The sequence below is a fragment of the Lactuca virosa genome, chromosome 1, assembly GCF_052849685.1.
Source record: "Lactuca virosa cultivar CGN04683 chromosome 1, Lactuca_virosa_CGN04683_v6, whole genome shotgun sequence".
Classification (NCBI taxonomy): domain Eukaryota; kingdom Viridiplantae; phylum Streptophyta; class Magnoliopsida; order Asterales; family Asteraceae; genus Lactuca; species Lactuca virosa.
In genome coordinates, this window is record NC_136426.1 from 236230873 (window position 1) to 236302961 (window position 72089).

The 72089-nt window shown below is 37.8% G+C and overlaps 3 protein-coding genes across 4 annotated transcripts; 2 read left to right on the forward strand and 1 right to left on the reverse strand.

Moving 5' to 3' along the window:
• The first annotated feature begins 7594 nt into the window (after positions 1–7594).
• Positions 7595–8647, forward strand: LOC145128317 (uncharacterized). The gene has a single exon (XM_079063126.1). It carries the CDS (start codon positions 7595–7597, stop codon positions 8645–8647), a length of 1053 nt encoding a protein of 350 aa, XP_078919252.1.
• Positions 8648–8668: 21 nt separating this feature from the next.
• On the forward strand, positions 8669–15141 carry LOC145128326 (uncharacterized). Its single transcript, XM_079063135.1, has 6 exons — positions 8669–8942; positions 9025–10112; positions 10192–10806; positions 14251–14308; positions 14390–14634; positions 15109–15141. The coding sequence occupies exons 1-6, from the start codon at positions 8669–8671 to the stop codon at positions 15139–15141; spliced, it is 2313 nt and encodes a 770-aa protein (XP_078919261.1).
• A 2764-nt stretch (positions 15142–17905) lies between these two features.
• Positions 17906–22847, reverse strand: LOC145165374 (protein EMSY-LIKE 3-like). 2 transcript variants are annotated; one of them, XR_013740040.1, is made up of 10 exons: positions 22662–22846; positions 21508–21698; positions 21301–21410; positions 21061–21214; positions 20405–20620; positions 20254–20322; positions 19598–19822; positions 19428–19496; positions 19182–19322; positions 17906–18239 (listed from the first exon to the last, which is right to left on the reverse strand). XR_013740040.1 is itself a non-coding variant. In XM_079084107.1 (10 exons), exons 1-10 carry the CDS (start codon positions 22687–22689, stop codon positions 18193–18195), a joined length of 1164 nt encoding a protein of 387 aa, XP_078940233.1. In that variant the 5' UTR covers positions 22690–22847; the 3' UTR covers positions 17906–18192. The 2 variants fall into 2 exon arrangements, 1 of the variants encoding a protein (XP_078940233.1); XM_079084107.1 differs by having other exon boundaries at positions 19268–19322; positions 22662–22847.
• Between the last annotated feature and the right edge of the window lie 49242 nt (positions 22848–72089).

Below are 72089 nucleotides of genomic sequence, written 5' to 3' on the forward strand. Positions count from 1 at the left end.
TAAATCGGTGTTTGATTTGAAAATTGATTTGAAAATCGGCTGATTGAATGAACTTGATTAAATTAGGGTTGATTTAAGATTTCTTATCAACAACTTCAACCAGCAGAAGGTTTTTTTCCCATCGATAGGTATCAATCCTCAACCCCAACCTTCTCCTCTTTTTCCACCACTTTCTTATATGTTTTTGTTTCAGGTTCGGTGATCCAAAGGCATATGTAAGTCAGAACCACTTAAGATATTCACAATAATGTTTTGAGTTATTTCAATCAAAAGATTAAAATATGATTTTGAGGTTCCAATTCTCTCCCTCTTCCATACTTCAAACTGTTATCTTCTATATTTTGGTCTTCCATTCAATGTCTAAGCAAATTTAAATACAAAATATTGGTAAACATTATATATAAAAGAATATTTGGATAATCAGTGTCGTACCAGGTCATTCCAAGGTCTTCAGGAGGAGACCGTAAATTAGACCTCTACAAGTTAATTAGTATTGTAATTCAGGAAATGTTATTTGTGTTAGATATTTTTAGCTCCAAATGAAATCCCTATTACGCCCTTATTACAAGTGAGGGATCGAATGTCAGATCTTAGTATCAACATTCTTCATTCTTATAGGAAATTTTGTGCAATTGTTTCATCATTTTGACAACTTATTCTTCCTGAGGCTCTCAAGTTGTTTCCTTTATACACTCTTGGTATGTTTACAACATTATACTCTAAAGGATTCTTAGTGTTGGTTTTGATATTTAATTTCATTTTGCAGCTTAAGTGGTGCACCTCGTGGTGCAGACCAGATGATCCAAACCAGCATATTGATGTGGAAGATATATTTGATGAATATGGTGGATGACTTATGCTTGTTGACATGGCTAGATCAAAAAATATATAACAAGTTGGTCAAACTGGATTCAAAGCCAAAATGCAGATAATTTTCAAGTTGACTAAAACTTTTCATTCCTTTAAAAAGAAGTATAAAAAGTTAAAAAAAATTGTTCCTTCTAATTGAATAATTATTTTTCTTGAATCACATGTAATTCCTCTATAGTAGTAACCTAGAGGGTTAGTGACATTAAAATGTCTAAATGATAAAAATAACATGTAATTCACATATAAATCAAATGTAATTCACATATGAATTACATGTAATTCACATATGAATAACATGATATATCCATGTGAATATTAAATAATATATTTACAACATAACAACTTTTGAACATTTAAATTAAATGTGATTCACATGTAAATCACAAAATCACATATGAATTACATGTGATTCACATGTAAATCACTAGTAAATCACATATGAATTACATGTGATTCACATGTAATTTGCATATGAATCACATGTAATTCACATGTAAATCACAAAATCACATATGAATTACATGTGATTCACTTGTAAATCACTAGTAAATCACATATTAATTACATGTGATTCACATGTAAATCACATGTAATTTACATATGAATCACATGTAAATCACTAGTAACTCACATATGAATTACATGTGATTCACATGTAATTTGCATATGAATCACATGTAAATCACAAAATCACATATGTATTACATGTGATTCACAAATCACTAGTAAATCATATATGAATTACATGTGATTCACATGTAAATCACATGTAATTTGCATATGAATCACATGTAAATCACATATGAATTACATGTGATTCATATGTAAATAACTAGTAAATCACATATAAATTACTTGTTATTCACATGTAAATCACATGTAATTTGCATTTGAATTACATATAATTCATAAGTGAATCACATATGAATTATGTGTAATTCACATGTAAATCACAAGTGAATCACACGTTAATTGCATGTGATTCACATGTAAATTACAAGTAAATCACACATGAATTGCATGTGATTGAAATGTAAATCACAAATGAATTACATATGAATTACGTCTATATGCATACATGTATTTAGTGAAAGTGTTTTTTGTTAATTATTTTTTAAAATTTTCGTGCGAATTTCACATTTGAATCTTAAAAGATACAGTTACATGTGAATCTTACTTGATATATACATATGCATTTTTGTAAGTTTTCTTGCATTAATCAAATTTTTTTTTTAATTTTCTTGTAGATTTGGAAGAATTTGTGGAAAATATTGAAGAGGTGAAAAGTAATAAATTGAAGAAAAATATGGAAATCTTGACACGAAGACATGAAAATGCTTTGAAATTTTGTAGCATTTTTTGTTTTTTATATTTTATTTTGTATCGAATAAAATATTTTTACTTTTGTGTTTATGGATTAGTAAATAAGAATGAATTTTTTATGATTTACTTACGAATATTATAGTATAAGAAATATGTATATATGCACTTGAAAAAAATATGCATATAATGCATCTCAATCGTTGATTTTTTTTTATATGAAAATTACAGCTTTTTTTAAATATTATAGTTTTTTTTTAAATTACTGATTTTTACAAATTACTGTTTATAAAAAAATTGCAGCTTTTTTTTAAATATTTTTCTTTAGTTTTTTTTTAAATACATGTTTTCTAAAAAAAATTAAAAAATCTGCATTTTTAAAAAATCAAAAAGTATTATTTTTATAAAAAAAATCCAAAATTTTGATTTATTATGTTAATTTTTAGACATTTTTATTAGGATTTCCAATAACATAAAAAATTAAACATTAAATGAGAGTGGTAAGATAACGATCATGCCCTTAATGAGTTAATTATAATCTAACGCTCCACCTTTACTTATCGGAAAACTATGAGTTCTCAATGGATCTCACCTCTATATATATATATATATATATATATATATATATATATATATATATATACCTTAAAAAACATTTACCAGATTTTGCTGAATTTTAAGAGGTACAAGACCTTATGCAGTATTTACAATGAATTTAAGCATGCAGAAAATATAGAACTTATCTGGTCAACTGTTTAAAAAGTCAATATCTATTATCCTTTGAATGATTCAAGCTGGCCTATTCAAATAACCTATTTTATAGGAAACATGAAAACAAACCCATTCAAATAATAAATCTAATTTATAGGACACATGACAATAAATTTGTTCTCTAACTACTTATTTATATCTCTGATCTAAAACCCTATTTTATCAAATCTCTTGCTCGGTTTCTGCAGAAAAAAATACAAAATTATTGGTGTGTCTTTGTGTGTTTTTTGCATACATAAAACCTAACATGTATGTAGGTTGTGAATGCCATTAATTGTGTGTTTGTGTGTGTTGGGTGTGTTTACTACATACATAAACTCGATCTCTATCTTCCTTTTTAATACAATAGAAAAAAAACTACAAACATACACAAACTCACTTTACACAAATTTACATTCTTAATTGTGTATGTGTGTTTACATTCGTAGTTTCTTGGGTCTCGCGGGGTATTACCGGAGATTTATTAAAGACTTTTCTCGTATAGTCGTACCTCTCACGAGTCTTACACAAAAGGAAGTGAAGTTCGAATGGAGTGAAGCCTAAGAAAAAGGTTTCTCAACTCTGAAAGATCTTTTGACTCATGCTCCAATCTTATCACTTCCAGAAGGTGATGATGATTTCTCCGTATATAGCGATGCTTCAAGATTGGGACTCGGTTGTGTCTTGATGCAACGTGGTAAAGTGATAGCCTATGCTTCGAGACAACTAAAAGATTATGAGAAGAATTATCCCACCCATGATCTCGAACTCGCTGCGGTGGTATTCGCCCTAAAACTATGGAGACATTATCTTTTTGGTACGAAATGCCAATTGTTTACCGACCACAAAAGTCTCAAGTATATATTCAGTCAGCAAACTCTGAATATGAGACAAGAACGAGCCATGGAGCTGATCAAAGACTATGACTGTGAAATCCTGTATCATCCTGGAAAGGCTAATGTAGTTGCCGATGCACTTAGCAGAAAGGTTTATCGTAATAGTATGTGTTATGCTATTACCCACATTACAGTAAAGTTCATTATTCTAGATGAACTAGAGAAATGGCAAGTAGAGGCCCTAAAGCCAGAAAATGTGAAGAAAGAATGGATGGTACATTATACCGATGTTTTACTTGATGATCCACGAGGATTGAAGGTGTTCAAGAATCGGCTATGGATTCCAAAGATTGGTGGATTAAGAAAGAAGATTTTAGATGAAGCCCATAAGTCTAAACTGTCAATACATCCTGGTACAAGTAAAATATACTATGATGTAAGAGCTGATTATTGGTGGCCTGGATTAAAGAGAGACATTGGAAGATATGTACAGGAATTCTTAGTATGCTTACAAGTCAAAACAGAGCACCAAAAGCCTTACAGAACTCTAGAAAGTCTTAGTGTTCCCGTATGGAAATGGGAAGAACTTTCCATGGATTTTATTACCAAACTGCCAAAGACTGCTAGACAGCATGATAGCATTTGGGTAATCGTCGACTGCCTGACTAAAAGCGCTCATTTTCTTGCCATGCGTGAAACGGCTCCAATGGAGAAATACGCACAAGTATACTTGGATGAAATTGTTGCAAGACATGGTGTGCCACTAAAGATCATTTCTAATCATGATACTCGCTTCACATCTCACTTTTGGGCGAGTATGCAACGTGAATTGGGATCTCGAGTTGCTCTCAGCACAGCTTATCATCCCCAGACAGATGGTCAGACGGAGAGAACAATCCAAACAGTAGAAGATATGCTTTGTGCATGTGTCTTGGAGTTCGGTGGTAACTGGGATAAATACTTACCTCTTGTCGAATTCTCGTATAATAACAGTTACCACGCTTCAATCAAAATGCCACCATATGAAGCATTATATGGTCGCAAATGTCGTACGCCATTATGTTGGCGTGATGTAGGACAGAAAATCCTTGGAGGCCCTGAAATGATTCAAGACACCACCGACAAGATTCAAATTGTACGAGAAAGAATGAAAGCCGCCCAGGATCGACAAAAGTCCTATACGGAAAAGAGGAGGCGACCAATAGAATTCCAGGTGGGTGATTTCGTAATGTTGAAGGTATCCCCATGGAAAGGTCTTATGCGATTTGGAAAGAAAGGAAAACTAAGTCCTAGATTTGTTGGTCCTTTCAAAATCCTCCAGAGGATTGGTAAACAAGCATACCGCTTGGAATTGCCTGAAGATTTGGCAGGTATTCATGATGTCTTTCATGTGAGTTATCTGCGCAAATGCTTAAGCATGTATGATGAAGCAGTTCCGTTATCCGAAGTGAAACTGGATAATCAGTTAACTTATGTAGAAGAGTCTTAAGAGATCGCAAACGAAAGAACGACTAAGCTACGTAATAAAGAAGTAGAGTTGGTGCTTGTCAAGTGGAAACACCATAGAGGCCCGAACTATACTTGGGAGAATAAGAATGAGATAAGAGCAAAATATCCCCATTTATTTTAATCGATGTAATTTCGGGGACGAAATCCTCAAAAGGAGGAGGTATTTGTAACATACACGTTTTGAAATCGTGTTTTAAGTAAATAATATTATGAAATATTATGTGATATTGAGTATTGAGTTCTAACAGATAGTTTTTACTAGAAATGAAGTAAAACTATGTTTAGAATCACTCGGAAAATATTGGAAGTCTTATGAGATTCCAATTAAAAGTTAAAATATCGAAATTTAACAAAAATATAAAATTTGAAATAAGTAAAATTTTATTATTGAAAGTCGTAGATAATCTCGTTAGAAACATTTAGGCGAAAACCTCATCGAAATCCGAGTTATAACGAAGAAGTTATGACCAATCGAAGATCCGCGACAAAACCGGCAAGACGCCGAATGATGTAAAAAGTGAGTTTTTGATAAACTACTTGTTAGCCTTAGTGATCTAAATGAAAGTCGTAGTATTCGTTAAATCGAGAATTTTGATAAAAAGAACGCCAAAATCTGACTTCGTATGAGGAAGTTATGATTTTTCTAAGTTTCGGCTTAGCAGTTGACAGCTAAAAACTCGAATTTTAGATCGAGTGATTTTAGCCGAAACAACCTAAACGAGAATCGAAGGTTTCGTCAATAGCAGTACAACGGTAAAAAGTCTGACGAAAACGGACGTCGGATGAAGAAGTTATGAATTTTTAACGGATTTACCAGTCCCGGTCTGTTAAAAATAATAATATTAAAATAAAGTCAAAATTATCCGACGAAGTCTAAACAAAAGTTGTAGAGCATAATTTTCCCTACGCGTGCACATAAAAGAACGTCAAAAACGGAGCTCGTATGCGAAATTTATGGATTTTAGAAGTTCGGGGCTCAAAAATCGAGAAATCCTTGAAAACCGAGAAGAATCGCAGGGCTCAGCTTCGGCCACGTCGCCCTTCTCGCATGCAGACGCGTGTCCGAGCCGGAGAACCAAGCGATGCGAGGTCCAATGGCCTTCCGACGCGTGCCACCTCCGTGTCAAGTCCGAAACGCGCCTGCTGTTCCGACCCTCGCATCCGAGCCTCGCCCTTCTGCCGAGTATACCAAGCCTCGCAGCCACCTGCCCTCTTCCTCTCGCTTCGGATCCGAACCTGGGCCATATATAAGGGGTGCGAGACCTCCCGGGTAAATGTTAGAAAATGTGTCTTTTTCACCCCTAAACTTATATTTCTTCTACTTCCACTTCCCCCGAAGCCCCGGGATTATTTCCAACGCCCGAAACACGCCCCAAAGTTGCCGAGAAGCCCGAAAAATTTATATTTTCGGTTTTGAAGCCCTACCCTCGCAGGGCCCGGTTTTCAACGAAGAAAGCTAATTATAGTAACGAAGTGCTACCCAAATTACTATTTTAACTCCCGGTTATTTCACGGTGAGTTCAATATATAGGAACAATTGTATGTTATGTGTTATATGTGCTATGTGCTTTTCCCGTGTTATTTTTTTTTTCCTGCTATTTATGATAGCAAAGCTATACCTTTGACCATGTGATCAGTGAAAGGACTTAGATTCACGGTGGTACTGGTACGTAGCCTCTGGCCATGTAGAGCATGTCTCCGTAAGAGAATGACTTTTATTCTATGGCATTGGCAGATGGTTAGACAGGGCTATAAGCCTGAAATCTACCGAAATGTTAAATTAGAAAGTGTATGTCTTCCGTGCCATTTGGGCTGAAGCTTTATTGATCGTATATCTTCGTATCAAATCATTGATTGATATGGAAAGTTTGTCAGATGATTCACATATGCCTTTGTTGTTCCTTGTTCCTCCTTGCTTCTACCATATTGAAGTATATATGGCATAACGTTATATTGTATCTATTTTTGAACTCACTAAGCGTCACTGCTTACCCCTCTCAATGTTTAACAATTGCAGGCAATAAGCAACCAGTATAGTTATATACTGATAGAAGATTTTGAATAGTTGAAACTATTGTATATAGTAATCATGTATGTATAACTTATAGTATCCTGGGAAGTTATGTAACATATAAAAATTTGTAGTAGTCAGTTTGTATCCAGTCTTATGTAAACAAGTTATCAATGTAAAATATTGTTTTTATGAATATGCAAGTAGCATGTTTTTGGAGTAACAATTGTCAAGTATGAAAGTTTGGGTCTTTCAGAAATATGATAGTTTAGAAAGGGGTTCTTTCAATATTGTATCTATGCGAGAGTACTACTGCTATAAGTTTCAAAACCGGTCAAATTATAATGTAATTTTGATGGGAGGGAGATTACTACAGCAGTTTGTAGTGGATATCTACATCAAGCTTGAGACTGCACGTTTGGATTTTTGTAGAAAAAACCAGTACAGAATAAGAGCGGATTTATACCAAGGTGTTGTGGACTGTGTTAATGCCGGTGAGGTTCGATCAAATATGATAGGGCAGCGTGTTGTGTTGCCTGCAAGTTTCATCGGAGGCCCCCGTGACATGCGGCGAAGATTTCTTGACGCCATGACTTTAGTTCAAGATGACGGGAAGCCTGACATCTTCCTTACAATGACATGCAATCCAAACTGGCCGGAAATAAAAAATGAGCTACTCCATTGGCAGACGTCTCAAGATCGACCGGACCTTGTGTCAAGAGTTTTTCGTGCTAAGTTAGAGGATCTTAAGAAACAACTCTTTACAAATCACGTCCTCGGCGTGGTGGGTTCATACGTTTATGTCATTGAGTATCAAAAACGTGGTTTGCCGCATGCACATTTCCTCCTGATAATGAAACCTCCATACAAGCTTACTAATGCTAACCATTACGACAAAATAGTATGTGCTGAAATTCCAGACCCAAAAAGGTATCCTGAAATGCACGAATTAGTCGTCTCACACATGATCCATGGTCCTTGCGGTGGCTTAAACTCTGACTGTCCTTGTATGAATAATGAGCAAAAGAAATGCCGTTTTAGATACCCTCGGCAATTCAATGAAACCACGTTACAAGGAAAGGACTCATATCTTGTTTACCGAAGGAGAGATAATGGTATAGAGGTGGACGTATGTGGCAATAAGATGGATAACAGATGGGTTGTCCCATATAACCCAAAGTTGTTAATGATGTTTAATTGTCATTTGAATGTTGAGGTCTGCTCGAGTATAACCTCTGTGAAATATGTGTTTAAGTATATTTACAAGGGTCATGACAAACAAGTTATCAATATTGATCCGGATGGACAACCTATCGCTATTAATGAGATAAAACGGTTTCAGGATGCATGATATGTCTCACCTCCAGAGGCCATGTGGAGGATTTTTAGCTTCCCTCTTTCTCAGATCCACCCTTTTGTGATGGATTTGCAGGTGCATCTCCCAAATCAGCAGATGGTTAGGTTCAGTGAGGATGATACACTGACTAGCGTTGTTGAGAAGGAGAAAGATAGGAGAAAAATGTTGACTGCTTTTTTTCTAAAAAATAAAGAAGATAACAGTGAGAGAGAGTATAAATATAGAGATTTTCCAAAAGAGCTCACGTCGTTGGCATCATCGAAAACAAGGATTAATGCGGGGTCGTATGGTTTCTGCCAACCCCGCTGAAGGGGAGTGATACTACCTTCGTCTACTTTTATTGCATATTAGTGGGCCTACGTGTTTTGAAGATCTCTACACAGTCAACAATGTACAACACCCAACATTTCGGAAAGCAGCTCTTGAAAGAGGGTTAATAGAGTCTGATGATGGTTTATCACAATGTCTTGCAGAGGCATCTTTATTTCAAGCTCCTATTGCTCTTAGAAGGATGTTTGCAACGATATTGACTTTTTGTGAGCCAGGAGATGTTCGTAAGTTATGGGATGACCACTACAATGCTCTTTCAGAAGATTATAGGCGACAATATGGAAGTGTTGAGAGAGTCCAAAATATGGTCCTCACCGACATCAAGGTATTCCTACCATCTATGAGTGACAACATTGATGGTTTTGATCTTCTAAAGATAAATGAAAATGTCAATTTAGAATCTGGAGTTTTTCATGAGGTACAAGAGGAATGCTCTATTGTTTTAGAATCGGAACATTTACAAGGCCGAGATTTTCTCAATCCTGAACAAAAATTTGCGTATGATGAGATAATGCGGCATGTACATGGTAATATTCCAAGAGTTTTCTTCATAGATGGTCGCGGAGGAACAGGAAAAACATTTTTGTACAAAGCTTTACTTGCTAATATTCGTTCGTGTGGTCATATTGCACTGGCGACCGCTTCATCGAGTGTTGCGGCTAATAACATGCCTGGGGAGAGAACAGCTCACTCTCGCTTTAAACTTCCTATTAATCTTGAAAATAATTCGGTCTGCAAGATTTCAAGACAAAGTGGTACTGCTAAACTGCTTCGGACTGCAAAAGTAATCATATGGGATGAAGCGTCGATGGCTAAAAGACATGCGTTGGAGGCGTTGGACCGAACAATGAAAGATATCACTGGGGTGATGCTGTCATTTGGTGGAAAGATAATGGTTTTGGGAGGTGATTTCAGACACGTTTTGTCTGTCGTTAGACGTGGAACACGAGCACAGACTGTGGATTCTAGCATACGAATGTCGCCTCTTTGGTCTTCGATTATCAAGTTGCGGTTAACTATAAATATGAGAGCACTAACCGATCCATGGTTCTCAGACTTTCTATTACATGTTGGTGATGGAGTTGAAGAAACAGTGCAGGGAAACTTTATTCGCATCCCTGATGATATGGTAATTCCCTTCACTGAAAAAAAGAAAAGTCATTGAATGCTTTGATTGATGCAATCTTTCCATCCTTGGAAATTAATAGATCTCAAACCGATTATATTATTTCGCGTGCAATATTATCCACAAGAATGATAGTGTCGATGAGATTAATGATTTATTGATCGGCCGATTCCATGGAGAAGAGAAATTTTACTACAGTTTTGATGAAGCTGAAGACGATATAAATAACTTATATCCTGTGGAATTCTTGAACACACTCAGTGTTAGCGGTTTACCCCCTCATTACCTACGACTGAAAGTTGGATGTCCGATAATACTGTTACGGAATCACGACCCATCAAATGGATTGTGTAACGGCACCCGATTGATATGTAAAGGTTTTCAACACAATTTAATAGATGCTGAAATAACTGTCGGTCAACATGCTGGAAAGAGAGTTTTTTTGCCAAGGATTCCTCTATCTCCGTCTGAAGATGACATGTTCCTGTTCAAGCTAAAGAGAAAACAGTTTCCAATCCAATTATGTTTCGCAATGACAATCAATAAGGCCCAGGGACAAACAATTCCAAATGTAGAAATTTATCTTCCAGAATCGGTTTTCTCGCACAGACAGCTTTATGTGGCATTATCCAGAGGGGTATCACGTGGGAAAACAAAAGTATTAGTCATCCCTGATGAACAATTCAACGGTAGTGGAGTATGTACTGTAAATGTGGTGTATAAAGAAGTGTTGCATGATCAATAATGCACAATCAATCATGTTTTCATTTGCATTTGTAAAGAATCCAAACTTTTCATTTTTAATTTTTATTGATTTTGTATTAGTTAGCATATCTCTTAATAACGTTATTTCAATTGGTTATTTTATGTTATTTTTACCGTGTTGTGTCATGTTTGTCTTATTTTAATTGGTTCGTTTCGTGTCAATGTAAAAAAACAAGTTATCGTGTGATGCCGTGTCATACTAAAACACGGCATGACACCCCAATTTGATAGCACTAATTGAGGAAAACGATTCTCATAAAGAAAACAATTTACCCAATAAGACAATCAACTTTACCTTTTTAATCAGGAAAAGTAGTTTTAACCCAAAATAGCAACATACATATAACTTTAAATCAAAACAAAAACATACTTATATTTGAAGTCCAAGAAACAAATCGCCTCTAGAAACTAATTTCCGTAAAAACTATTCACACCCGTCGTTTGGCGCGGGTAAACGGCTAGTATATATATATATATATATATATATATATATATATATATATATATATATATATATATATATATATATATATATATAGGATTAGGTTCTATGGAAAATGAATATTTAGGGCATCAAGTTAGGAGCCAATATTTAAATGACACTTGTCTTATTGTAGAAGTTATTGAAATTACAAAACTCGTTTTTATGATTGGGTTAAATTTACCAATTTAGTTCCATGTAGTTTTCTTAAAATTATATGTTTAGTCCAACTGTATTTGTTTAGATCCCGCAACCAACCCCTCATCTTCCCTCCAGTTTCATTTTCCCTTTCTAGTTCATCATCCTCGCCCATGAAGAAGAAACCTAAAAAAAATCTATACGTTTAACAAAATTGATAAAATCAAAATATACTGAGGGAAAAGGTTGGGTACCACCACTATCTTTTACCAGATACAACATCCAAATGAAAAGCTAAAAACTATTTCATCTTCACTGTGAATCTCCATATCGAAATTCAAATTCAAATCACATATCTCAAATCTAAGTCCCACCCATTACACTGACTTCGCTATACATATCTATTTTCATCTTTCATCTTCATTTTTATCAATGATTTCTGAAAGAACACACATACACACTAGATTTTCAAAAATTGATCCTAAGTTTCAATTTTGAACATCACCAACATCAAATGCATCAAATTGATAAAGGATAAGAAGAAAAAGTTCATAACATAAAGTGTGGAAACAGTTAAGGAGGAGCATAAATCAGAAATCAAAATATGTATAGAAAGGATAAAAAATCACAGTCGCCGGAGCAAATCTGACAACAATGTTGTCGCTGCCACCATTGTCTCTCTCTTACTCTCAATTCTCTACTTCCCCATTGTTGTATCTCCCATTATCCAGACTTTCAATAAATGGTACCATCAGAAAACTTTTCTAGGTTTTCTTTTGAAAAGTATTTAACAATCGGTAACAAAAATCTCACCGATAAACCATTTTTTGTGCGGCTTTAGGACAGGGAGGGCGGCGCCGGCAGAAATCTGCATAGTTTCTTCTTCAAAGGCATAGTCGATCCCTGGTGGAGGTTACAAGGAAGCGGCTTTCGCAAGTTTGATGAAGACGCATAGATTTGTTGGAGACGAGCGACGAGGCATCGCAGAGATGAGAGGAGAAGTGTGGTTGTCTACACAAATTGATTATGGTTAGAATTTGTGGTCAGAATGATAGGCGGCTAGGGTTTATCATCGTTGGATCAGGTTGCTCTCGATCCCTGGTTTTGGTGTTTAGATTTCCTGATTAATTTGATTATATTTGTTTTGGTTCTGAGAGATTTTGGTTCTCGAGAATGAAATAGACGAAGGTTTTCATAGGAAGAGGAAATCATTTTCTCGGGGAAACATAAAAGAAGGAGAGTATTAAACCTAAAATATAACCAAAGATACAAATTACCTCAAATTATTTTTACCGTGTTGTGTCATGTTTGTCTTATTTTAATTGGTTCGTTTCGTGTCAATGTAAAAAAACAACTTATCGTGTGATGTCGTGTCGGACTAAAACACGACATGACACCCCAATTTGATAGCACTAATTGAGGAAAACGATTCTCATAAAGAAAACAATTTACCCAATAAGACAATCAACTTTACCTTTTTAATCAGGAAAAGTAGTTTTAACCCAAAATAGCAACATACATATAACTTTAAATCAAAACAAAAACATACTTATATTTGAAGTCCAAGAAACAAATCGTTTCTAGAAACTAATTTCCGTAAAAACTATTCACACCCGTCGCTTGGCGCGGGTAAACGGCTAGTATCTATATATATATATATATATATATATATATATATATATATATATATATATATATATATATATATATATATATATATATATATATATATATATATATATATATATAAGCACAAGAGTTTAAGAAACAGTAGACTTTATGTTGTTCTGATTTTCGCCACAGAGCTTTCAAAAAATTACAGTTTTCGTACCTTACTTCTTGCTTTCTGTCAATTTCATCCTACTTTAATTTTTTACTTTTCGTCCTTGCATTCTTTTTTTAACACTTTTCTGGTCCTTCTCTTTGAAGTCGATCACATCTGATCATCCACCGTCATTCATGCCCAATGAAATCAAGCGGTCCAGGATGAAGTCATCGGCTATATCTGTCTTGCAACCTCAAAGCCTTTACTTCACCTCTATCTCTATGTTGTTTACTATCGGCTTCTATCATCACCACTACAGAAAACTCAACACCTCCTCCAGTCATCGCATTCCCCCTCCCCCTCCTAAAGCAACTACCATCCTCTCACTCGAAAATGATCCGGGCTCGATTTCTCCAGCACCATCGCAACCGAAGACTGGAAAAGGACTCAAGCCACCAACTAAACCATCGATGCTCCATCGGACCACCAGTTGCAATTGATTCCGAGCTTGCGAACAATTTCTGCAACTGTTAGTAATACCGATTTTTTTAGCTCCCATATGATCAATTTCCAAGCATATGATTTCTGATTTTGCATACTTATTTATGTGATTGATTGTTGAATCCAATTTTAAAGCTAATTTTGCATATTGATTGGTAATGATTTATGATTTTGAGGAGATTCCCTCTAAATTCATACGGATGCAAAAGAAATAAAAATACCATCTTACCCTTGCCCCTTTTATCTTCAGCAAATTAGGTTTGGGACCTCAATCATCTCAACAATTGCCTTCTTCTATGTCATCTTCTCATTTTCTTAACAAAAACGTCTTTTTTTTCAAATTGTTGCTACGATTTCGTTTATTTTTTGGATGGATTCTTTTTGAGTTTTGACATCAGCGAATTGTGGATGTTAAAAACTAGACTTTGTAAGGTTGCGTTTAGTTATGGAAAAACAGTTTTCATTTTCCGTTTTTTGTTTTCTCATTTCAGTTTTCGTTTTCCGTTTTCAGTTTTCATTGGAAAATTTTAAAAACACGTTTAGTTAAAAGTTATTCGTTTTTCATTTTCAGTTTTAGAAAATTAGAAAACGTGTTTAGATGTGTATTTTTCTATCGGTTTTCATTTTTAGAAAACGGTAGCGGTGGTAGGGTGGGCATGGGGACGGTGGCGGTGACGGTGGTGGGGGCAGCGGCGGGGGGCAGTGGTGGTGTCGATGATGGCGACGGTGGTGGTGGTGGTGGCAGTGGCGGTGGCAGCGGGGTGGCGGTGGTGGTGGTGATGACAGACGGTGGTGGTGGCGGCGACAATTGTGGCAGTGGTGATGATGGCGGCGATGGTGTTGGTGATAGGATAGTGGTGGTGGTGATGGTGATGGTAGGTCGGTGATTGTGGTAGTGGTGTTGGGTGGGTGTATGTGTGTGTGTGTGTGTGTGTTTGTGTTTGTGGGGGTGGAGTGGGTGTGGGTGTGGGTGTGAGTTTGTGGGTGTGGGTGTGGGTGTGTGTGTGTTTGTGGGGGTGTGGGTGGGGTGGGTGTGTGTTTGTGGGTGTGTGTTTGTGGTGGTGTGGGTGGGGGTGTGTGTGTGTTTGTGGGGGTGTGTGTGTGTGTGTTTGTGGGTGTAGGGGTTGGTGTGTGTGTGTTTGTAGGGGTGTGGGTGTGTGTGTTGTGGGTGTGTGTGTTTGTGGGTGTGTGTGTGTGTGTGTGTGTGTGTGTGTGTGTTTGTGTTTGTAGGGGTGTGGGTGTGTGTGTTGTGGGTGTGTGTGTTTGTGGGTGTGTGTGTGTGTGTTTGTGTGTGTGTGTGTGTGTGTTTGTGGGGGTGGGGGTGGGGGTGAGCTTGGGAGTGAGTGTAGGTAGGTAAGGGTGTGGTGGGTTGGAGGTGTTAAGGTGAGGGTAGGTAGAGGTGGATGGGGTGGAAGTTGGTGTTTATATTTTAGAAAAATTTTGGAATTAGAAAAATATGGAAAACAATGATTATTGGTTTTCCAAAAATTTCCAACTTCTTTGTAATTTTAGAAAACGGAAAATTTTCATGAAAAATTTAGAAAAACAGACGAACTAAACGCGTTTTCAAAATTCTCATTTTTCTTGGAGAATTTTTCTGGAAAACGGCCCATTTTTCCGGAAAAATTTTCCAAGAAAAATGAGAATTTTGAAAACGCGTTTAGTTCGCATATTTTTCTAAATTTTTCACGGAAATGAAATTTTCCGTTTTCTAAAATTACAAAGAAGTTGGAAATTTTTGGAAAACCGATAATCATTGTTTTCCACATTTTTCTAATTCCAAATTTTTTCTAAAATATAAACACCCACTCCCACCCCATCCACCACTACTTATCATCACCTTAACACCCCCAACCCACCACACCCCTACCTACCTACACTCACTCCCACCCCATCCACCACTACCTATCATCACCTTAACACCCCCAACCCACCACACCCCTACCTACCTACACTCACTCCCAAGCCCACCCCCACAAACACACACACACATACACCCACAAACACACCAACCCCCACAAACACACACACACCCACAAACTCACACCCACACCCACCCCACTCACACCAACACACACACACATACACACACACACACACACACCTACCCAACACCACTACCACAATCACCGACCTACCATCACCATCACCATCACCACCACCGCCGCCATCACCACCACTGCCATAATTGCCGCCACCCCGCTGCCACCACCACCACCACCGTCGCCATCATCGACACCGCCACCGCCATCCGCCGCTGCCCCCACCACCACCACCGCCACCGTCCCCATGCCCTCCCTACCACCGCTACCGTTTTCTAAAAATGAAAAACCGATAGAAAAATACACATTTAAACACGTTTTCTAATTTTCTAAAACTGAAAATGAATAATGAATAAGTTTTAACTAAAGCGTTCTCTAAATTTTCCAATGAAAACCGGAAACGGAAAACGAAAACTGAAAAGGAAAAACAAAAAACAGAAAATGAAAAATGTTTGTCCGTAACTAAACGCAACCTTAGGGTGCGTTTAGTTGCGGAAAAATGAGCCGTTTTCCAAAAAAAAAAACTTTAAGAAAAACGAGAATTTTGAAAACGTGTTTAGTTCGTCTATTTTTCTAAATTTTTCACGGAAAATGAAAATTTTTCGTTTTCTAAAATTACAAAGAAGTTGGAAACTTTTGGAAAACTGATAATCATTGTTTTCCATATTTTTCTAATTCCAAAATTTTTCTAAAATATAAACATACACCCACTTCCACCCCATCCACCTCTACCTACCCCCACCTTAACACCCCCAACCTACCATACCCCTACCCCCTCCCCCCCCCCCCCCCACATACACCCATCCCCATCCCCACCCCCACAAACACACATAAACCCACACCTACCCCACCCCCACAAACACACACACACACACACAGGCCCACTCCCACCCTCACATACACACACAGTGTACCCACCCACACACACCCACCCCCACAAACACACACATCCACAAACACACACAGACACACCCATCTACCCAACACCACTACCACAATCACCGACCTACCATCACCATCACCACCACCACCTCTACCTACCCCCACCTTAACACCCCCAACCTACCATACCCCTACCCCCTCCCCCCCCCCCCCCCCCCCACATACACCCATCCCCATCCCCACCCCCACAAACACACATAAACCCACACCTACCCCACCCCCACAAACACACACACACACACAGAGGCCCACTCCCACCCTCACATACACACACAGTGTACCCACCCACACACACCCACCCCCACAAACACACACATCCACAAACACACACAGACACACCCATCTACCCAACACCACTACCACAATCACCGACCTACCATCACCATCACCACCACCACCGCCGCCATCACCACTACTGACACAATTGACGCCACCACCACCGCCTGTCATCACCACCACCATCGCCGACCCGCTACAACCGCCACCCCCACCCCCATCCTATCACCGCTACCGTTTGCTAAAAATGAAAATCGATAGAAAAATATACATCTAAACACATTTTCTAATTTTCTAAAACTGAAAATGAAAAATAAATAAGTTTTAACTAAACGCGTTTTCTAAATTTTCCAATGAAAAATAAAAACGGAAAACGGAAACTGAAAAGGGAAAATGAAAACTATTTTTCTGTAACTAAACACAACATTAGTGTTTTCAACAAACCCATTACACAACATTAGTGTCCAGACCTATCCAAACCCCAAGGAAATCCATTGCACAAATTCGTCCGGACCCATCCAATCCCGCACCAATGGCGCACGGGGTCTTCCTCTAGTTAATTTATCAAGTTACATCAAAAACTCATAACATATTTCGAAATTCAGATCAAATCAAAATTTGGTGATTATTTTTGGGATTTACAATAAATTTATAAAATAAAAAAAAAAAAAAAAAAAAAAAAAACGGTCAGAATGTCACATGTTACTATCAATAATTGTCATTTTTCCTATTGTGTACTTATAAAAAGAAATAAATTACAACTTTTTTAAAAATAGAAAAAACAACAAACACGTTTCAAGGCCATTTCTTCCTTCAAATACAAGTGCTGTAGTGCAGACCAGAAACCTCATAAAAAACCCTTCAAACGATCAAAAAGGCAAAAATATGTGAAAAATAATTTCTAAAAAATATGTGAAAAACAATTTCTACAACAAGCTTAAACGTAAATTACCAAACTACCCCCTTCCCCAAAAACTAATAAATACACATTACAAGCAGTAACTTCATAAACCTGGAGATTTATCACATTTTACAACAATTCCCTGGCTAGTATAAAATCTATGATTGATTTTAAATGTGCAAAATATAGATTATCTTTGCCTTCACGGTCACATTTTGGGCAAGTGCTCATTAAAATCTGTTTTGGCACACATGAGGATGAGGGCATAATTGTCATTCTTGATTCATCAGCTGCCCATGCAAGAACCAACCACCTTCATCTGTATAATGAACAAGGACGGTTAACTGCATCCTATTCCTAAATATGCATGCACACTCCAAACACAATCCAACAAACGACAATTACAATCCTATGGTAATCAACTCATATTTATGATTTATGGAATGGAATTCAATAATCAATATTAAATAAAGTTTTAGAAATTTATTTATACTTTCATACTATTACTACTAGTATTAGTTTAAGGTAATACATGAAACATTGAAATTGAAGGAATTCGATGGAACTGAAATTTGTCCATTTGATTTGGCAACCAAGCGAAATCCATGAAACATGGAATGGAATCTTGAACTATGATTCCATCCTTTGAATGGAGAGATTACCAAGGTAATGGAATGATTCATTACACTCCCTGATCATGTTTGGTTGGTCTATAGGAATAAAACGAATTTCCATGAGCCTTTATGAAGGAAGAGATTAAACATGCTAAGGAATGAAAAGCAACAAAATGGAAGGTCTCACATTCCAACAGACAAAACCAAAAAAGATTATTATTATTTTTTTTCATAATAATTTGTACCAAATTTCTAAATTTGCGTGAACTTGACATCGATCTATGCATGAAGAAGCACTGGACCCATGGATCTATTTTTTTTTCTACCTTGCAGTTTCAATCTTTTTCTTATTAGAACTTTATAATTTAAAAATTCCACCCAATTATAGCTTTGCTTTGTTTCAAAGTACAGTGATGTAAAGAAGAAATGCTATAATAAACACAGCAAAGAAACTACGTTGCCATTTCTTGCGTTTAACCCTCTATAAAATGATCAACTACTCTCTGAAACATTCTTCAATGATTATTATAATATGGAAATATTGTATATCAAAATGATAACAATCAGCATGTAATGTAATGCAATTAGTGTGGGATTCGATTGTAACTAGCAAATTCGCATGAAAATATAAAAAAGTTGAGATTTACCCATTTTTAGCAAAAGAATCGAAACTTTTTTGTGTACCACGGTTTGTATGATTATGATTTATGATTAAAAAAAGTAGCAGTTTCACCGTCGGATATATCAGCAAGCCTGGCAATGGCATCAGCAAGCGCCTGTTCATGTTCCTGCATTACATAACAAAAAACAAAATGACTAACAAGCCCTCTTGACTTACTTGAGCATTAAAAAAATATAATAATAATAATATGACTCTTTTTTTTAACACTAACCTTGAGCAATTTCTTAGCTTTCTCTATTTCAAGAGGATCTTGATGACCAGAACCGAACACCCTCTCCACCTGCACATAAATAATATTGTTGTTAACCAGATGAATAGACTTGAACATATATATATATATATATATATATATATATATATATGGATGTTGGTTGGTGTTACCTCTTTTATTAGAGCATCAGTGTGAAGTAATCGAATATCATGTGGAGGGTTCTTTCCTATGCCATTTTGTGATGGTGGGATTGGGAAATTTTTTTCTTTTCTTGTCAGTGCTTTTGTCAATGTCATCCCTCGCCCTCTTCCTAATCCTAATCGCTTGTAACCACCTTTCTCTTTGTAAGGAATTCTAGGGTCTTCCCCTTCCCACTGTATATCCTCCGCCGAAATCTGATGCATCAACATACCATCACTAACACCACAACACAACTCACTCAAACCTAAAATAAGATTATAATAAAAATTAAAAATATATATTTTCTCGAAAATCATCACCTTTTTATTAAGAGATCCATCCGTGTGTCATATATATATATATATATATATATATATATATATATATATATATATAGTTAAAAAAAAAAAAAAAAAAACAACCCTGTCCGTTCCATTCCAACAGAATAAACCATTCCTGATGACTGATTCCATCATACCAAGCACTACCTACGCAAGACTAAGGCAGTTTTTCTTTTTACAAATGTCATAGAAGCTTCCCATTCCCATGAATAGCTTTCCAGTTTTATCCACCCACTTACAATAGTTTAGCTTTTCACCCTGGATCATCGTGGCATCTATAAAAATACTTCTAGTTCCATACTTACCTCTGCAAGATTAACCCATTCCCAAGTCTCACTTGCGGTATGTATATCATAAACTAATGCATGTCGACCCTGAAAACCATAACAAGAAATTTTCAGCATAACTTTGGGGTTTGGATATACTATTACTATACATGTTGAAAAGTCAAATTACCTCAATAGGATTATAATCCGTTATAACAGCTTCATAAAAGTTGTTGTCATCAGGCCACCTCGTTCTCACTTTTCTCCCAATCAATGATGCTGTCTCGTTAACAAGTGCATCACAAGTGACACGATTACCAACTTCCCCTCTTCCGCTTCCAGTGGGGCCACAAGAGGAAGGATACTGCATTTTCATTGAAGATGCTCCAGCCCCACCCCCCATCATCTAACATATAACATAAAGGCCAATGTCACTAGATAGTAACCAAGTTTTAAATTTTTGTCTGATTTTGGGATTTTGCTTATTTAAAACAACTTATGCTTTTTTTTTTTAAAATGCTTATTGTGTGGTATGGTATCAAAACGGAGTTTAGGGGATTTGCTTACGTTGTACCAAAACGCAATAAGCCGATGAGTTGTTTTTTAGTGTTTGGCAAATTCTGCTTATACATGTAAAATGACCGACCAAAGGCGACATTGGTAAAAAGGAAAAGTTAATGGAACTGTTTCGATTAGCTTGTCATGTCGTATATACACATGACATGAGCAAAGAATAAAGACAACATAATATTAATATATGAAATTACATAACAATGGAACAAAAAAAGTTGAGTGTTGAAGAAGGTTTTGAACAAGTGTGAGTAAAGAAATCTGGTTTTTGCTTACAGATTTCTTATTTTTGAGCTTGGTTCCTGTCAAAGGTGCTCTTCTAGCAGCTGAGGAAGATGGTTGGTTTGGGTTTGGGTTCTTACAAGATGCTGAGACAGAGGGACTGGGTGATGATGGATCATGAATAACTTGACCAGACTGCCTCCACTCCCTATTAGCATTACCATTACCGAAACATTATCCATAAAAATACAAGAGATCAAAACAGATAAAGCTTGTTTTGTAGCACCACTGGACCTTATTCTACGGATAACATCATCTGTGTTTACTTTGCCCAAAAGCTCCCTGTGTTCTTCATTCGATAATCTTAGTTCTTTTCTGAGTTCAGTAATTAGACTTTCCTTCTCCTGAAGAAATAAATACATTTCATTTGACATTTGACATTCATATTTCACAAAAAAATAATAATAATAACTGTATATATAATAATATGACAACAAGTACCCATGTAATAGCATCAGCTTGAGCTTTAAAGGCTCTTAAAACTGAACTGTATGCTTCTTGTTCAAGGAGGTGAATTTGGGCTTCCATATCAGTTTCCTCATACATTGTTGGATATTGGGCAGATCTTCCGTTTCCTGCAACACCTCTTGGAATTCTCTTTTGATGTGACGGAGGAAGATCATCATCGGTTCCTGTCACAGTTTCATATAATTTGAGTTCACCAAAATGCCAATTTCATATAATCAGTTATCTAGAGTTCAAATTTTTCTAACACTTTCACTTATCACTCTTGGAAAAGCATGGCACATAGAATCTAAAAAGACACAGAACCCACTTCTAGACCTGGAAACTTACATTCGGATGACAAGCAAAACCAAAAAAGAAATTAACAAGACAAAAGAAAGGGAGGGACTTGGGAGTGGGATGCTATATGGAATTGTGGGCAAACATACACCTGACTAAGGAACACAAAGTACGCACCTTGAAAGGGAGATGCATGAAAATCAACAGCCAATGATTAACCAAAAAAAAAAGGAAAGCTTACACATGGTCCTAGGACCCTACGTCATCACAAGCCACATGATTCTTTATACTTGTAACTTATGACAAACATCTTATTTGCGTGTCACTAACTACCCAAAAATTCAAATTTCTATATAGCCACCAACCAAAAGTTCCACTTGTCTTAATAAATTAGCTTGAGGTTCTGCCCTCTTTCCCCAGTTCCACTTGTGAACTTAACATAATGCCCTGAAGTAACCTTTATTTACTGAATAGAGCGTATTTCATCCGCCCTCCTTGGTAATGTTAACAAGGTAACTCTCAGCTTCGTGGCTTTACTTTAAATTCAAGCACATTCAACCCAAACTACTAACTACTATTAGTCAAAACAGCAAATTCCAGCTGCTGTAACAACAATACCCGTAAGACTGTCATCATACTTCGCGTATCTTACTCTTTACTTGATTTAATCGAAAAGCATACAAATTTTTTGAACATGAAAACACTAAAAAACCATTTCAGAATAAAAAAAGCTGCACGAAAAATGAATGCTGAAAGCAAGCCGTACTGATCAATAACAAGTTCAACCAAAAACCCTAGCTTACAACAAGTTGAACTTCAAAAACTGGGATCTTTGTAGAGTTAGAACTCACCGCTGCTATCGAAAGGTTCGTAGTCCATTGCCAGATTGAATATCCGGAGACTTTACCAAGTTCCACAGAAATTCACCGAAGAAAAACCTTACTTTCGCACAAAGGTCCAAAGAAACATGAAATAATGAAATTTTCGCTCTAATTTACCGTTCGGGAGGAGGTCGGAGGAATTCAGAGGTGCGGATTTGAAATTCGTTGTTTTTTTTTTTTTTTTTTTTTTTTGGGGGGGGGGGGGGGGGTTATTTCTATATAAGACCTTGTATTTTAGCTTTTTTTCGTTTTAAACCACAAATTATTATTTTTTCCGAAATAAACACCACTTTTATGATTTACTTTTTATTTCAAGGGGAATGTAACCCAAGTGTAACCGAAATAAAGTGTGTAACACTCAATAGTCTAGGGGCTATATTGTAAATATGTATGTCGTATTGCAATCAAACGATTGCAACTTAATTATGTAACCGACTCTCTTGAGCCTATAAATATGGTCTTTGCCCATATGAAATAAACAAGTTAAGTTTAAGTGTCTAAGACTTTAGTTGATCTCAAAGTTCTTCCTCTGTTGAAATAGTCGTTATATTTCTGAATAGCAGAGCCCTATCCAAACATACCCAAGATTATTCATATAATCATTCATATAATTTAAACAATCCATCGTCAATCCATCCCGACGCATCATTTAGGTATAATCATATCCTAATTTTTATTAATTTCGTCATGTCGTTAATTTTGGTATCAGAGCTAAGTATCGTTCTTATTATGATTATGAATGATAAATCTTTTGTTCATATGAATATATGTTCATCATGCATCATCATAAATTCAATGATTATTACTATGTACCTGCAAACATATTTCGTAAAAAAGTTTTTAATTCTCTGTATGAAAACTTTGGCATCATAACCACCATTATAAATATCATAAATAACAAACCCCACCATCCTATTAAAATCTATGATTTTTAGTCGTACCATTGAAAGAAAAGCTAAATTATCATTTTAAAAATTATAATCATGAGTTTTTCAAGTTTAAATATTATTAAACAAGAATTAAAGTTTTTTCGCAAAACATTGAAACAATCTAAAAAATTTCTTTTAAATTTAAAAACAGATTCTAACATATCAATAATTAATTGTATATCCAATATTGAAGCAATACATATAATAAATAATAGTATAAATTGGAAACAAGAAAAAATAAAAAATCTAGAAGATAAAATAACAAAACTAATCTGTTAAATATGTCTCAAGAAATAGAAAATTCACCAATCATTATTAACGAAAAAAATGAATCTGGATACACTTTTGATGCTTTAATTAACAAAAATAATATTAATAAAGATGCTATAAAAAATCAAATTTTACACTATCAGAAAAACATAATTTTAGAAATAACCCATTAAAAAATTTCTTTTCTAGAAAAAATATTATATATTATGGAAAAATTATAGGAGTAGAACCAATACCTATAGAATCAACTCAAGAAAATATTATTATACCCATAATAAATAAACAACAAATTAGAAATAGATTATTTAATATTAAAGAAGTAGATAGAATAAAAATTGCTTATATTCATATATCAACTATTCAAGTAATTTTAAAAAGTACTTTTAGCGATTTAGATACACCAATAGAATTAGAAATCAGAGATGATCGTATAATTAATAATCAAGAAAGTATTATTGCAAAAGGAAAAGGTAATTTAATTGAAGGAAAAATAAAATTTAATATTAATATTCAATTATGATTAAGTCTTAAAGATAAAAATCTAAGTAATAGTATTACTGTACGATATAAATTATTAAGACAAAATTTTATGTTAAAAGGTAATCATCCGTTTACTATTACATATCAAATAAATTATGCATTAACAAATTCTCATCATAGTATTACATTTAAAACAGAAGATAGAATTTATATAGATAAATTATTTACCCCTTTATTGTCACTTGAATCACCAAACATTTAAATTATTTACTCCAACTATATATCAACATGATTCAGGAATAAATTTAGTAATAGGAAATAATTTCCTTAAATTATATCAACCATTTATACAAACAAATGATCATATAAGTCTCAATCACCCGACAAAAGGTATTATAAAAACTACAATTATCAAACATTTTGATCTTCTTAAAATAATCAAACAAGAAGTTTGTTTTCAACTACGTATATTACTAACGTTCGCTAAAGAAATTGTTGAAAAACAACTTGAGGAAGTGTATAGTGAAAACCCGCTAGATCATTTAAAAATAAAAATAATCAAGAAAGAATAATATTATTAAAAAATCCTAATGATGAAGTTAATATTCCAAATAAAATTCCATATAGTATAAAAGATGTTTCTGAATTTAAACAAGAATGCACTGAACTACTAGAAAAAGGAATCATTCGACCTAGCACAAGTCCCCATTTTGCACCTGCATTCTATGTAGAAAATAATAATGAAATAAAACGGGGAAAACGAAGAATGGTAATTAATTATAAAAAAATGAACGATGTTACTATAGGAGACTCATATAAATTACCACGAAAAGAATATATTTTAGAAAAAATAAAAGGAAATACACATTTTAGTACATTTGATGCAAAATCTGGATATTGGCAATTACGCTTACATGAAAATACGAAACCACTAACCGCTTTTCATGTCCTCCTCAGAAGCACTATGAATGGAATGTCCTTCCATTCGGTTTAAAACAGGCACCAACAATATATCAGCGATTCATGGATGAAACTTTAAATGGTTTATATCATATTTGTCTTGCATATATTGATGATATAATTGTTTTTACAAAAGGAAATGAACAAACACACATTGATGCAGTCATCAAGGTTTTACAAAGAATTAAAGAAAAGGGTTTAGTTTTATCAAAAAAGAAATCAAAACTTTTTCAATCTACAGTTGAATATCTCGGTTTAAAAATTGGAGAAAATGGTCAATTATCGTTAACAGACAATATACGAGAAAAATTAAATATGTTTCCTGATAAACTTGAAAATAGAAAACAAATACAACGATTTCTTGGTTGTTTAAATTATATTGCAGAACAAGGATTTTTGAAAAACTTAGCAAAAAAAAGAAAAGTTTTACAAAAGAAAATATCAGAAAAAATACCTTGGTCTTGGAACAATACAGATACTATTTTGGTACAAAGTATAAAACAAAAAATTCAAGTTCTCCCCACTTTATATAATGCAAAAATCGACGATTTTCTAATTGTGGAGACAGATGCATCACAAGACACTTGGGCAGGATACCTAAAGGCAATTATACGTGGAAAAGTATTATTGGGATTAGATAGTGAGGGAAACCTCATATCTAACTCATCAAAAGTATACAATGATAAAGCATACACTGGTATGAAAATACCATCCGAAGTAAACAATGATAAAGTATACAGTGATATGAAAATATCACCAAAAGCATACACTGATACGGATGTATCATCTGAAGTATTAATAACAAGTAAATATAAGCAAAAACTATGCAAGTATATATCAGGAACATTTTCCCAAACGGAGCAAAATTACAGCACACATGAACGAGAAACACTAGCATGTCTCAGAACATTAAAAAAATGGAAAGTCGAGCTACTTCAAACCAGATTCGAATTACGCACAGATTCCAAGTATCTACTTGGCTTTTGGCGATATAAATTACAAGAAGATTATTGTCGAGGACGATTGATTCGTTGGCAATTACAATTACATCAATTTCATCCATACCTCAAGTATATCAAAAGCGCCAACAATCATATAGCAGACACATTGACAAGAGAATGGAAGTCATCATAGAGAAACAACTAAAAACATCCCTACTCGAATATGGAAGAAACACTGTTCATGGAAGACTAACGCCAACAATGACCAAAGCACACATCATTCAGAAATATCTGTCCTTTCGGTGGCGGGAGGAATGACGAAAGCAATGACGTATTAAAGACATTATTAAAGACACGCGTCCTTTCATTGTGGAAGGAATTGTAATTATTTGTCATTTGTCTTTTATAATTATTATTGTCAATATAATATAAAGTAGTGTCTAGGATATGAAATAAAGTGTGTAACCCTCAATAGTCTAGGGGGCTATATTGTAAATATGTATGTCGTATTGCAATCAAACGATTGCAACTCAATTATGTAACCGGCTCTCTTGAGCCTATAAATAGGGCCTTTGCCCATATGAAATAAACAAGTTAAGTTTGAGTGTCTAAGACTTGAGTTGATCTCAAAGTTCTTCCTCTGTTGAAATAGTCGTTCTATTTATGAATAGCAGAGCCCTATCCAAACATACCCAAGATTATTCATATAATCATTCATATAATTTAAACAATCCATCGTCAATCCATCCCGACGCATCATTCAGGTATAATCCTATCCTAATTTTTATTAATTCCGTCATGTCGTTAATTTTGCTTGTATTTTAGCTTTTTTTCGTTTTAAACCACAAATTATTATTTTTTCCGAAATAAACCCCACTTTTATGATTTACTTTTTATTTCAAGGGGAATGTAACCCAAGTGTACGTGTAAATAACTTTAAATATATCATGTAATAAATATTATTAGATAATGAAGGAATAAAAACATTCTAATCTGAAGTAGCCAATTATAAAAAGAAGACCAGATCTGATGTAATGTAAACAGAATGATAAAACATCAAAAAAAAAATTCATCTAAGGGTCTACATCTGGTTGTGAGAGTCGTTAGAAAATTAGTGGCGAAAGAGTTTGTGGGTTTGCAAGAGAAGCTTGATTCGCTAGCAATCATAAACCAATCTTAACAAACAAACTACTACTAGGGTCGATGAAGACGATCATACACTCACACAACCCCAAGCTACATAATCTAAAGACGATGTTGGAGTTGCAGAACGAAGAGAACACCGATAATCTTAATAACACAGATCGGATGGAACTCGAGTAGCCTATTGTAGATCATGAAAAAACTAAATCTGGAACCTACGATGAAGGTGTGAAGTTAGATCTAGACGATCATAAACAGAGTTCCGGTAAAGAGCTTAATAACGACCAAGAGAAGTCGGACCAGGCTCAATTGGAATTGGAGAAACTAGAGAACACTGACGAGTTTAATAATGATCGGATTCTGACAGTGATGGAGCTAGAAGCTGCAGATCCTACTCACAATATGAAGTCAAAGCATCCGGTTAAACATAGTCCTGATGAGCTTAATAACAACCAAGTTTAGATGGTTGTGGAGACCGGCCAGCCTGTATATGACGTTATCTAAGAGGCACAATCAGAATATGTTATCAGAGTTGAAACCATGGTGTCCGGTGTATGTGAGCCTGACGACGACATAGAAGCTCGTGATATCAATCTCGAGGCACGGGTGGAATCGGAAGGAAAATAGAGCATAATAGAGCTCACCGGTGATCAACCTAAGATGGTGGATGAGATAAGTCCATCTACAGAGGAAGAGAAGTCTGTATGGAGAGAAGCCCTGATTTTAATAAACGTGGATTCTATGGAAAACCTAACCATCGTCATGGATTTTGGCACAGTGGAAAGAAGGGAATTAGGTAAAAACGAGGTTGACATGGAAGAAGCTTCTATGGTGGATGATGTTGATGCAAGCTCTAAGGAGGTATTAATGGAGGTGAAGTAGTTGATGAAAGTTAGGAATGAACAAGCTGGTGTGACAAGGGAGACAACTTTGAAGTTTTACCGGTTGGTAACCTACACACCAAGTTACAAGACGAAATAACAAGGAATTAAAACACTCTGGGTTTTTTTTGGCAATAAAAATAATTTTTGCTCTAAAACATTTTTTTTAATATAAGGTTTTTTATGGAAAACCTCTTTTTTTGTTAAACATTAGGTTTGAGTTCGGCCTTCTTTATGTGTGTTTTGACTCTTTTGTTACTTGCGAGTACGTATTGTGACAATTTAGTACACGACACCATCGATACAATATCCGTTTTTGTGTATAGATGTTAAATTCAATGTTTATTTGTGTCCACATACATTTTAAATTTCATATTTTATACGAGCAGATAAGAATTTACTTGTTTAAACATGTATACGACACAAATAATTTCCGCGTGATACATGATACGTCGATACGTATAGAATGTATAAGATGCGAATAATTCAGTGAAATATAGCATGTTATTTTATGATTTTAGCTTCTTTAGTAATGTACTTTCATTTTTTATATATATTTGAAATATATCATGTTATTTTCTAAAATATAGCATCCGTGTTTTTGTATATAAATTAATGTTTAAAAATGTGTTGTATTCGTTCCATGTCATATGTCACATGAACTATTTTGTGTGTCGTGTTCATGTTTCAAAGTTAGACACATTTTACAATTCATGTCGTATAAATTCATGTCTGACACGAATACACGACACAATGTACCTGGATTTCCAGGTCTATGAGTACGTTTGTCATTAGGCAATTTGTTTTTAACAATGTACATTTTGAAAAAGGGTTCCCTTAATGCCAACCAACTTTTGGTTTTGGTTTAAAATTGGTTTTTCATATATTTTTTGCATTCTATGTTCATAAACTTATAAATATACTATTAAAAATAATAGCAAACTTCTTCTTTTATCGATTATGCTGGTAAACCAAATCTTATAAGTGTTTGGATTGTATATATGTGACATAGTGATGCCATGTTAGTGGCCATGTGGCTTTATAATTTATTTATTTTTATTTTTTAAAGGTTTAGAATTATTATTATTATTATTATTATTATTATTATTATTATTATTATTATTATTATTATTATTTAAATAAAAATACAAAAAATAAGATACAAGTGATCCCACAAAACTATTTTAAAATTATGTTTTAGTATTATTTATGGATTTTAAAAGCCTAATATTCTAAATGGTAGGACATGATTTTTGTTTCTTATTGGGAAAATGAGTCGATGTCACAAAATTCATCTTCTCCAAATCTCTCTCATCTCTGCTCTATTTTCATCTAACCCTACCCGTGTTTTCTTATCTTTTCCTTTTCTATTAGACACCAAGACTAATCATTAATCTTAGTCTCTTTACCCCGCCCCAACTGTCGCGTCCATTTATACATCAATTACCACCATCGAAATGTCTTTTCGGCCCTGCCTACCCCATAGTGTACCATCTTCTTTGCGTATATTAATGGTGGTGTTCAAAGTGTAGGACCAACATAGAGCGAGATACCTTAACCTCTATTTTTTCATGCCAAATTTTTATAAATTAAAAGATAAAATTTCATTAAAACATTCATTCATGATAAGCAAAATCATTGTTTGATAAATTAAGTTTCCAAAAACCCGAAGCAGAGTGTAATAGATAAACATGCGGAAATCTCAAATCATAATGCCAATACATGTGTACAGTCAATCCGAGCCCTTCCCACGATCCGAAGAAGTACTTAAAACATTTAAATCAACAAGTGTAATCCAAGGATTAGTGAGTTTCCCAAAGTACCACATACAACACATATAACTAAGCATAACAATAACATGTCTATTTCAACCAACAAGTGTATTTCAACTGACATGCCTAATTCAGATGACATGTCTGTTTTCAACCGACATATCTATTTCAACCGACGGGTCTATTTCAACCAACATGTCTATTTCAGATAATAGGTCTATTTCAACCAATATAGCATGCAAGCAGACAAGCAATAACCTATGAGTCTATCTAAGCATACAGTCACGTTATAACAACTATGCCATAAGCAATACAGTGAGAAAACTTACCTGAAGCAGCAAACACAAAATAAAACGACTAAAGTGGCTAGGATGGTTTCCTGATCTTTGTACCATACAAGCATATTAATAATTCTTATTTATCTCATATTACAAGTAATACTTGGTTAATATACTCAAACCTTACTTAATACTTTGGCTTTTTGTTCATCAAGTTCTCCTATGCAACCAAATATTTTATTATAAATATGTAATCATTAATATATTGGGTCAAATAATACTGATCTCATAAAAAATAATTATTAGTGCAACCAAATAAAGTCCAACTAAAACAATATATTGTCAAATTAAATAAATATATCCCACTAAACCTAAAAATGTTGATTCAAGTTATTACAAGTATCCTTTGCAAATTTATCAAAAATTTGGCCTAATGTTTGATATATCGCGTAATACTAACTCATCACCCTAAAATTACAATATTAAATTGCATAGGTTGAAGAAACTTGAGTTTTAGAGTGATAAGGTCAAAATTAGTAAAGTCTACCTCCTCATCCTTGGAAACCAATTGATGCACACAACTTCCTACCGATGTATTCCCTAGCCTTGGTCACACATATGAGCACCACCCTTTGACAAAACCCATTGATGTACACTTTTCAGGGTTCTCGCCTGATAACAGGAGTGGAAGGTCACCCAAACCCTTTCTTTCAAGAACCCTTCTCATGTTCTTGGGTCACCTTGTCAACCAGAATGGTATTTTGGTCGATCCGACCAAGATCAAGGCCGTGATGAGGTGGGAGGTCCCGAGGTCTCCATATGAGATTCAGAGCTTCCTGGGTTTAGCAAGGTATTATCGGAGATTCGTTCAAGATTTCTCCAAAATCACAGTTCCTTTGACTCGGTTGACGAAGAAGAATGCCACTTTTTTATAGGGTCCTGAGCAGTAGGCGACATTTGAGTCTCTGAGACAGAAGTTGTGCAAGACTTCGATACCAACCCTTTCCGAGGGTTAGAATGATTTAGTGGTTTATTATGATCCGTTGATTATGGGTTTGGGTGCAGTACTCATGCATAATGGTCATGTGTTTGCATACGCTTCGAGGTAGTTGAAGCCTCATGAGTCGAATTATCTTACTAATGATCTGGAGTTGGGGGTTGTGGTTTTCACCCTCAACATTTGGGGGCACTACTTGTATGGGGTCCAATGTACCATCTAGATGGATCACAAGAATTTGAGATATTTGATGGATCAACCGAAATTGAATACGAGACAACACATGTAGTTGGATGTGGTGAACGATTATGATGGTGAGATTTTGTATCATCCTGGGAATGCCAACGTAGTGGTTGATTCCTTGAGTCGGACGGCAATTAGTGCTTCTATCAGAGACCTCTGCTTGAGGATGATTATTACTTCACCACTGTTGGATTTGATAAAAGAGGTGCAGATTGAGGGGTTAAAGGAAGAGAATTGGAAGAAAGAGAAGAACAAGGGGTCAAATTTCTACTTTTATAAGAGATAGTTGGGGTCTATTGACTCATTGCGACAGAGTGTCGGTTCCTGTTTCTGGTGGGGTTTGACAGACATTGTTGGAAGTAGCGCACAAGTCAAAGTTTCCGATTCATCCGGGTGCTACGAAGATGTACAGGGATTTATGATACGTGCATAGATGAGGTAGACCATACAAGTGATGATTTGGTGCTTGCTATTGGAAAGGGTGACATGGCCAGATGTGTTGGCATGGTGACGTGGGAAAATGAGTTAATGAGGCTTGGAGGAGTTACAAGTTACTTGGAGGCGTTACTTAATAAATACATTTAGTTTCTTTTATTAGTTGTTCTAATATGGTTGTTTGTAACCGTTGTCTTTTCGTTTTTGTAAATCTTTGGTTTTGGAGGCTTGTAAAGCCATTTTTGTGGGACAAGAAAAAAAGACACGAATTAATCAAATTAAGGACATGTTATGTTCATCCTCACCAATTATTGTTATTATTCAAACCTGGTTTTTATTAGGACGTGATCCTGATTTAAAACTCGATCTTAAATCAATAGGTCTTGATTTGTTGTCACCTTTTTTCAACTTATAGGTCTAGCATGATCAACACGTCTATCATGTGTTCATTTTATTTCCTAGTTCAAACAGTTCCTAGCACCTACCATTTTTGTTCTAATTATCATTCATCAATAAACACTAAAAAATACAAACCCCATACTTGTATCATAAGTGGTATCAGAGCTTAGTTCAAATGGATTAGGAAGACCCTAATTTCCTTTATAATCTTCATGAAGCCCTAAGAAACATGCTAGGAAGTTCTAATCAAAGGCAGCCTAGGCGTGAATTGCAAACGGTTGTGGAAGAGTTCAAAATAATGGAACTACATGAGTTCATTGGTGGAACGGATCCAAAAAATATTTGGAATGGGAGAGGAAGCTTGATCGTATGTTTGATTTCAAAGACCCGGAGGATGAGAAGAGTTGTAAGTATGCAATTCTGAAACTAAGTGGAGGAGCTTCACTATGGTTTGAAGGGTTGAAAGTCAAGAGAACCCGTGATGGAAAGGAGAAGATCACTTCTTGGGTGTCCTTAAACGTAAACTCCGAAAGAGGTGGGTACCAACAAACTAAAGAATCACTACCTTTCGCAAGATTGTTGATTTGAAGCAAGGGAAGAAGGGTGTTGGATAGTATATTGATGAGTTTGAGAAGTTGTAATCGATGGGTGATATTAAGGAGATAGAGGAGAAAAAGATATCACGGTTTCTACATGGCTGAAATGTTGGGTTTTGATACGAAATAAAAGTTTGTTTTTCACAAAAACCGGCAACGGAAGACTTTAAAAATAACAAGTTTATTTTTAGTTCATAACAAAACTGAACCATCATTGATCCATTTATAGAGGTTAGAATGAAGTAAAACCAACCATAGGATGTTTTAGAGATAAACTGTGAAGCCTTTGAACCCACTTGGTTTTGGGGTGTTGATGAAGATAACAAAAGATCAAAGTGTATGATCTTCTCTACAAGTATCCACCATCAAGAGTAAGACACTTGGAATGCTAGTTCCTTCTTGTATTCTTGAGTGTCTTAAGCCTTTAAGTGCTTAACTCAAATAAGCACTAAAGGGAACAACTCAAGAGGTCTTCTAAACCACCAAACTAACTTCAAAAGAAAGAGAGAGAGGAGGAAAAGAAGAGAGAGTTTCGTCCATGTGCTTCAAGAGAAGAAATGAGACCAAAAACCTTGCACATTTCTCATGCATAAGACACTCTTATATAGTCCATGAAAGGTAAGGCTTAACCATTAAAATAATCTAAAGTAATGGTAGCCTTTAGAAGCATGAGAGACAAAAGGTGGAAGGTTGACAAGCAACCTCCCACACCATCATCATACTTTCGGCCATGCTTGTTTAAAAAAGAAAGATTCTTTATTTTTTATAAACTCCAAGTTTATAAAATATAAACTTTGTCTTTAGGTAAAACACAAAAGAATCCAACTAGTCCAAAAGGTTGTGCATGACTTATTAATTCATACCATATGAAATAATAACTAGTTATACTCTCTTATAATTATTATTTTCACAAAAAAATAATTATTCCCTGATTAAAATACAAGAATCGATATCATATTAATAATAAATATACAAAATGTGCCAACTTGATAAAGGTGTGATCCTATAGGATCATATATTATTAGCAATATCACTCCATAATGATTCTTGGGCATATAGATCCAACAATCTCCCACTTGCACAAAATTCATTATAGACTGACATAGACAGTAGCTGACGTCTAACAACGGGCTACTTCCCCTAACAACATATGAAGGGTGCCATTTCATCAATAGCCAATTCCAGGAGCTCTAAGCTACAATTGTTACTAAAGGTGTGGTATCAATTATTCCTTTGTCTCAGACATCATGTCGAACATGAGATATAGATCGCGATCAATCTCATTTACTGTTCAACTTTAACTAAGGCCTTAGATGTCTAACTCTCAATGAATAAGAGGGATAAATCCCATCCTGACAACATACGCCCATCACTGTAGTTCATGTCATACCCAACGATGACCGTTATGACTGCCTTTTACGAAACAACGTTAAACCATGTCAAAGCACAACAATTCCTACACTTCAAGTCCCAAATATGTATCTCATGTCTAAGAATACAAAGATCATCTCGACTACATACGCCTATCAATGTAGTTCATGTCATACCCAACGATGGACGTTATGACTGCCTTTTAAGAAACATCGTTAAACCATGTCAAAGCACAACAATCCCTACACTTCAAGTCCCAAATATGTATCTCAGGTCTAAGATTAAAAAGATACAACCTTGATCAAAACATCACTCTTGACTACGATCCATAAAGTGGTTTTGATGCAGGTCAAATCCAATACTTATTCTCCTAATCAAGTACCCATGAAGTTGGTAGCAGCTCTTTGCCATTCTCAGCTCCATGAGAATCCACCAATCCACTCATATTAGTCTTACCTCATAGATGCTCCTACAACTATGACGACTATGGACATGTAGAATAACCTAGTTATTTAAGGATTTAAACATGCTAATATACAACACAACAATTATTTAATGAAAGACTCATATCCAATATATCATTCATTACAATATATGTTGTCTTTATTGTTCCAATATCCAAATACTAAATTTCAATCAAATACATCTACTTGTATTAACAATTCCCTATAACACTAGCTTGACTTTCATGTTTTAGCTAATGAAGCGGCTTTATTAAGTAGATTTGACAAACTTGATTTGTATAAACTTTGCGAATACAATCATTTTTAGTTTTATATATAACTCATATATAAAGAAAAACTATTGAGTAATCCCATTACGCAAGTATTGGTATCTAAGTCATATTCAAGCATCTAATTCATTCTCAATAAGATGCTTGAATATGACTTAGATACCAATACTTGCGTAATGGGATCACTCATAGTCATAATGAACTATACATTAAGCATCTTTGTACGTGGTTCTCTAAACCACGAGGTACTCTAACTCTGATGTGTAACGGTAATTAAAATCTACATGGAAACACTATCCATGTAACTTTCTCTTCATTCGTAATGAGGGCACGCTCGATTATGATTGAGAGTCATCTCAATCTATTTGAAAATTCAGCACATGTGTAACAACTTTAAACATAGCTTTCTTTCAAATACTCCGTAGACTAGGAATATTTCTCTAGTTCTCGCAAGTACTTTAGAATATTCCTATAAGTCACACAATGACTTGTTCTCGGATTATACTGGTATCATTTGACATGATCTAAGCATACGACTTATTTGACCTTTATGCATAACCATGCCATATATTATTAATCCAATTGCATCAGCATATGGAATACAATCATATTATCTAGTTCAAAAACATTTGCACTAGGATTTTTCTCAAAATCATGTCATGTGGTATTTGACAAGATGACTCTCTCAGAGTCCTTTATCTTAAGCTCCTTTAAGATCCTTGACAATTAATGCAGTTTTACTTAATCCTTTAAGTTGCCATGATCTATCTATATAGATTCTTATTCCATGAATTAATATGTCGACTACATATAACATTAGGAATGTTATTGCACTCCCACTAGCTTTGTAGAAAATATAAGAGTCATCTAGATTCATAATTAAATCTCACTATGTAATTAACTTATAAGAAAGAAGATTCTTACTTTGAGATGTTAGCTTAAATCTTGGAAAGATTTTCATTCATGTATGTTTTCTCCCTTGAAAACTCACCTACTCTTTATAGTCAAATGTGACAACCCGAACCCTTTTCTAGTTTCCGTTAATTAATTTCCGTTAATAAAATTTTATTTTATTGGGTTCCGTCAACTTCCTTCGGTTTAGAAAATCATTTAATTATATATTTTGAGTTCTATATTCGAGTCGGAACCAAAACCACGTGAAATTTCGGGAATTCCTTCGAACAAGACCGAGTTCACGCCCTGACTTGAGTTCACGGCCGTACACCCGTGTACAACTGTACACTCGTACACGGCTAGTGTTCGGTGGACCCCACCACCGACCAATGAAAACCCCTATAAATACGAGACCCAACCCCCTCATTTACACTTTTCTGACCGGACACTCTCTCCTTTTCTCTCTAGACTATCGACCGTACACCCTTAAAAGCACCTTTATTCTTCTAGAAAACATCGAAAAACACCATTTGGGGTCATTTCGGAGCATCTAGAGCACGTTTCTTGTCGAAATCAGCATCTTTGTTCTTGAGTGTACGGCCGTACACCTTCAAGTTCATTGATCGCATACCAGTCTACGGCCGTACACCTTTAAAGGCCGTACACCTTTAAGGGTCGTACAGCGTTCACGGCCGTACACCTTGTTCACGGCCGTAAACCCCATTCACGGCCGTACACACTTCCTAAGCAGTGATTTAGACTGAAAAACCCACTTTACTCGATTCGATCAAGGCCCGGTAACATTCCTTAACCGAACTCAAGTGTTTTTCTACACTTTATCTAGCGAAATCACTAATTTAAATACATAAATGTATTTAATTGTTTTTAGTATTCTGTTAAGTGCCACACTACAACTCGAGGGTCTTATTCCAATTCGTGGATTCGACGTTTGCACACTACTAACAATGAGTTAATACCCCTACGCTTTTACGATTTTTAATGTTTTCAGGGGGGGAATACAAGCCAAACACAAATGATTTTTAACAAGTTTTAAAATTATGCAATTGATACAGTCAAACGATTTCCACGTTTTATAAAATATTTAGATATTTTATCCCTTTTGTACTATGTTAAGCATAAGAGACACTTTTATTTTGGAAACACAATTTCATAGTTTTCAGAACAATCTACAAACCAAGTACATAACATTTCAAGTAAACTATAATGGGTATAGACGAGAGCTTACATTTCGTGGAGGAACCAGTCAAAATAATGGACCGGAAAGTCAAACGAACGAAACAAAGTCGCATCCCGATAGTGAAGGTTCGCTGGAATGCCAAGCGGGGACCCAAATTCACTTGGGAGCGCGAGGATTCAATGAAACAGAAGTATCCCCACCTCTTCCCAAGCCCATGATTTGTATTCTATGTTTGAATTTCGGGACGAAATTCCCTCTAACGGGGGGATGATGTGACAACCCGGAATTTCTCTTTTGTATAAACCATTCAATTTAGTGTTCTAAGCTTAAGTACAATCAAGGTTGTTGGGTATGTTATGTTGCGTCATGGGCTTAGTATTGTATATCCGGATTGGGCCTGTCCATCTGTGATTATTATAGGGTTTAGCTATAAATAGTGCATGCATGTACGCCTTAGATACGAACCTGATTATAGTTATTATTTCTTTGTAACCCTAAACACCTCTACAGTCGAAGTTCTTAAGCGAGCTCTTCTGAGGTGTTAAAGTTTAATCATTCGACATCAATTAAACCATTCATGTGTTCATCATTACGTCTTTAATTGTTTTTCTGCTTAGAATCTATCGATCCTACTAGAACTTTGTTCTAACAATTGGTATCAGAGCGGGAGACTGTGTGATCAATACACAATCCTTCTGTATTAAAAATTCTTTAGGGTTTCCGCTTTTATCGAATATAAAGAAGTCGTCTTCTTCCTGTCGAAGGTAACTCTTGTGTTTGATAAAACCCTAATCTCAAGTTTACAGGTCAGATTCTAGCGGTTCTAAGGAAAGGCTCACCATGTCTCACGAAGATTCTCAAACTAATCCCATCAACATCTCTAACAGCATTGGATCCACTACAAGGGCACCCATTCTTTACACTCAAGACTATGAAGTATGGGTGCATCACTTTGAAGATTACGTGGTTGGATCTGAAGATAATGGTTATCTCATCTGGGAAGCAATCACACTTGGGCCGTTTGTTCACTCTGGAACGAACACGACAGTGAAGACTCAAAAGGAATATAATAAGCTCGTGGCGGACGTAGATAAGATGCCACAAGATGAAAAGGACATGTTGTTATGTAATGTGAAGCCCATGAGAATGATCAGATTCGCTCTGTAATCTGACACTTTTCGGTTAGTTGGTTCGTGCACGACGGCTAAAGAAATATGGGATAGGTTGAAGGAACTTTATTCAACCGATGAAGATCTAGAACACTCTATTCAAACCTTGCTGCTCTCAGATTTGGAGTTTTCAAATAGAAACCTGAAGAGAAACTGATACAAACCTTCGATCGCTTCAATCATCTCCTAAGCAAGATGATCAAGCATGGTATAGAAAGAAAGTTGATCGAGCAAAAGGTAACCTTCATGAATGGTTTGAGACCAGAATGGATGGCAGTGGTTTCAACAGTGAAAGCTCACGAGCAATTCAAATCTTACTCACTAGCGAAACTTGTGGGCATACTTAAATCCCATGAGAGTGTGGTAACCAAGGAGGCGAAGGTAGTTTCGGGTGTGGGATCGTTGGCCCTTGTTTCAAAAGGAAAGAGTGTTGCAGAAGAAGAGGAGGAGTCAGATATATCTGAGTGTGACCTCACAAGCGAAGAATATGCTATGATGGTCACCAATCCAAAAAGGTTTGCACGGAAGAAGTTCCCTGTCAATAAGAACCGAAACTGGCAGGGAAATTACAGTTCTGAGAAGGTGAAAGATGAAGCAAAGAATACTTCTCAAAAGGATGACGACAAGAAGGAGAGCAAGCTTGCAGGAGACTCTGGATTCGACTGCAATTACTGTCATGACAAGAACCACTTTGCCAAAGATTGCATGCTGAGGAAGATGGATGAGAAAAGAGATGGTGAAGATGATGAGGCGTATTACATGCGAAAGTTGGAAGAGATCAAGAAAAAAAAGGCAACTAACAGTTCAATGAATGCCTTGATTGTGTAGGAAAATGCGGATGAATATGAGTTCGGTGGCGTTGAAGTCTGGTCAACCGATTCTGAGGATGAAGAAGTGAGAAAGCCCACACATGGAAGAGCTTATGTGGCGAAAGATACAGGTTCGGCTGGAAAATGTTTGATGGTTATAGCTGGTAGACCAACCGAAAGTGCGAGTAAGGAGCCGAACCTAACTGAGGACAAGTGCTTTGCAGCCAAGCCCGTGAGTGAGAAGATCAACGACTGTGATCGGCTGATCAAAAAGGTACAATCCATTCTTGAATCACTTAAAGTTCATGTAACAAATTATGAAGAAGAATTAAATGAATTAAAATTTAAATTTTCTAACTTAAGTGGTAGTCTCATGCAAACTCGCTTAGCGAACTCTAACCTAACTGACCAACTCAACAGGGTGTCTTCAAAGAGTGAGGAGAGAAGGATGTGGATTGAGCTGAAGGATACGGAGTTAAATAGGGCTAGGGATGAAATTATTTATTTGTAAAGAGACAATTTAAAGTTTTTGAAGCAAAGGAATGTTTTTTGTTTAATTGCTAAACGCTTATATACAAATATTGCTCAGTTGCACTTAAGTTGTGAAATAGGGAAAAAGATTCATAAAATGATCTTACCCTTCCTTGAATTTAAGGAGGATGAGGTCATCGCTGAATGTGAATCCATAATGTCCTCAGAAGAGACATCCATCGCTTATAAAATCGGACTGGACAAAATGGAGACCTTCATTGACTCTAAGGAACATAAATGTATACTCAAAAATCTTTTAGATGAAAATGATAGGTTAAAAATTAAGTCCAAGACCATTCAATCATTTGACTCGTCTAACGCCAAATTAATTTCAGAACATAAAATGAATATAGAAAATACGTCTAAATTTGATGAGGAAAGTGAGATGAGCGAAATCTCGGTAGAAGACGTGGTTGATTGTTCTGAGTTTATGAAAAGCGAAACCGAGAATGAGAAACCCCTCATATCTGAAAACTCGGTTGAATACGCTCTCCTGTCAAAGGACAAGCCACAGAAACTCAAAGAGAAAGCAATGGTTTATCAAAAGGTTCAAACTGTGCCAAATCAGGTATATACTGTTATAGGGGTCACTGCAAAACAAACACCAGAATTGAAAATCTTGGTTGACAAAGACAATGCTGAAGGGTGCGACGATTATTTCTGGTCAGCCCCTATTGATAACGCAGACGAAACCATCGACTTATTGGAGCAAACCTCATGGATGGTAAAAGGTAGATACGTTGCAGAACCCATCAACAAACCCTCAAGTTTTGACAAACCAAGCACAAGTGGAACAAAAGAGATACCTGAAGAACCAAAGAAAACATCGAATGTTCCTTCCAAGACTGCCGAAACTCAAAAGGAGAAGCCAAAATCAAGCTTCAATATTCACAAATCTCAGAAGGAGTTAGCTGAACAGAAACGCCAAAGAAATCAAAGATACATGAAAAATCTGAATGAGCGAAAACGTTATTGGCAATCTCAAAACCCCAACCACGTTCCTTCCAAGAAAGAGTCAATTGCCAAAGAAAAGGAAAAGCTAAAAGGAAAAAAAAAGTTTAGTCCAAGCTCCTACTATTCCAAAGCACAGAACCGAAAGTCTAGTTTCGGTTCCAACACCAGCGCCCAGAACCGAACGTCTAGTTTCGGTCCCAACGTCAAGCCTAACAACCGAAAGTCAAGTTTCGGTCCTTCCTACTCCCAAAGAAAACCAAATTTAGATAAGGACATCAAAGGAAAAGGAAAGCTTGATTCAACACTAGCGCCCAGAACCGAACGTCTAGTTTCGGTCCCAACGTCAAGCCTAACAACCGAAAGTCAAGTTTCGGTCCTTCCTACTCCCAAAGAAAACCAAATTTAGAGAAGGACATCAAAGGAAAGGGAAAGCTTGATTCAGATTCTGATATCAATAATAAGAAAAAGTCAGCTAACCCTAGGATTAAACAGAATATCCCAAAACCATCTAACAACACACCATCTAATACACCAAAATTTAAACAAGATAAAAACAAAATCAAGGTGTATACCATCAAAAGAAAAGACCAAACAACTCTAATAAAAAGAACATATTTGGTTAATATTTCTACTGCTATTCCTTTTTCTGTAAAAGACTCACAAGGGCCCAAGAAACTTTGGGTTCCTAAATCTGCTTGAATTTGCAGATTATAAGTGACGAGCAGTTCGATGACGAATGGTACATAGACAGTGGCTGCTCGCGTCACATGACAGGAAGGAAGGAAGAGCTGAGGGAGTTTCGGTCCCTTAAGGATGGTGGATGTGTGAAGTATGGAAATAACTCTTATGGCACAATCAAAGGATATGGAATGATAACCAACAGAGACTTCTCGATTCGTAAAGTAGCTTATGTGGAAGGGTTACAACATAACCTCATCAGTGTATCACAATTGGTTGTGGGTACAAGTTTGAAGGTTTCATTCGATGATGAGGGATCAAAAATTATTGAGAAACAATCTGAAAGGGTACTGTTGAAGTCTGAACGCAAGGGAGAGATGTATCCTTTAAATCTCAACCCAATTCGAGGAAAACCAACAATATGCCTGCTGTCAAAGGCGAACACTGATGAAAGCTGGTTGTGGCATCGACGCCTATCACACCTGAACTTCAAAGACATTAATAAGTTGGTGCTTGGTGATCATGTTTGAGGCCTTCCTCTTCTCAAGTTTGATAAGGAACACCTATGTGCAGCGTGTGAGATGGGAAAACAAAGCAGAAAGAGCCATCCTACACGTATCAATACAAAGATTGTTGAAGCTCTTGAACTTCTGCATATTGACTTATGTGGACCTTCGGCTATCGAAAGCTTCGGTGGTAGTAAGTTCATTCTTGTCATAGTAGATGATTTTTCACGCTTCACCTGGGTTTTCTTTCTTAAACAGAAATCAGACGCAACTCCCAAGTTGAAGACGTTCATCAAGCAAGTGGAAGTGCAGTTGCGCAAGCTGGTGAGGAATATCAGAAGTGACAATGGGCTTGAATTCAAGAATAAAGATTTTGAGGACTTTCTGGATGAAAAGGGGATATCTCACAACTTCTCGGCTCCCTATACACCACAACAGAATGGGATTGTTGAAAGACGAAACCGTTCTTTATGTGAGGCAGCCCGAACCATGCTAAGCTTCGCTTCTCTTCCGCTATACTTCTGGGCTGATGTAGTTGCAACCGCGTGCTATACTCAGAACCGATCGTTACTCAACAAACGATTCTCCATCACTCCGTATGAAATTCTGAACAATCGAAAGCCCAACGTTAAATTTTTCCACGTGTTCGGTTCAAGGTGCTTCATTTTCAATTCCAAAGAGAACCGAAACAAGTTTGACGTCAAAGCCGATGAGGGAATTTTTCTTGGTTATTCACTCACTTCAAAGGCATACAGAGTTTTGAACAAACGCTCTAAACGAATTGAAGAAACATACTATTTAACCTTTGATGACAACTACATGAAGAAAGTTCAAAGAACCGAAAGTGCCTTGGGGGAAATATTTCTTGAGTCAGGACAAGTATCGGTTCCAATTTCCAACCTGTTTGAAGAGTACAAAAGGCTATTTGATGATCCAGAAAAGGCTGCACACTCAGAGGCGAAAGCAGCAGACAACAAAATCAACAATCTGAAAAAGATCATTGATGAAGCTGCAAAAGAAATGGAAAATGAACCTCCTAAACCGACTGAAGGTCAACCCTCAATTGACTCTCCAAACAACAGCTCAACGTTCAAGGGGGAGGGTTCATCTGCACCAAAGATAACCGATATGTCTTTCGAGGGGGAGAATCCAATTCCATACCCAACCCATAAAATTCCAGATGAGGGGGAGCATCCAACTCCGATCCCACCCAATAATAGTCCAATCGAGGGGGAGAATCCAACTATAACAGAAGAAGAAAATTCTGAACCTAACAAGGGATACGCTTCGCCATTTGAGGGGGAGAAAGCGAATACAAATGACGAAGGTGATCAATTAGAACTTGAAGAAGAAGTAAATGCAGAGTTGGATCCAGCCTATGACCCAAATTACCCTCCTCTAATGAAATGGACTACGGATCATCCCAAAGCACAAATAATCGGTGAATCATCTGAACGGGTTCTAACACGTTCTCAATTGAAAGCGAAACAAACTGCATTATTCTCTAATGTTGAATTCTGTATGTTGAATTCGTTTGTATCCAAAGTCGAACCGAAGATAGTTAATGTTGCACTTGATCACGCTGATTGGGTACAAGCCATGCAAGATGAACTCCATGAGTTTGAACGTAATCGGGTTTGGAGGTTGATTCCCACTCCAAAGGATGCTTCAGTGGTCGGCTTAAAATGGGTCTTCAGGAATAAGTTGGACAAAGAGGGGAACGTTATACGCAATAAGGCTCGGTTAGTGGTAAACGGATATTGCCAAGAAGAAGGGATAGATTATGAGGAGACCTTCGCTCCTGTAGCAAGGTTGGAATCAGTTAGAATCTTTCTGGCATATGTTGCTCATAAAATTTTCGAAGTTTTCCAAATGGATGTGAAATGTGCTTTCTTGAATGGAGAACTAGAAGAAACGGTGTATGTTGAGCAACCACCAGGGTTCGTGAATGAGAAATATCCTGCTCACTGCTATGTGTTAGATAAAGTTGTATATGGTCTGAAGCAAGCACCGAGGGCCTGGTATGAAACTTTAACTCGCTTTCTTAAAATGTCAAAATTCAAGCAAGGTTCGGTTGACCCAACCTTCTTCCGAAAGAAAGAAAGCGAACATCTAATGATAGTTCAGATTTATATCGATGACATCATCTTCGGCTCCACGAATCCTAGCTTAACGGCTGAATTCAGGAAGTTGATGGAGACTAAATTTGAAATGAGCGCAATGGGTCCGATTAATTTTTTCCTTGGTTTGAATATAACACAGGGACCAGAAGGTATTTTTATCAACAGGGGGCCTACACGAAGAACTTGCTGGGAAAGTTCGGTATGACGGGAGATTCAAAAGTGAAGGTTCCTATGGCGTTTGGCACAAAGTTAACACCGTCTTTGGAAAAACATGCTGTTGACGTAACACTCTATTGTCAAATGATAGGGTCTCTTATGTATCTAACGGCTAGTAGACCAGACATTATGTTTTCTGTTTGTTATTGTGCCAGATTTCAAGCTAATCCAAGAGAACCTCACATGGTGGCAGTGAAAAATATTTTTCGTTATCTGAAGCGAACCTCCTCTCTCGGTCTTTGGTACCCGGCTAGATCTGGATTTTTAGTTCAAGCCTTTTCTGACGCCGATCTTGGAGGATGTGGTCTGGACCGAAAGAGCACAACTGGTGGATGCCAATTCCTTGACAGTAAACTTGTTAGCTGGCAGTCCAAGAAGCAAACCTGTGTATCTCTTTCAACAGCCGAAGCTGAGTATATAGTTGCAGCATCTTGTACCTCTCAAGTGATATGGATACAAAGCCAACTGAGGGACTACAGACTAAGCATGAAGAAAATACCTCTCTATTGTGACTCAGAAAGTGCGATAAGAATATGCCACAATCCAGTGCAACACTCAAAGACAAAGCATATTGCACTGTGATACCATTTCATCAAGGACCATGTAGAAGATGGGAACGTGGAAGTACATTTCGTTCGGTCCTCAGATCAACTGGCTGACATATTCACTAAAGCCTTACCAGAAGCAAGCTTCAATTAAATTTTACAGGGTTTGGGAATGATGGAAGCAGAGTCGGTACCGAACCCTCAAATCTCTCTCTAAAAATTAGACAAGCGAAATAGAGCGAACGCTCGGTCTATTTCGGTTCCGGATTTTTCGGGAACCGAAATGAACCGAACGCTCGGTCTATTTCGGCTCCGGAATTTTCGGGAACCGAAATGAACCGAACGCTCGGTCTATTTCGGCTCCGAAATTTTAAGGAACCGAAATGAACCGAACGCTCGGCTTATTTCGCTTCATTCTTTTAAGGTTTGGTTTCGGCTGTAAATTTTGTTTATTTTTTTTAAGTCTATTTTCTTATTCTATTTTTTCTTTCATTTTTTTTAATTATTAATTTTTTTAAGAGTGTTTTGTGCTAACTTTGGTTTATTTTTCTGTTTTTATTATTTTTCAGAAAACTTCAAAAATCCAAAAATATTTTTTCTTTTATTTTTTATTATTTTTCAGAAAATTTCAATACTCCAAAAATATTTTTCTAAAAGTTTTTTTTTGTTTTGTTTCGTTTGTTTTGTTTGTGTGGTTTGTTTGTTTGCTTGTTCTTTTTCATTAGGTCCCAAGTATTTCAGTGCAACATAATTTGGAGCTAAGGCAGGTATGATTCTTTTCATATGAACTAGTTAAGTGTCCCTAGAAGCATGCTGTTGCATGTCGACCGAAGCCTCTAAGACTAAGAGCTAGGCCTTAATGATTCGATCTATACCTATCGTTTCTTCCCAATCAGGCTGTTAAAATCCACTCAAGTCAAGAGCTACCTTACTCTTCTCAAATGAGTTAAGAGTTTTCTGCCTTGTCATGTTTATATAGCAGAGGTACTTTCGGTTCCTTAACCACCCTCCTTACATTCTCCATCAACTTTCGGTTCACCACTGTAACCCTTGAGACTCTCAGCTTTTACCACTGAGGTTTATGGTTGCATAAAATTTGTGTTTATGATCTTAGATACGTAAACCACGTACTGAGTGAAACCCACAATCCAACACCAACAATGAATTGATGGTGAATCTTTATATTCAAGATCTTACTTGTTACCTGACACAATCTCCTTTTATTTTTGAGTGGTCTTTTATGAAATTGTTTAAACACCAAGGCATTTCTTCCCAAAAAGATCCAATTTGGTTTTGTTTTTGAGATTTATATAACATCTTCAGTCACAGCAAATTATATCCAACCTACTTGTTCAACAGACCACATCGGTCTCACAAATACTTCATCCAACGTTCGGTCTTATGTTAAGAATCGACGTTCGGTTGAAGATAAGCCACCCTTAGCCTATTATCTAAAAGAAGCCTTTCAGTGTTTCTTTACAAGCACTCGATCGTATTGTTTCGGGAAACCACGCAAGCACTTCAAGTCTCTCTTGACTTTGAAGGAAGAGATTCTTGCCCGGAATCATCTGCTTTATGTCTTCTAACAGACATCACTCACATCCTATACACATTTCGCTTTATTTCTTAATTTTTGGCACACTCTTGCACGAAAATACTTTGTGATTTTCCAAAATTCTGGTTGTTTCTTATGGCCTGTGTGAAGTTTCTTTTAGGCGCGAAAATGGCTGTTATCATATCTGAAGCGAAGGTGAATTTGAAAAGACAATATGTGGATAAGATTTTGGGCGCGTGAATTTGAACGGTTCCTAAACCCACGCTTGATGATGTTTATCTGGGGAAACCAAGCTGTCACATCGCGCTTTTTCAGGCGACGTTTCAGTGATCGTATCATCATCACGAAGATTCTTTCTCTCTCCTGGCAACGGTATATAAAGGGTTTCTCACACATATTGTACCTTCTTACCTTCTTCAAATTCTCTCAATACACAAGGCGATCTGCAACTGTTCATCTTCTTCCTTATCTCAACAATGGCGGATTCCTCATCTATTCAAGATCAAACTGCATCGTCTTCATTGCTCGTGATCAAACCCAATCAGAACATGATCATTCAACTGAACCCGTTTCTGTATGATTCGTACATGCTCCAAGTTGTTGAATGCCTCAAATACTCTCCTCTGGTTATCGCACTCACACAGGTGGAATCAGTACCGATGTCTCTATTATCGCAAGTCTATTCTACTGCAACCTATGACAAGAACAAGGAGAGGATCTACTTTCAAATCTTCTCGCACAAGGCATCAATTTCAAAAGGGCGATTTTGTTCCCTGTTAAAGCTTGCCGACGATGCCTCTGTTATCTCTCCCAATTTCGTAACCGCAACTCAACTGTTTACAATGCTCTACGAGATGGGATACACTGATGTTCTTACCACCGTAATGAAGGTTAAGAAATCATGTTTACCGCCACAGTGGAATGGGTTGCTTACTCTTCTCAACAAAAGTTTAGCGGAGAGGGTTGCTGGGTCAGATGGTACCAGTAAGGGTTTTCTGACCATTCTCTATGGTCTCTACAATGGGATTAATCTCGACTATGGGTCGATTATTTGGTCACAAGTGGTGCAAAGTCTCAACACTTCAACAAGACACTCTGAAATTTCTTATGGTTGCTTTTGGACCATCATCACGAGAAGGGCTATTGATCCTTTGCAGATTCCAGTAATGAAGGATGCCCTGGTCTCGTCTGTGGCTACCTTTCATACGAAGAAGATCATATTCTCTGATGCCACAAAGTTCTGCCATAATGGTTCCATACCTGAGACGATGTACAGGTGTGTGTCAGCCGAAAGTAAGGTGATGGTTGAATACCGAAAGCTTCCTCCCAAAGGACCGAGAGTACTGACTCCTGAACAGCAAGCGGCTTTGGATGCTGTGGAGAAGCCAGCCAACCGAGGAAAAAGGGCAACTACCAAGAAAGTGACAACCGAAGGTCCTTCGTCTAAAGCTGCCAAGTCTAAAAAGCGAAAGGCTGATAAAGGTGACTCTTCGGCTCCAAAGAAGATTAAGAAGATGACAAAGAAATCAAAGAGTCCTTCTCCTCCCAGCTCAGACAATGATGAAGATGAGGAAGAGGAAATTCAGCATCATGAATCACCGAGAGGTAATACACCTCCTCGTTCACCAACTCCCACCGAACCTCTTAATGATACGGTTCCAACACCTCCTCCATCTCCACCAAAAACCACTGTTCCAGTTTCGGTTGCTCCAATTCCACCACCTCCCACATCTCAAACAACAACTTCTATTCCACCACCACCACCAGTTAGTACCATACCCATTTCTACAACTCCTTTACCACCTCCTATAATTTCTCAAGCAACTACCACCACTACAACCGAACCGACAGTTAACGTCAACGTATCTGATACGGGGGCGAATACTGAAACCAAACCTCCTATTACATCCAAACCTCTTTCACCCTCCCCTTCAACCGATTCTGGTGCCACTCTCGGTGGTGATAATGTTGAGTTTGACTCGACTTATTACAGTCCCTATCGGCTTCGAACAGATGACGATGAAGAGGCTCCTGTCTCAAGACAACAAATGCAGAATATTGATGAGAAGCTTGATCAACTGCTTGCCGCTAACAAGTCCTACAACGATGTTGTGCTCAAAGCTTTTATGGACACCGCTTTTGAGCAATATACTGGGGCCATTGACAAATCGATGAAGGCTGTTGAGGATTCCACTTCTTCTTGCAAGAAGGCTACTACTGAAGTTGCAGAACTTGTTCACAGCTCTCAGATTTTTCTCGAATCACTCAAAGGACATGCTGATTCAAATGCAGCCAAAGTAAATGCTTCAGTTGATTCCTTATCCAAGTCACTAAAAGAGGAGCAAGCTAAATTTGCGCTTGTTTGTTCTTCCATTCAAGCTGAGAACACTTCTCTACTAAGCTCAGTGACTTCTCATCTTCAAACACTCCAAGCTGATTTAGCAAAGGAGAGTGCGTTAAAGGAAGATCTTGCACGCCAAGCCTCTACTATAGAAGTTCAGAAAGTGCAATTAGCTCAGGCTGAAAAGGAAATTTCTCTGTTGAAGACTGAGCGAGCTGTATTCCGGAGCTGTGCTGGGGATGTCAAGAATATGCTTACCAATCTTCTTGGTGCTCATGATCCTATACTTACTCTGACCATCAGGAATCATTTGACTTCCAAACTTCTTCCTGCCCATGCTTTCTTACATAAAATGAAGGGTGTTTCGGAGAGATTCGTACATCCAAAACAAGGGGAGAAGGTGCTCAATTTACTCAACCGAAGGTCACAGTCAAAACCGAACCGAAGGGTAATGAAGCTTCGGGTTCTGGTAACCAAGATAAGAAGAAGGGATTGGATGATGACAGTGATGAAGAAGAAGAGACAATTGTTGAAGCCCTGAAAAGAAAGAAAAGGGATAAAGAATTGGATGAAACCCTTCGGGTTGCGAAGGAAGCTGAAGAAAGGGAAAGAAAGAACAAGGAAGAACAAGATGCCTTAAACTGCAAAAAGGCCTTGTTTCCTCTTTGGACAAGAGAAACGCTCATCAAAGAGGCAATAGAGTTTCCAAGCGTATACTGGCTGGAACCTGTCGCTTTTTTTGATTGTGAAAATTCAAGGGACTCGCAGTTCGACATGCCTATAACACGAAAGGCATTTACATTTCATTGCTTTGAGTCGACTGTTCAGGTTCCTTTCCCTCATCCTAAAGTTGATAGCGAACTTATCGATTTTTATTTGAAGTACGGTCAGCCTCAGTACCTGAGATGGAGTGCACAGAAGATTATTACTGTCAAGGTGCTGAAACCTTCATCTGCTGGGAAGTTTATCAATGTTAGTTTCAAAATAACCCGAGGTTCAGCAAACTCGGTTTCGGTTATATCCCTAGCAGATCTTCCAAATTTGAATCCTCATGATTGGATCTTGTTGTTTAACATACTACTCACCAATCCGAAAGAATATGAGCCGATCCTGGATCATCTAAAGAGGATGTTGGCCTCCTATATCCATGAAGTAGCTGCAATGGATCAGGAGATAGCTAAAGTTATGAATAAGAAACCCACTGTAAAGCCAACAGCAAAACCTGGAGATGTGAATAAAATGAAGATGGGCCAAATTGATTCTACACATCTCACGGTGATGTTCACAAGAGGCGAAGCCAATAAATTTCTTTTCGCTCTTGTTGACAAACATCTGTTCTCAACGGACTGCTTAGAGCACATAATTAGTATCATCCATCGGTGCAAGCAGAACTCTGAGGCAGACAAGAAGAACTTCACGGACATGCTTCGGTGGTATATCACGTTTCGTCATACTCTTCTGGCCATCATACCGAATGTGTTCAAGACTATCAAGAAGTCTTCTATAGCTCAACCGATTGGGCCTGTCCATCCGTGATTATTATAGGGTTTAGCTATAAATAGTGCATGCATGTATGCCTTAGATACGAACGTGATTATAGTTATTATTGCTTTGTAACCCTAAACACCTCTACAGTCGAAGTTCTTAATCGAGCTCTTCTGAGGTGTTAAAGTTTAATCATTCGACATCAGTTAAACCATTCCTGTGTTCATCATTACGTCTTTAATTGTTTTTCTGCTTAGAATCTATCGATCCTACTAGAACTTTTTTCTAACAAAGGTTGAGATTAGGGATGAGTTAACAAAGTCGTGAAGTGGCATTTCGGGCCATACACTCCTTCCGGAGGAGTGTACGGCCGTACACATGGGTGTACGACCGTACACCCCCTCATGGCCGTATACTCAAGATGGTCGGTCACCCACCCCTATATATATGTGTGGACCTCATTTCCTTCATTTCTTTCTTCCCTTGGCCGCACACCACTTCATTTTCTCTCAAGCTTCTTCAACCGTGAACCCTCCAAGGCTTCAAAAACGTAAGTATTCCATCCTTTAGCTTGTTATACTTGAAAAACCTCTTGATTCAAGCCTTGATTCATCATGTTTCAACATGTTCTTCATCCCTTGAAGGGAGTACGGCCGTACACCTTCATAAGGTTGGCCGTATACATCTTAAAGGCCCTCCAAAGTGAGAGTTTAGCCCCTATCATCTAGTTGGACATGCTAAACCCTTAGTCCTAGCCTTGATTCACCTTAAAATCAACCAATGTAGCATGAACATAAAGGGTGTACGGCCGCAAACCCCTTGTACGGCCGTAAACCCTCTTGATGATCATTGATGGCCTTAAACTTCCAATAAAGCTAACCATGGGACCAAGAACACTTCCTTGATGCTTCTTAGGGCCATAAAATACCTCAAAATGCACACTTCTTCATGAGTGTACGGTCGTACACTCATGGGTCGTACACCCCTGGCCGTACACACATCCCCTTGGTCGTACACTCCCCTTTGATCAATCACATATGATTTTAACACGTAGTTCAAGTGTTTCCAAGTCCCTAGGGTGGTTTCATATCATGTCTAGTAGTGAAATACCCTAATTTGATTCATATATGTGTTATTACATGCTAAATAGGATTCATTTGTGTTCGAGACTTCACTTGACACTCAGCATCCCATATCGATCTTTCATACAAACCACTCACTCGAGGTGAGTTCATACCCCTACGCTTTTATGATTTTTTTAAACATTTTCAGGGGGGGGGATACAAGCCAAACACAAATGATTTTGTGAACTAATACAAAAGGACTTTTAACAAGTATAAAACTTATGCAATTGATGCAGACAAACGATTTCCATGTTTTTATAAAATATTTAGATATTTTCTCCCTTTTGTACTATGTTGAGCATAAGGGACGTTTTCAACTTACAACCATAATTGCATAGTTTTCAGATTCAATATTCACATCAACAACACTATACACATGCAAACTATAATAGGTATAGTTTGGGGTTTTCAATACACAGCTTTTACGAATTCAGAGTTGTACACTGCTATTCATATAAACTATGACAGATTTAGTTATGATATACATTACTACAAGAGTACAACATTTAATAATTATTTAAGAATAATTATTACCGTATACAGTATTCAACGGATTCAAATACAAGAGAACAATACAGAATTACATGTAAACTAGATTATACAGAATTGTGAGACTCTACTTCAAAACTGTACCCTTAGGTGTACTGAATTAAATCCTATCATAGTATAACTAGAGTCTCCTGGAGGGAGAGCATGAGATTTGTGAATAGATCTATTCGGGATTGACAATCCCACACCTGAACTGCTAGCTACAGTTAGGCAGGCATGCCTGAGGTGACAAATGTCATTTAACCAACACTTGAAGAACGTTGTAAAGGTCACTAGGTCATATCAAGCATGGTTATACGACTCACAATAAGTATAAACTAACCTTTGTTTACGAGATTTCATTCTTCATTAGTTTTATTTTAATTAATATAACTATTATACATTACATTTGGGGATTTCAGAGATACACTACTCGGTTTTATTTTAATTAATAAAACAACAATACTTACTGGTGGTAGCCAGGGTTTTCAAAACAGAACATACTATACATACCAGTAGTAATCAAGCATACAGACTAATATGTTTTATACTACAAAGGTTACCGTAACAAACATTCATAGAAGGAACTGGTAAGATCATGCTTTTACTAAAGAAAATATTGGATTTTCTTGGAAACATACGAACATTTTTACAAGATTCATCAACAAGTTTTCACTACAAAACATCGCTTATGAACTCACCAGCTTTATGCTGATAATCTTTCAAAACTGCTTGTATTCTTAGGAAATCAGTAGACAAGTACCTCCTGGAGTTTTAAGAAGACGAAGCGTATAGAGTCATGTATTTATATTTTGCTTATACTTTTGATGTATACAAACAAGAATTAAACAGATGTAAACCTTTTTCATATATGTATTCAATGTAATGGTTGCGTTTACTATGATTGCTATGATACAATTGTTGTGATACTACACATGACGTCATCCACCCCCGAACATTTCCGTCGTTCCGGTTTGGGGGTGTGACATATTGGTATTAGAGCTCTTGTTTATAGTGAACTAAGTATACCGAACCTTACATGGTATACAACTATAAACACTAAGGGGCGGAAGCGCTCTGAACTAAAAGTATACTTTTAAATATAAGTATTTTATAAGAAGTATACAAGTATACATACGTACCAGAAGCAGTAACATAAGTATTTGGATGTTGGACACTGCAGTTAAATCTGGCAGTTATGTAATCATGTCCAGGGTCAATATAGCCTGATCAACTATATTTATTCGAGACATGACCAACATATGCTTGGGAGTGACTGTGGTGTTGCAGCAAGCCTAAAACTTACCAAGTATATATACATCAGATATCGATAGAACAAAGCATACAACTTAAAATACTATAGGAGTATTTTAGCTAGAGCCGAATACAACATAGAGATTTATATCAAGTGTTGCTACATATTTCTTCTTAGCGATAGTTTACTTTCATTAGTAACCCTTCTCTATTTATCGCTTCGTAGAACACTATACCTATCAGGCTGAGATATATGTTGTGTTATATCTCTGGGATCAATATAGCCTGATCAAGTATATTTATTTGAGACATGACCAACATGTGTCTGGGAGTGATCATGGTGTTGCAGCAAGCCTAAAACTTACCAAGCTTTATACATCAAGATATCGATAGAACAGAGTATACAACTTAAAATACTATAAGAGTATTTTAGCTAGAGCCGAATACGGTGTAGAGATTCATTCCAAGTGTTGCTACTTATTTCCTCCTAGCAATAGTTTACTTGTATTGGTAACTTTTCTCTGTTTATCGCTTAGTAGAATACTTTATCTATCAGGCTGAGATATATCTTGTTTCATATCTCTTGATTCAAAATCTAGGGGGCTTATCATCCTCTTATTCCTGATTATTTTTAGAACAAGATGCCTCTCAAAAAGAGACCCAACAGGAAGAACAACGACCCTCCGCCACCACCACCTCCTCAGTTCGATCCTGCCATGTTCCAGGCAGCAGTTTCAGCCGCCGTGACTGCAGTAATGGCGCAAATTAACCCGGGTGGCTCGGGTGGATCAGGAGGTGGACTAGAACCCCAAAAACTTGGTGAAGGCCAGGGACACCATAAGGAGTGTTCCTATAAGGACTTCATGAACGCGAAACCCAAATCCTTCGACGACAATGGAGGTTTCATTGCCCTCACTCTATGGATCGAGAAGATCGAATCGGTCTTCGAGATCTGTGCATGCTCCGAAACAAACAAAGTAAAGTTTGCCGCTTGCACCTTCATAGACAGAGCATTGACCTGGTGGAATGGTCGAGTCAAATCCCTAACCCTGCCGGTGGCAAATGCAATGGGTTGGGAGAGTTTAAAGGAACTCATGCTTGCAGAGTACTGCCCAAGGGGCGAGATGCAGAAGTTAGAGCACGAGCTCTGGAACCTGAAGATGAAGGGTTCCGACATTGCCGCTTACACAGCTAGATTCTGCGATCTGGCTCTTCTCTATCCGGGAATGGTCACCCCGGAGAGCAAGAAAATAGAAAGATACATTTGGGGATTGACGCCCCCAACTCAAGTAAATGTCTTGGCCGCTAAGCCTACCACTTTCGACAGCGCCAAGTGTCTGGCGCAGACTCTAATAGATCACGGTGTTGATCTTGATGCAGCCATGACTGTTCCCGAACCACCAAAGGAGAGTGGTGGGAAGAAGAAGAAATTCTGGAACAAGCGTAAGGGCCAGTCTTCACAGGAGCCCTCCAAGAGACAACAAACAGTGGCAGTCCACACTGCTACTACTCCTACTACAGTTCCTACTACTCCAACAAGCCCCAGCCGCTATGCTGGAAACCTACCCCTGTGCAACAAGTGCAACTTCCATCATCATAGACAGTGTCGGGAGTTGTTGTGCAATAGCTGTGGTAAGAAAGGACACACAGCTCGATTCTGCAAGGCACCAGTCCAACCAACCAATCAGGCTCCTAGAGCGGGCGCCGGTCAATCCTGTTATGGTTGTGGAGAGGTTGGGCACTTCAAGAGAAATTGCCCCAAGGCAACAACAGGTGGTAACACAGGGAGGGTGCTGGCGATGGGCCAGGAGGAGGCAGTTGCTGATCCCACAATTGTGACGGGTACGTTCCTCCTTGACAACTCTTATGCATGCATTCTTTTCGATTCTGGTGCGGAGAGGAGTTTTGTTAGTCATGCATTCAAACACCTACTCAAATGTAAATCCCAACCTTTAACTGAAACATTTACCGTCGAGATGGCTAACGGAAAGAAAGAGAGCACTAACGATATATTCATAGGTTGTACCCTTACCCTAAACGATCATTCCTTCCCCATCGATCTTATGCCAGTTTCTATAAAAAGCTTTGATGTTATCATTGGTATGGATTGGTTGAGCCCTAATCGTGCTGATATCATTTGTTACGAAAAATCCATCCGTCTCAATCTACCCCCGGGCGAAGCTCTCATAGTTTACGGTGATAAACTCAGCTCAGACCTTCGTATCATTTCATGCATCCAAGCCCAAAAATATATGTGAAAGGAGTGTCATGCATTCCAAGCCCATGTCGTTAACGAAAAGCAGGAAGTTAAGGACCTCGAGAGCATCCCCGAAGTCTGCAACTTTCCTGATGTCTTCCCCGAAGATCTTCCAGGAATCCCTCCCGAGCGCCAAGTTGAGTTTCGTATCGACTTAATCCCCGGAGCTACTCCCGTAGCTAAATCCCCATATCGTCTAGAACCGGCAGAAATGCAAGAGCTATCCAGCCAGCTCAATGAGCTGCTCATTAAAGGATTCATAAGGCCAAGTTCCTCACCCTGGGGAGCCCCGATCTTATTCGTGAAAAAGAAAGACGGATCCTTTCGGATGTGCATTGATTATCGATAACTAAACAAGCTTACCATCAAGAACCGTTATCCCTTACCCAGAATCGACGATCTCTTCGATCAACTTCAGGGAGCCAGTTATTTCTCAAAAATAGACCTAAGATCAGGGTACCATCAGTTGCGAGTTCATGAGAATGATGTTCCCAAGACAACATTCCGAACTTGTTATGGACACTACGAGTTTGTAGTAATTCCCTTTGGTCTAACCAGCGCACCGTCGGTATTCATGGATCTGATGAATCGGGTGTGCCGTCCTTTCCTAGACAAGTTTGTAATCGTGTTCATTGACGATATACTGGTCTACTCTCGGAGTGAGGAGGATCATAGACAGCACTTGAGACAGGTGTTAGAAACACTAAGGGCGGAGAAACTCTATGCAAAGTTTTCAAAGTGCGAATTCTGGATCAGAAAAGTAACCTTCCTTGGTCACGTGGTTAGCGAGGAAGGCATACACGTGGACCCTTCCAAGATCAAAGATATTGAGAATTGGTCAGCACCGAAGACGCCCACAAAAATCCGTCAATTCTTGGGTCTCGCTGGCTACTATTGCAGGTTTATCCAGAACTTCTCCAAAATTGCTAAGCCTTTAACCACCCTGACACATAAAGGTGTAACCTTTAGTTGGGGAGAAAAGCAAGACACTGCGTTTCAAACATTGAAGCAGGCCCTATGCAGCACACTTATCCTGTCTCTACCCGAAGGGACGGAGGACTTCGTCGTCTACTGTGATGCATCCAATCAGGGCCTAGGCTGTGTGCTCATGCAGCGAGGAAAGGTTATTGCCTATGCCTCGAGATAGCTAAAAACACACGCAGTCAATTATACAACTCACGATCTAGAGTTGGGAGCAGTGGTCTTTGCGTTAAAGATTTGGAGACATTATCTCTACGGAACCAAGTCCACTGTCTTCACCAACCATAAGAGCCTACAACATATCTTTGATCAAAAAGAGTTGAACATGAGACAACGGCGATGGGTAGAGATACTCAGTGATTACGAGTGCGAAATACGCTACCATCCCGACAAGGCCAATGTGGTAGCGGATGCCCTCAGCCGAAAGGAGTATTCAGGTCGTAGGGTGAAGGCACTGATAATGACCATCCATTCCCAATTATCCGCACAAATCAGAGAAGCTCAGCTGGAAGCCTTAAAACCAGAGAACATGTCGGATGAAGCCTTGAGAGGAATGGAAAAGAACTTAGAGGGCAAGGGAGACGGAGTTTACTATTTCATGAACCGGATCTGGACCCCAAAGTATGGCGGGTACAGGGAGGTTGTCATGAACGAAGCTCACAAGACTAGATACTCCGTTCACCCAGGTTCAGATAAGATGTATCTGGATCTCAAACAACTCTATTCGTGGCCGAACATGAAAGCAGAGATCGCTACCTTCGTGGGCAAGTGCCTGACTTGCGTCAAGGTGAAGGTGGAATATCAAAAGCCCTCAGGACTACTCCAGCAGCCAGAAACACCTGAGTGGAAGTGGGAAAGGATTACAATGGATTTCATCACAAAGTTGCCCAAGTCTCCGAGTGGGCACGACACCATCTGGGTAATTGTCGACCGACCGACTAAATCCGCCCACTTCCTGCCAATCAAGGAAAACTTCAAAATGGAGAAACTTACACGAATCTACATCCAAGAGATAGTTCATCTGCATGGTGTGCCTGTGTCCATTATCTCCGATCGAGATAGCAAATTCACCTCGAGATTTGGCAGTCACTGCAGAAGGCTCTTATAACTAAACTAGATATGAGCACAACTTATCATCCACAAACAGACGGGAAGAGTGAGAGGAACATTCAGACATTGGAAGACATGTTGAGAGCATGTGTCATAGATTTTGGTAAGTCTTGGGACATCCATCTACCCTTAGTCGAATTTTCCTACAAGAACAGCTATCATACCAGCATCAAGGCTGCGCCGTTCGAAGCCCTCTATGGCCGTAAGTGTAGATCCCCTCTGTGCTGGGCTAAGGTGGGTGACACACAGCTAGTCAGCATCTTTGTTCTTGAATGTACGGCCGTACACCTTCAAGTTCATTAACCGCACACCAGTCTACGGCCGTACACCTTCAAAGGTCGTACACCTTCAAGGGCCGTACAGCGTTCACGACCGTACACCTTGTTCACGGCCGTAAACCCCATTCACGGCCGTACACACTTCCTAAGCAGTGATTTAGACTGAAACCCCACTTTAGTCGATGCGATCAAGGCCCGATGACATTCCTTAACCGAACTCAAGTGTTTTTCTACACTTTATCTAGCGAAATCACTAATTTAAATACATAAATGTATTTAATTGTTATTAGGATTCCGTTAAGTGCCACGCTACAACTCGAGGGTCTTCATTCCAATTCGTTGATTCGACGTTTGCACACTACTAACAGTGAGTTAATACCCCTACGCTTTTACGATTTTTAATGTTTTCAAGGGGGGAATACAAGCCAAACACAAATGATTTTTAACAAGTTTTAAAATTATGCAATTGATACAGTCAAACAATTTCCACGTTTTATAAAATATTTAGATATTTACCTTTTGTACTATGTTGAGCATAAGGACACTTTTATTTTGGAAACACTATTTCGTAGTTTTAAGAACAATCTACAAACCAAGTACATAACATTTCAAGTAAACTATAATGGGTATAGTTTGGGGAATTCAATACACAGTTTTTACTAATTCAGATTACATACAGGAGTAAACATATAAACTATGACATATTTAGTTTATGATATACATTACTACAAGAGCACAACATTTAATAATTATTTAAGTATAATTATTACTTTATACAGTATACAACGGATCCAAATACAAGAGAACACTACAGAATTACACGTAAACTAGATTATACAGAATTGTGAGACTCTACTTCAAAACTGTACCCTTAGGTGTACTGGATTAAATCCTATCATAGTATAAACATTGTCTCCTGGAGGGAGAGCGTGAGATTTGTGAATAGATCTATTCGGGACTGACAATCCCACACCTGAACTGCTAGCTACAGTTAGGCAGGCATGCCTGAGGTGACAAATGTCATGTAATCGACACTTGAAGAACGTCGTAAAGGTCACTAGGTCATATCAAGCATGGTTATACGACTCACAATAATATAAACCAATCATTTGTTTACAGAATTTCATTCTTCATTGGTTTTATTTTAAGTAATGAAACTACTTTTACATACTGATATTAGCCAGGGTTTTCATACAGAACATACTATACAAAGGTTTTTGTACAAGAATACACACATACTGCGGTTGATAGTAACTAGACATACAAACTAACGTTTTTCTATACTACAACAGAATACAACAACAAACATTCATAGTTAATTCTATAATTCCTTAGTTTAGGCATCAGGGTTACGTATGGAGCATATTCGATAGACTGTGGAATGTGTGGTTTCCGCCTCATTTCCTGTTCCTTGTTTGGTTGTGGATTTAGGGCAGATTCACATAGTCAACTGTCTGTTCGATATTGGTTTATACGTGGCTAGCATGAACTAAGTGGTTATAGATAGAACTAATATTATCTCACTCTCACTAAAGAAAATATTGGATTTTCTTGGAACCATGCGAACATTTTTACGGAGTCATCAACAGGTTTTCATTACAAAAACATCGCTTATGAACTCACCAGCTTTATGCTGATACTCTTTCAAAACTGCTTGTATTCTCAGGAAATCAGTAGACAGGTGCCTCCTGGAGTTTTGAGAAGTTCGAGCGTATAGAGTCACGTCTTTCTATTTTGATTATACTTTTGATGTATAAAAACAAGAATTAAACAGATGTAAACCCTTTTCATACATGTATTCAATGTAATGGTTGTGTTTACTATGATTGTTATGATACAATTGTTGTGATACTACACATGACGTCATCCACCCTCGAACGTTTCTGCCGTTTCGGTTTGGGGGTGTGACATCAAACAATATCGAGGAAGATTAATCAAGCCCATACTTGATAATCATACATGAATGCATCTCTATGTGTATTATTAGTTTTTGATCAACCATTGAGCAGATTCAACAACAGTTGAAAATTTGCTAGTTCCAAACTATAATGCGTTTAGTTTATGGTTCTTATGCTCTTAAAGTTCCATATAGCCCCCACTTAGCAAAGGAACTTTCTAATCACTTGTCTTATGGAATGACAATTAGTGGGATTAGTAGAAACTTCATCCTAAACAATCATGTAGGATATTCTACATAAATGTAGTTAGTAGATACTAGAGTGGTTAAGCTTATTGTCTAACATGAGCTCAATGATTCCATACATTTTAGATAAGGATAAACCATTTCATCCTTAGCCTAATATAAGCATCTAGTCCACTTGTTTGGTTGTAAATATATATTCAATATATATTTGTTACAGTGAGCATAATTCTAGAATTTTATAAAGTAAATAGTTCTTTTAAAACATCATATAATAGACCGCAAGGTCTATGTTTTATCCTCTTTAAAACTTGTACTATCGACATTCAGCTAGTGGCCAGGTGACCCTATCCCACTAGAGAATACGAAGGCTACCTCGAACATCAATAGATAGATCCAAGCGACTAGGTGATCCTGTGCCACAAGAACCATACTAATGATGAATGAGTGCTTTTGATGGAATGAGTTGTGAATCTATTGCATAACTCTTGAGATGTTCCAAGAAGACTTGGTTTACAAAACTCATTTTCTTTATCACAACGACAGGTTAATGATGATTTCATTAATGTGTATTTCAATCTTCACTATGAAAAATTTGATCAAATCAAAAGGTTTCATCAACGACGAATAAAAGTCGCCAGTGAAATTAATTAAGTATCTATCACCAAATCTATTCATGGATTGAAAAAGATTACATACATCACTTATGTATAACTCTTTGTCAAGCCTTTTGTTCTTTAATTACTAATGGATAAAGACACATGTGAATCATCTTCCCATATAAATATGATTCACATATATTAAATGAATCAAGCTCATTTGCCTTCAAAAATTCCATCCTTTTGAAGTTGGTATATGTATTTCTTATTTATATTGTCATGATGATTATGACATAGATAAGTTCCAACCAAATATTATTTGATTATATAGCTGTTATGGTCAGAACTATCAACTTAATGAAGGATTATAGATTTACTTTATAAATAACATTATGAGAAAATATTATTTAACACAGAATACATCGTTTCAGAACATGAATGCGAACCTCCATTAAACGATAAGTAAATCTAAATTTATTCATAAATTACAAATGTTACATGTCCCTATAAGGATAGGTACAATACATCTATTGTTTAAATAAAAGACTATAACAACACTTGTTATATCTTCAACATGAAATACCATTCGTTTGTAATCAGTTTATTATTTCTTCCAATCATCAACACATAATATCAATTATTAGTGTCGTATGCAGTATTACATACTCAAGTGAATGATGGAAAAATAAATAGTTCTATCATATACATATCTGAAGTCTTGTCCAAGTCAGACTTCTTCAGCTTGATGAAATGAGAGGAGTAACTCCTCCTTTAGTGTCTAGTTTCTTCGACAATAGAAACAACACTAATCATTTGGTCCTTTCTTGATTTCTGGGTTTATGTTGTATTTCCCTTAACTAAACTATAAGTCTATATGAGTGCACAATCTCTTAGACTTCCTTTTATTCAATGCTTGAACAGACTTGAAGTTATTTCTAGTGTTTTGATTAAATATCTGCTTTAATTGATGAGACATTTGATATGTTTCATAATTATCCAAGACTTTCTGCAAGTCAAGGTTAATTTTTCAGTATGGTGTGAGATACATCATCATCATCACAATAATACTTCCATCAAAGTATCATGATTAGACTAACTAGTTGCAGAGGTTATTCAGGTATAAGATCTTTCAGTATATATAATTTCTATTTATCTTAAAAGTAGAACCTCAAGACATTATACCAGTTATAGAAATTATAACCATCAAATGTTACTATCTCTTGAAACTTAACAAGAGAGATATTTTGAAGGGCGTAAAATTATTAACACTTATCAATAGAATTTAACAAAGTTTCATTTAGTATTTTTAATATTTAGTCTTTAAAAATTAATACCTTATATTGTTTCTTAAAACATTAATTTATTAAAGTCTAGGATCCAAGTAACGAAACAAGTAAATGGTTAGGTGACCTTTATCCCATAAACTTAATCAAACTCGGTAGGTAGCGATTACCAATTGCATATGATATGTAACTCCTAGATTATGGATCCTAAACAACTATTGTTTAGCTTGGCATGTTTATCCCATATATGCCTCAAAACTTTTATGCGTAGGTGACCTTTGTCACATAAGAAATTGATCAAATCATCCATTTAAAAAACATACGAGTTCTATTTCACAAATGGTTAGGTGACCTTTATCCCATAAGCAAATACAAAAAAACCTTGACTATTTTTGACAACTCAAATGCATAAGGTGACCCTAAAATCCATATGAACTGCACAAAAATCCCAAGTGAATTTTAAATGGATTGCATAGATTTGAAGTTTTGTAAATAAGGGTTTATATATGTTTTACAATTATAGTTTATAAAAAACATGGTCTCATGAATATTGCATGCATCCAACAATTCATGTACCCTTTTGTAAAATTCATATCACTTGTTATGAGGTTCTTTTGGTGCCAAATAAAACTTCATTTTATTTGCCATTAACCGCGATCAATTATAAACTAAAATCCGGTATTTTAAAGTTTAGTTGTAGATCGGTTTTAAGAAACAATAATAGTCTTAATAAAACTATATTTTATACTTAAGACTTGGAGTTTTGGATGAGTTATAAAATCACTATTTTAAATCTCCTTTTAACAATCAAAAAAATTTATGACATCATGAATTTATAGAATTGTTATGACATGTTCAACATGTGTTTGGATGTCGGATGATGGATCTGTCTTGGGAGTTTTCCTGAGAACATAACACATAGAAGAATTGTTAAAGGACGTCCAGGCGTTCTCTTGGGACGTCGCTCCAACGATCAAGTTAGTTTTCTGAGGGAGGTAATTTTAGGGTAATATTCGTGAGAGAGAAGATGGATCCCTTCCTTGAGGCGGAAGAGATCATTTTATACCCGATTCGAACGGATCGTGGGGACCTCGTCCGATGAGCGTGAGATGTGGCCTCCTCTGACTTGGAGGATCACGCCCATGTTAACTAACTGCCTGGTGACGTCAGTTCTGGGTGTCACCTAAGTTTTTTGTGATGTCCTGATTGGTTGTGAGTGAATGAGAAGATCGTGGGGGATATTCGTCCCTCGTGGAAGGAAACGAACTGCCACCCCAGCGCTAAGCTGCCTTAGCCAAAACCAGGCCTTGGCCAAAGTCCTGACAAGATAACGTCTCGTTTATGATTTTCGTTACATTTAACGTGACCGTTCATGGTAACGTTAACAAGTCCCTTAGACCAGTAGGGTTCTGCGTTCATGACAAAACAAAGTTGTTATGGGCTATTCACAGACGCGTGGCAGGCTGCTATTGACAGCTTATGCAGTTGATCGCCGTTGTTCGGCGGTTTCATCATGAAAACAATTCGCTGCCCCTTTTGTGGTATTTAAGGCGTTGTTCTTCATGGCGTTTCCTCCTTACCTTCTAATTGTCTCTCTTTGACTTCTTGTTGTTGAGAAAAACCCTTTCAACCCTTTCTTCATATTTTTCCATGGCCACCTCTCGTGCTTTGGGGAGAGATCTTACCACCGAAGAATGGGAGTCTTTTGAGTTCCGATTCGGGTTCGTTCCCGAACACGGAGTGCAAATACCTCTACCCGATGCATAGCTTTACAGTCCTCCTGAGAGCAAAGTCGGAATACCAATTGCCTTGTTCGAGGCAGGTCTGCACTTGCCCACCACTGATTTCTTCAACCTAATCATCCGGGAATATGGGTTTTCGGTGAGAGAGTTGACCCCTATCGCTATAAACAAGATAGTGGGTTTTGAACTCCTCTGTCGTGCCCTAAGCCGCCTGCCGATTGTTCCGGCTTTCAAGCACTTCTTCAATGCCTCTACTCAGTCGGGGACTCGAACCCTTTCTCGCCGGCGGGAAGTCCCTACTCTTATCCACGATAAGAAGTCCAAAAAGAACTGGCAGGAGAAGTTATTATGGGTGAACAACGATCTCGTGGTGCTCAGTTACTCGAGGTCTAAGGTGTACGTTGACCGTGCTCCGACACTTTTTGGTGTTGACAAGGAACTGGCTGATGTCCTTGAGAAGACCAGCATCAACGGTGACGATTGGCTTGACTGCTTCTTAGCCGCCGCCAGAATGAGCGCTGCTTGGAGGGCTCATGGGAAGATTCCCGAGTTTTTAATTGAGAAAGAAGGTATGTCTCTTGCTCCTCTTCCCCCCCCCCCCTCTCCTCCTTTTTTTTGAAAAATTGGCAAGGCAAGTTTAAATCGGCATTCTGTTTAACCGTCATTATCTTTTTGTTTTGTTGTCAGGTGTGGAGGAAATTTAGAGAGAGCTCTTCAGGGTCTGTTTGACGATGAGCTTTAGTGCAGTGACGTCGATCTTGTTGAGGCTCTTCCACCCTCTGTTTCTGGCCGAGGAATCGAGGCAACTGTCGCATATGACTGTGCCACCGGCGTCGGCGATGATCTAGATCTATAGGACATTGTTGTCACTGGTGTTTCTCAGAAGGATCCTACACCTTTCGGGTCCCCGAGGAGTCTTCGTCGTGTCAAAAGGCGTTTTGCTTTCCTGGAAGCCTCTTCCGGTGGTCGAACTGAGACAGCCAGCACCGGGCCCCCTCTTCGTAAGAAACATAATCTGATTTTCTTGCTGGAGGGTACCAAGGATTCCAACCGTGCCCCCGATGAGGATCCTCCGAAACTGCCGGAGGGGGCACAAATTAGGGCGATTGAACTGCCCTGTCATACGGGAGAAAAAAGCATCGAGAAAACCAGCCCTGTTCCCACAACTGGGGGGGCCGAGGCAGGGACTGGGTCTTCACCTCCCCAAGGTCTTGCCTCAACTTCTTCTGGTAAAACCGCAACCATCCCCCTTCCGGTGGGTTCTCATCTGGATGCCTATAAGCCAACTTGGAGACTAACTGCCCAAGATCTTGTCTCCGATCACGACATCACTCTCGAGTGGTGTCAGCACGCATTTCCTCCTACTACCACTGAGGCACTGACTGTCCTATCAGACGAGCACATGGACAACGACTTGCGTTGCGCTGCCGTCCAAGTGTCATCTTATTTGGTAGCGACCGCTGAACGTATCTACGAAATGGAGACCCTCCTCTCTGATTCTGATAGGAGGGGAATTGAATGCGAAGAGCTGAAAGCCCATGTGGCGAAGTTAGAAGCCGAAAAAAGCAGCTGGGAGGCTAAGCATGAGGCGGCGTTGCTCGAGAGGGCATGCTTGGCGGATCAAGTGGCAAAGCTGGAGGAGGAGGTGGGGCACCTGAACAATCGCATGGGGGCCCTGAGTTTGGAGAACGTCGGTCTGAGCGGGCGGACGGCGGAACTGAAGGTGGATTTGGTTGCTGAGAACGCCGCAAGGGGAGTGCTGGAGAAAGATATTTCTTGGATCCTTAGTGACGGGCTTAGCCGAGTGGTGGACAGGGTAATCGAGAGCCCCCAGTTTCTCCAGGGTTTGGTTCATGTGCGGGTGGCTTGTGTGGTGGCGGGGGTGGAGCGGGGAAAGAGGGATGCTATGGAGTTGATGATCACCGGGGAGTTTAACCCGGAGGTTGAGGTGGACGTGGCCACCAAGGTTCACGAGATGGAAGATGCCCTGACTGCTTTTACTGAAACAGACTTTGCTGGCTATCTTCGCCTGGGTGATTTGAATATTTCCGGGCTTCGTGGCCTCTGCCAAGATGCTCAGAGCGATGGATCGGGCCCTGGCCCAAGCTCTTCCCCTGGTGATGGTAACACCCTCGCCCACAAGTAGCGATGTTTCTTTGATTTGTTGCGATGTAATCTCAGTGAACAATTTTTCTATTTCTTGTTTTGTTGTTTTTTGTCTTTGCTGCCCTCAGAGACAGCCTGAAAGTCCGGGGGTCTGGCAATCTGACAATTTCTACTTTATTTTTTTGGGTATGAATGTTTGTTGTTACCGCACATATTCTCTTGTTTAGTTGTTTCATGTATGGGTTATGTTGGCCATCACATGGTATTTACGCATGGTTTGCTTGCACCCCTGGTTTGAGTTTTGTTATTGGTGAACTCTTTATGCTTTAGCAAAGCTGGTCTTTGAGAAATTTGTTCTAATTTGCTGCTTAAAGACCCTAGGTGTAGCCAAGATCGTCATCTTGAGGCTCACCCGATTATGCTTTTTTGTTTTATTGGCGGAAGGTTATGATCCTTCTACACTCATGTCACATGTTCTTTTGTATGTTTGCTATGATATAAATGATGAACATGTTTTGGGGGAAGGGTTACGAGCCTTTTTGATGAAACCCCCTGGCTGCCTCCTTGTAACGATTTCGCTCGTGTGACGTTGGATGATCAGTCATTGTTATCACACGGTAAATGTACACAACCACTTTTGTTTTAATTTTTCAAGCTTAAAAATATGGAGCATCTGAATTGCCCTCTATGTTTACTCTAGTTTTGTTTAGAGTGTAATAAGACTGAAAGTAGTAAAGTAATTTTTGTTGATTACATTTACATGTTAAAACTAATACACAATGCCTTTGCTAGCATTGGTTCTAACTTTGATACTCGTTTTAAGAGTAAAAGTGACGCAGGCTCTGCGCATTCCACGTTCTTGGAATGGCACACCCGTCCTGAGCTTCTAAGACACAAGCACCATTCTTATGGGCTTCCACGATTTTGTACGGTCCTTCCCACGTGGCACTGAGTTCCCCAATGGTTCAGCATGGCTAGACTCGTTCTTTCTTAGCACCCATTCTCCGACTTTGAAGTTCTTGACCCGGATTTGGCGATTGTAATAGTTTTTAGTTCGTGATTTGTATAGCGCCTGACGCACTTATGCCGCTTCACGTTTTCCATCGAGCATGTCCAGGTCCTGGCATCTCCCTTCTTCGTTGGCTGCTTCCTCGAAACTTTCCGTTTGCAAGGAGCCTGCCACTATTTCCAGGAAAAGGACTACTTCTGTCCCATAAGTTAGGCTAAATGGGGTTCCTCATGTGCTTGACCTTGCTGTGGTACGATATAACCATAGCACGGTCGGGAGTTCATCCACCCAAGCGGAATTTGATCTGAGTAACCTTTTCTTCAAACCATTAACTATGGTTTTGTTTGATATCTCAGTCTGTCCGTTGGCCTGAGGATGCGCCACTGATCTGAACCGGTGATGGATTTTCTTGTCTTCGCACCACTTCTTGAAGGGGCTTCCTTCAAATTGCGTGTCGTTGTCACTTATGAGGATCTTAGGAGTTCCAAAGCGGGTAAGGATGTTCTTGGTCATAAATTTTATCATCTGCTTTCCAGTGACGGTGGCCAGTGGTTCTGCTTCTATCCATTTGGTAAAATAATCCAAGGCCTTCGTGTGCTGCTGCGTCCTCGGAATGGCTTTCTTCGAGGAACGTCTGCCCCTCTGTTTTAGAGATGCATTTGAGACATGGGCTTAATTATCCTCTTCGGTAAAGTTGATTGTCCCTGATTAAAAAATGCGGTGCTCTGATTTTGACTTTTCTCGCCTCCTCTGGGTCGTCCGGAAGCACGCCATGGCACAAGTAATCGACAAAGGGTTTGATCCATTCTGGGGGGGCCGATATTGTATTGACCTTTTGGTTATCGATAATTTTTTCCGGGAGTACTTCAACGAACACTTTATTTGTGAGATGGTCATACGCGGTAGAGGCCAGCTTGCTGAGAGCGTCCTCCCTTGCATTTTTTCCCCGAGAGATTTGTTTTATTGAAATTTTTTTGAATGTGCTGGCTAAGCTACGGGCTGCATCTAGGTACTTCTGCATCTTGGGGTCCTTTGCCTCATACGTTCCATTTATTTGGTTTGTGACAAGTAGCGAATCACTGAGAGCCGCTAGTTGTTTCGCGCCAACCTCCTTGGCTAGCCTCAGGCCTGCTAAGAGCACTTCGTACTCTGCCTCGTTGTTTGATACTTGGAAGTCGAATCGTAGCGCGTAAGTGATTTCTTCACCCTCGGGGCTTTGTAGGATCATGCCTATGCCTGAACCTTCCTTGCGTTTTGCGTCATCGGTGTATAGCTTCCAGAGTTCTTTGCTGGCTTCAGGCTCGAGTGGGTCGACGTAGAACGTTGTTGGCACTCCCTTAATGGTATCTGGAATTTCGACCAGGAAGTCTGCGAGGTCCTGGGCCTTGATGCTAGTCCGGGGTGATAATGGATATCGTACTTGCCTAATTCTATGGCCCACTTGGCCAGGCGCTCGGACTTTTCCGGCCTCAGCAGCACTTGCTTTATTGGATAACTAGTCAGAACATCCACCTTGTGGGCTTGAAAATACCTTCGTAGCCGTCTGACAGCATATACCAGGGCAAGGACCAGTTTTTCTAAGGCCGAGTAATTGACCTATGGCCCTTGTAGTGCCCTGCTAACAAAATAGATGGGAACCTGCTTGCCCTCCCTGTCTACCACTAACAAAGAGGAGATAGCTTCTTCGGAAGCTACTAGATACATCTGTAGTGTTTTCCCTGGTAGCGGGCAGGCGAGAGCCAGTAGTTAGTGCAGGGCGTCAATGCCGCATTCGCTTTGTTTATCCACTTGAACTGCTTTTTGTCTATGCACCCTTTAAGTGTTTGGTACAGGGGGAGCTCCTTTTCTACGGATTTGGCGATGAATCTTCCCAATGCCGTCAATCTACCGTTGATCTCCTGTACGCCCTTGAGGTTGTGGGGAGTTTTCGACTCGAGGAAATCCTGGATTTTGGTGGGATTGGGCAGAATTCATTCCTTGGATATCTGATACCCAAGGAATTTCCCTTCCTCTACTCCGAAAGTGCATTTTGCTTGGTTTAACTTCATCTTCGCTTTTGCTATCGTCTGGAAAGTTTCTTCCACATCGCAGAGTAATGCGTCTTCATTACGGCTCTTAATTATGTCACACCCCCAAACCGGAACGCCGGAAACGTTCGGGGGTGGAGGACGTCATGTACAGTATCATAACAATGCACAATAGTAAAACAAGCAACAATATCCATTGCATTAATAATATAGTTAATACATGTGTGTTCTTTGAGTTGAATGTATGACACCAAAAATGTAAAGCAATAAAAAGAAGAGCCTTGAGTAAGCTCCGTCTTCTCAAAAACCTGCATGAGTGTACATGTCTACTAGTTACCTGAGAATACAAGTTATTTTGAAAAGAGAGTATCAACATTTAATTTGGTGAGTTCATAAGCCTTTAGTATTTGATGTTTGTACTTGTTCCATGAAAATGATAGTATGTTCCCCAGAAAATCCCATATTTTCTCTATTTAAATGAAAAGCAGTCTTAGGCCTTAAGACCAAAATGTTTTGTATGTTATTATACTCTGTTATAGTGTGAGGGTGTGTGTTTTCCATAAATGTATGTTTCTTTGATAGAAAATAGTTCACTGTACTAGTATGAACTCCATAGTGTATTAGTGCTTGGAAAATAATGGTAGGTAGTCTTATTACTTAAAATAAAACCACTGAAGTAAATGTTTGTTTTGTAAACCGAAGTGGTTAGTTAATGTTTAATGTGAATGAGATTATAACCATACTTAATTGACTAGTATTCTACACGACGTTCTTCAGACGTCGAAAAGTTATGACATTTGTCACCCGTAGACCTGGCGGTCCCAACTGTAGCTAACAGCCAAGGTGTGGGATTATCAGTCCCGTATGGATCTATACACAAACTCACGCTCTCCCTCCAGGAGACTCTGGTTATAAAACATGACTTAGCAAGAATACTACTAAGCACCATGAATTAGTATCTCACATTCTAGTATTAACTCGTTTACGTATAGTATGTATATGTTCTCTTGTTCTTGTAAATGAATAATGTACTTGCAATGAAAGTAGTTTGTAATTATGTATTGATTCATGTAATGTATTTTGAACTAGTAGTAGTGTGAATAGATCTCAAAACTATACCTATTATAGTTTCCTAATGTTATGTTTGTACTGAACTGATTGACAATGTTATTGAAATAAGTTTAATACTCATATATATACTTGGCATGTATAATTAAAGTTTAACTGACAGTCAGACAGGTGATCCTACCCTAAGCCCACAACCAAACAAGGAACAAGAGTCAAGGTAAAAGAAATAGTCCTAAGTCTGTTAAATCCTAATTTGTCACACCCCAAAACCGGAACGGCGGAAACGTTCAGGGGTGGAGGACGTCATGTACAGTATCACACCAAAGCATAGTAGTAAACAAGCAACAACATCATCCACTGCATTAATAATATAATTTCATACAAGTGTGTTCTGTGAAGTTTGTAAGACACCAAAAATGTAAATCAAAAATAAGAGATGAGTCTGGAACGAGCTCCATCTTCTCAAAACCTGGCATCGGTACCTGTCTATTGATGACCTGAGAATACAAGTTATTTTGAAAGAGTTTGTCAGCTTTAAAGTTGGTGAGTTCATAAGCATTTTAGTGTCATTGTTTGTATGAAAATGTTTGTATGTACTTGATGTATAAGTTTGTAAATGTTTGTAAATGTTTGAATCTCCTAGAAAATCCTATATTTTCTACTAAACGTAGCCTTCTACCAAGGCATCAAATGAAATGTATGTTTGTTTCTTGTCAGAGTGTATATTTTCCCAAGTGTGACTATCATTAATCAAAAATATAGTTTTACATTACCTTTTATGTGAAAAGATCACAATGTGAATGCAATGGGGAAATAATAAAGTACTTTAGTGTTGTATTATAGTAACTACTGCTGTACTTTCTACCTTAATCCGACCATTAATTAAGGTTAAATGTGAAATGGTTGCACCATACTATCGACTAATAACACGACGATGAAAGACGTCGGAAGAAATGCCATTTGGCACCCGTAGACTTGCAAGTCCCACTGTAGCGAACAACAAGGTGTAGGATAGTCAATCCAGTATAGATCTATACACAAATTCATGCTCTCCTTCTAGGAGACTCTGGATACAAAACGAGCCATGACAGGTGATGCCATGCCCCGAACGATGGTTCACATTTATGTTATTGTATACTTGTATATGTAATGTAATAGTATGTTCTCTCTATCTAGTATGTAGTATGTTCTCTCTGTTTCTCATCATAGTATGTTCTCTTGTAATATGTATAGTATGTATTGTTTCTCATAATAGTATGTTCTCTTAGTTTCTCGTAATAGTATGTTTCACTTTGCTTCTCATAATAGTATGTATTGACTCATGTATGAACTGACTCTTTGTTTGTTTCATTATTCTAGTAATAGTATTAGTAACTTCCTAAACTATACCTATTATACTTTACTAGCAATGTTGTTGAATGAATGAACATGTTTGTATACCTTTGCTACCCAAAGATATTGAACTGAATGAAGGAACTTTTATATCTATACACATATACATGATATATAATTAAGATCCAACCAAACAAGGAACAGGAAGTAAGGCGAGCTATCAGGCTAAGTCCTTTCAATATTACTTATATAACTATATCTATATAGATATGATTTTGACAAAATATAAGTTTAAAAGAGTTTAATAGAAAGTATTTAACATGTAAAAGAGTTTGTAAAACGATTTGAAGTAGTTTGTTTGATAACACAGTTTGAAAAGTAAGAAATCCACTTGTTTGGTAGTTATTAATCACATGTGATTGATATAATAACTATAATAGTTCAACTTGTATTCCCCCCCCCCCCCCATAAAAGCATTTAAAATCATTTAAAAGGTTGATTAAGGGGTATGAACTCACCTGTAGTGAGTGGTTTGGATGAACGGATGGTATAGGATGCTAAGTGTCAAGTGAAGACTTGAGCACACACACGGATCCTATTTAACATATAATGACATATATGCATCTAATTAGTCAATTAACAACTAATTAAGCAAGTGAAGACACCCTAGGACATGGAAAACACTTTAATTCAAGTGCTAGAAGTACCTAAGGGTTGCATCTAAGGGACGTATGGCCTCTCATTAGAGTTTATGGCCAACATGGATGCATTACATGAGTTTATGGCCCAGGGGTAATTTCCCCATGAGTTTACGGCCGTAAACTCATGGTATTTTGTACCAAGTTGTGTTATAAGGTCTTACAAGTCATAATGAAGTGTTCTATGATCAAGTCTAAGCCTTAGGAAGGAATAGTGGCACAAATGCACCACTTTTTAGGGTTTACGACCCAAGGTGATTGCCTTGGCCGTAAACACCATGTGTCATTGATTCTTTTGTTGTTTAAGGTCCTATACTCTTCTAGGAAGTATTCTAGACTTGGTTCCAAGGCTTTGGAAGGGATTAGGGCTCATTTGCACCCTTAATTAGGGTTTACGGCCCAAGGAGATTGCCTTGGCCGTAAACACCTT

Bases quoted from the DNA above. Each gene is read 5' to 3' on its own strand.
- LOC145165374 (XM_079084107.1), bottom strand. From the start codon at position 22,689: ATGGACTACGAACCTTTCGATAGCAGCG. The intron at 21,411-21,507 runs GTACTTGTTGTC...TTATTTCTTCAG, and splicing joins AAGCTGATGCTATTACATGG to GAGAAGGAAAGTCTAATTAC. The intron at 20,323-20,404 runs GTAATTTGACTT...TATGGTTTTCAG, and splicing joins CGGATTATAATCCTATTGAG to GGTCGACATGCATTAGTTTA.
- LOC145128317 (XM_079063126.1), top strand. From the start codon at position 7,595: ATGCGAGAGTACTACTGCTATAAGTTTCAAAACCGGTCAAATTATAAT.
- LOC145128326 (XM_079063135.1), top strand. From the start codon at position 8,669: ATGTGGAGGATTTTTAGCTTCCCTCTTTCTCAGATCCACCCTTTTGTG. The intron at 8,943-9,024 runs GTTTCTGCCAAC...CGTGTTTTGAAG, and splicing joins GATTAATGCGGGGTCGTATG to ATCTCTACACAGTCAACAAT. The intron at 14,309-14,389 runs GTTATTCGTTTT...TTTCATTTTTAG, and splicing joins AAAAACACGTTTAGTTAAAA to AAAACGGTAGCGGTGGTAGG.